This window comes from Schistocerca gregaria, chromosome 7 (genome assembly GCF_023897955.1).
Source record: "Schistocerca gregaria isolate iqSchGreg1 chromosome 7, iqSchGreg1.2, whole genome shotgun sequence".
In the NCBI taxonomy this organism is placed as follows: Eukaryota; Metazoa; Arthropoda; class Insecta; order Orthoptera; family Acrididae; genus Schistocerca; species Schistocerca gregaria.
The window spans coordinates 132,136,215-132,208,303 of record NC_064926.1 but is presented as its reverse complement, the minus strand read 5'-3'; positions in this window follow the sequence as shown (position 1 = coordinate 132,208,303).

The following is a 72,089-nucleotide window of genomic DNA, read 5'->3' as shown; positions in this document are numbered from 1 at the left end:
TTTATCTTACCTCATCATTTGTTTCCAAGAAAATCCTACCTAAACCTGTTGTCCCCTAACCCTACTTATCACTTCATTTGCTCTTTCAAAGTAACTATTCCTCAATATGCAATACACTTTTGGCCAACTTTTTTTTTCTTATAGCTTCTCAATACATTTTTTGCAACTCATCACAATTCATTTTCTTATATAGCATACCCTCTCTTAAACTAACTTAAATCTACTGAGCTCATATACATAAACTAGAGAACGAGGCAATGCAGCACCACAAAACAACTAACACAAACAGCAATGACAAAAAATGCAAATTGGCAAAGCAAGTAACAGTACATGAAAATTAGCAAAGCAAATGCAATATTACAGCTAATATAAGGCAACATGCAGCAAACAAGAAAAATAAATAGGTGGTAACTGGCTTATCAGTGTAGCACAAAGTAACATTCAGTAGGGCGATGCCTGGCAAATAGTAGCAGCAAAAGCAATAACTTACACCTAAACGTGACAAAGCACAAGCAGAAAAAATGTTACAGTAAAGATAGCAGTGCAGATAAGGGAATTACATCTTAATGCCCATGTCACATCTTAACACTAAAGTGATGCACCACAACAACCTAATCTACCAAAAAATGTTCAAGTCCTTGAAAGGAAATTATGTATACAATTCCTGTTGTCAATCACTTCTCCTTCTTCTGCTTCTTTTGTTTCCTAGTGATCCTTTTTTTTAAGAATGTAGATCATAAAATTATTATTTAATATATCTGTAGACAGAAAGTGTGTACATTAGTATATGTATTAAATTTCATTTTATAAAACCAAAGCTACAGCACAACTAGAATCTAGATATCAAATAAAATAAATATGTACAAGGTAAGGAAGCATGAAACTGTCATTCAGTAGCCATATACCATTTCAGAAGTCAGTAAAAGTTGTCTCAGCACTCGGAGAAAGACACTTGTCATAATCAGGTGTGTAGACATAAAAATATTTATCATCACTTCATTAGCATTTCAGTAAATAACACAAAGTTTGAGCTCCGCAGTGTAATCATATGTTTCCGAGTAATAGCATGTCATGTTTGTGATGCATTCTACAAAGAAATGTCAATAACGAGGTCAACAGCCTCTTTTTTCTACAACTATGTGAGCGCTTGCAAAAGTGTGGGTAGCTTCAAAGCAGCTAAAGCAAACACGAGGAAAGTTAAAAGTCCACACAACAATAATTATATTTTAAAGAAAGTAGCGCGCAGCCCAGCGCAGCGTTATGCCAAGGTCACATACACACTTTACCAAAATATTTACGCAGCAGTCTCCACTACAATGACAGCTTGATACCAATAGAAAATTTCACAGGTTGAAAATTTATGACAGAAGTGTACAGAAACGAAATCTCATGAATAACTGTGTCCAAAAATTTCCGTCGGCTTTGTGGTGCTCACATTCACATACATATTCACATCTCATAACACTTCAAGTACGATTCTATAACAGCATCTCATAACAGATCAATCACCTCTCAAAATCTTTGTAGCTTCCTTCAATAACCTCTAAACCTCTAAAAAAATTCTCTCTGTTCGCTTCAATAGAGCCATCTACCTTAAACCTATTTCAAAAATCATGATCCCATACAAAATACATCACTCAAATCTCTCGTAGAATCACAGTGGTTCCTAAAGTAAATGTGAAAAGTTCCCAAAATGCAGACAAAGTGCAATTTTATAAGTGTGAAGTAATCTAACTGTGTAATTACATAAATACATGTCACTGGCGTAGTAAAAGAAATGTTTGTCTCTCTTCGTTAAATGATCAGATAGCTGTGTAATTCTGTGTTAGAGAAATATGGTGCCAATGTGTGAAGTTGCATAAGCAAATACCATATTAGCTAGGGGTCCTTGTGCTTGCCACACACATGGTACACAAGTAAGCGTGTACCCCCGTGAGGGTTAATGTCATTATACTCTCAGATCTTACAGATAATAATGGAATGAAACGTATCGCCGAAAATCTTCTTTGTATCATAGTAGTTCTAAAATATTTGTAAAAATACTCTAAGTAGAATAATAATCACCCAAATGTGTGTCATGTAGCGCTAACTGTGCGTTTTGCTGTAAAATAATTTCTATCATTGGCTAACGGTAAAAATGTGCATAGTGCCGTAGTTATCGTCGTTCATAAGCAAAGTTCTCCAGAAGTTAATGTTATCACCTTGTCATATACATAAGTAACAACGCTATGCACATACACTCCTGGAAATTGAAATAAGAACACCGTGAATTCATTGTCCCAGGAAGGGGAAACTTTATTGACACATTCCTGGGGTCAGATACATCACATGATCACACTGACAGAACCACAGGCACATAGACACAGGCAACAGAGCATGCACAATGTCGGCACTAGTACAGTGTATATCCACCTTTCGCAGCAATGCAGGCTGCTATTCTCCCATGGAGACGATCGTAGAGATGCTGGATGTAGTCCTGTGGAACGGATTGCCATGCCATTTCCACCTGGCGCCTCAGTTGGACCAGCGTTCGTGCTGGACGTGCAGACCGCGTGAGACGACGCTTCATCCAGTCCCAAACATGCTCAATGGGGGACAGATCCGGAGATCTTGCTGGCCAAGGTAGTTGACTTACACCTTCTACAGCACGTTGGGTGGCACGGGATACATGCGGACGTGCATTGTCCTGTTGGAACAGCAAGTTCCCTTGCCGGTCTAGGAATGGTAGAACGATGGGTTCGAAGACGGTTTGGATGCACCGTGCACTATTTAGTGTCCCCTCGACGGTCACCAGAGGTGTACGGCCAGTGTAGGAGGTCGCTCCCCACACCATGATGCCGGGTGTTGGCCCTGTGTGCCTCGGTCGTATGCAGTCCTGATTGTGGCGCTCGCCTGCACGGCGCCAAACACGCAAACGACCATCATTGGCACCAAGGCAGAAGCGACTCTCATCGCTGAAGACGACACGTCTCCATTCGTCCCTCCATTCACGCCTGTCGCGACACCACTGGAGGCGGGCTGCTCGATGTTGGGGCGTGAGCGGAAGACGGCCTAACGGTGTGCGGGACCGTAGCCCAGCTTCATGGAGACGGTTGCGAATGGTCCTCGCCGATACCCCAGGAGCAACAGTGTCCCTAATTTGCTGGGAAGTGGCGGTGCGGTCCCCTACGGCACTGCGTAGGATCCTACGGTCTTGGCGTACATCCGTGCGTCGCTGCGGTCCGGTCCCAGGTCGACGGGCACGTGCACCTTCCGCCGACCACTGGCGACAACATCGATGTACTGTGGAGACCTCACGCTCCACGTGTTGAGCAATTCGGCGGTACGTCCACCCGCCCTCCCGCATGCCTACTATACGCCCTCGCTCAAAGTCCGTCAACTGCACATACGGTTCACGTCCACGCTGTCGCGGCATGCTACCAGTGTTAAAGACGCGATGGAGCTCCGTATGCCACGGCAAACTGGCTGACACTGACGGCGGCGGTGCACAAATGCTGCGCAGCTAGCGCCATTCGACGGCCAACACCGCGGTTCCTGGTGTGTCCGCTGTGCCGTGCGTGTGATCATTGCTTGTACAGCCCTCTCGCAGTGTCCGGAGCAAGTATGGTGGGTCTGACACACCGGTGTCAATGTGTTCTTTTTTCCGTTTCCAGGAGTGTATTTCATTGTACTCTCTACATTGTAACCCTAACCCGTCTGGACGGATTATGAAAGAAATCACTTAAGCTGTGCAGACTTTATTGTCACAAGAAGCATTAGTAGTGGGACAAATACTTACATTTATTTCTAAACCTGCTGAATGAAATGCCGCATGACTCCACTGCTTTACCACCTATTCTTGTACTGAAGAACGAGGAACCACTGAACAGAATTTGAGAGCTTGTATCTTTTCCGAATACACGTAAACTTTGGCATAAAGACATAACTGATTTGGCTATTAAAAATATAAATTCTGCTGCAGACAAAAGGAGAAAACTACACGGCAAGACAAATGCAAAGAAACTACATATTGGTCAGAAAGTTTTCATTAAAGCCCATTCATTGTCGCATAAGAAGAAACATTTGACAGACAAATTCTTTCTGATTTACAATGTACCTTATAGTATCCGACGTATACCACATAATTGTGTTAAAATTGAAATTCTGCGTACTAAGAAAAGTAAAGTACTACGCCACATTTCTCATGTAAAACCGTTTATTGAGACATAATTTCCTTTCTAACTTAGTATTTGCTACAATTTTTTTTTACTTCGTTGCTGTTACTCTTTGTCACACTTACAAACCGTGGCATACGGAGCTCCATCGCAGTCTTAAACACTGGTAGCATGCCGCGACAGCGTGGACGTGAACCGTATGTGCAGTTGACGGACTTAGAGCGACGGCGTATAGTGGGCATGCGGGAGGCCGTGTGGACGTACCGCCGAATTGCTCAACACGTGGAGCGTGAGGTCTCCACAGTGCATCGATGTTGTCGCCAGTGGTCGGCGGAAGGTGCACGTGCCCGTCTACCTCGGACCGGACCGCAGCGACGCACGGATGCACGCCAAGGCCGTAGGATCCTACACAGTGCCGTAGGGGACCGCACCGCCACTTCCCAGCAAATTAGGGACACTGTTGCTCCTGGGGTATCGGCGAGGACCATTCGCAACCGTCTCCATGAAGCTGGGCTACGGTCCCGCACACCGTTAGGCCGTCTTCCGCTCACGCCCCAACATCGTGCAGCCCGCCTCCAGTGGTGTCGCGACAGGCGTGAATGGAGGGACGAATGGAGACGTGTCGTCTTCAGCGATGAGAGTCGCTTCTGCCTTGGTGCCAATGATGGTCGCATGCATGTTTGGCGCCGTGCAGGTGAGCGCCACAATCAGGACTGCATACGACCGAGGCACACAGGGCCAACACCCGGCATCATGGTGTGGGGAGCGATCTCCTACACTGGCCTACACCTCTGGTGACCGTCGAGGGGTCACTGAATAGTGCACGGTACATCCAAACCGTCATCGAACCCATCGTTCTACCATTCCTAGACCGGCAAGGGAACTTGCTGTTCCAACAGGACAATGCACGTCCGCATGTATCCCGTGCCACCCAATGTGCTGTAGAAGGTGTAAGTCAACTACCTTGGCCAGCAAGATCTCCGGATCTGTCCCCCATTGAGCATGTTTGGGACTGGATGAAGCGTTGTCTCACGCGGTCTGCAGGTCCAGCACGAACGCTGGTCCAACTGAGGCGCCAGGTGGAAATGGCATGGCAAGCCGTTCCACAGGACTACATCCAGCATCTCTACGATCGTCTCCATGGGAGAATAGCAGCCTGCATTGCTGCGAAAGGTGGATATACACTGTACTAGTGCCGACATTGTGCATGCTCTGTTGCCTGTGTCTATGTGCCTGTGATTCTGTCAGTGTGATCATGTGATGTATCTGACCCCAGGAATGTGTCAATAAAGTTTCCCCTTCCTGGGACAATGAATTCACGGTGTTCTTATTTCAATTTCCATGAGTGTAAAAACAGGCTTGATTTTATGATTGCGAAGCATGTGTGACCAGACAGCAGGCCTTAATTGTGGTCCGTTATCTGAAATAACTTTAGCAATGTGTCCAACTTCCCGTAAGAAATTTTTAACAAAGACGTTGGATACAGATCATTCAGTGGCTTTGCGTAACGGTGCGAAAGAAACAAAATTTGAAGTAAGTTCAACAGCGACGAGAACGTACGGAATTCCCTTCGATGTTTTGACAAGGGGTCTCAGAATATCAACAGAGGCAAATTCTTTTAATCTAGTAGGAATGATAGGAAACAATGCAGCACAATGTGAGATTGTAGATGCTTTAGCTTTTCGACAAAGTCTGCAAATAGCCTAGACTCTCCGAATTCTCTTTTCCATAATGTTAAAATAACAAGTCGTTTGAAGAATATGATATTTTCGTGGACCAAAGTGTGCGTAGCTGAAATGAATGTACCAGATGAGCTTATTAACAAAATCGTCGCGAATACAAAGTACCCATAACTTATCAGTAGTGCATGAAGAGTATGTTGTTTCGAACCAGATAATAATCACGAATCGGTGTGTGCGATTTTTCATGCCATTTACTTTTGATATGTTTCGAAATTGTATCTTTGTCTTGTTCATAAGCAATGTCCTTTAAAGATACAATGGTGAAGTTTTCAAAGGCTTCTTTTTGAATGTAAAGAATACCGAAATGTTTCTGAATGTTAGCTTCTCTGTTGCTTTTTGAAGGCCAGCCGGTGCACGTGACAGTACGTCCGAAACAATGTTTTCCTTGCCAGGAATGTAGACTATTGTGAAGTGGAATTCTTGCAGAAACAATGCTAAACGTTTCAACCGATCATTATTTAATTTTGATGACATAAGAAATTATAATGCACGATGATCAGAATAAACTTTTACGTGTTTCCCAGAAAGAAAGAAACGAAATTTGTGAAATCACCTAACGATAGCTAAAGCTTCAAGTTAAGTGACGGAATAATTTTTTTCAGATTTTGTTATCATGCGGCTAGCAAAAGCGATGGTTTTCTGAACAGCAATGTTATTTTCTATGACTTCTTGAAATAAATGGGCACCAAGTTCAACTTTAGAGGAATCCGTGCTAAGGCAGAAATCTTTTGACAGAGCTGGATGAGCTAATATTGGCGCGTTAAGTAGCGATTCATTCAAAGAATGAAATTCCAACTGTGCCTGTTCATCTCAGTTCCAAATAGTATTTTTCCCAGTGAGACTACAAAGTTTTGGGGTTACTAGAATTTGCATAATCAGACAACGACTCTAAAAATTCACGAGACCTAGAAAACTGCGAACTTGTTTTTTTGTTGATGGAACTGGAATGGATCTGATTGCTTCTAGCTTTTCAGGATCCGGCTGAATGCCTTCGGAAGAAATAATGTGTCCCAAAAACTTGACCTTCGTCCTACCGAATTCAGACTTTTCCAAGTTAACTGTAATTCCAGATTCTGCAAAAATACGTAAACAGTGTTGAGGATGCGATTATGTTGTTCCCAAAAGACTTCTGTTATTAAGATATCGTCCACGTATGAGGTGATGTGACATTTTAAGAACTCAGGTAATATGGAATTTAGCCCACGAATGAATGCTGCCGAAGAAATGTTCAAACCAAAAGGAAGTTTCCTAAATTTATAAGAACCGCCGAAACAAAGAAAAGCTTTATATTTTCTACACTCTGGGTGAAGTTCAATCTGATAGAAGCTGGATCTGAGATCGATAGAAGACAACGTTACACCATTGAAATTTTGAAGAAGTTCTTCCAACGTTTGCTACCTGTCTGTTTCAGGAATGATGATGGTATTTATTTGTCACGAATCTAAGACAAGCCTGATCGATCCGTTTTTCTTCTCAACAACATATAATGTATTATTGTATGAACTTAACGCTGGTTCAATAATACCCTCATCAAGCATAGATTGTATTTCCGTTCTAACACGGTCCGTGTAATGTGCCGGAATTACGTTTGGTTTGACGCAAAATTTAGTGTGCTCACGAAAACGAAATTGGTAGTGAAATCCTTTATTAGTTCCTGTGAGTAAAAACTGTGGAATGTGCTTGTAAAATGTCAAAAAGGTCCTGACTATCAGTGTCATTACAGGTCTGAATTGTTCGAATTTTATTCTGAATTAAATCTTTAGTATCTAATAGGTCATCAATATCATTCCTATCAGCATTTCCAAAGTGACTAATAGTGTCAAACTCCGTCGAAAGTTCTGAACTGTGGTCTAACAATAGGTAAAGGCGATTGATTTTCTCGTCATGGTTTGAATGCCAATCTTCAAATTTCAAAGCTATTGACTTACCTTCTTTCTGTAAACTTATTTCAGCTTGGTGAGAATTTAAAACTGCTTTATATTCATTCAAAAAGTCTGCACCCAATATAATTTTCGTCAAAAAGAACCGAACAATAAGAAAATGCATAGTAAATCTATGGCTTTGACAAAAGAATTCTAAGTTAATCTATTGGCATACATCTACACTTTTTCCAAAAATTGCACCTTGTAATTTAATCTTATACAGGGTGTCAAGGGATCACAAATTTAGCATTGGAGGGCAGCGTGGAGGGTAAAAATCGTAGAGGGAGACCGAGAGATGAGTACACTAAGCAGATTCAGAAGGATGTAGGTTGCAGTAGGTACTGGGAGATGAAGCAGCTTGCACAGGATAGAGTAGCATGGAGAGCTGCATCAAACCAGTCTCAGGACTGAAGACAACAACAACAACAACAGGGTGTTACAAAAAGGTACGGCCAAACTTTAAGGAAACATTCCTCACACACAAAGAGAGAAAATATGTTACGTGGACATATGTACGGAAACGCTTACTTTCCATGATAGAGCTCATTTTATCACTCCTCTTCAAATTACATTAATCATGGAATGGAAACACACAGCAACAGAACGTACCAGCGAGATTTCAAACACTTTGTTACAGAAAATGTTCGAAATGTCCTCCGTTAGCGAGGATACGTGCATCCACCCTCCGTCGCATGGAATCCCTTATGCGCTGATGCAGCCCTGCAGAATGGCGTATTGTATCACAGCCGCCCACAATACGAGCACGAAGAGTCTCTACATTTGGTACCGGGGTTGCGTAGACGAGAGCTTTCAAATGCCCCCATAAATGAAAGGTTGAGGTCAGGAGAGCGTGGATGCCATGGAATTGGTCCGCCTCTACCAATCCATCGGTCACCGAATCTGTTGTTGAGAAGCGTACGAACACTTCGACTGAAATGTGCACGAGCTCCATCGTGCATGAACCACATGTTGTTTCGTTACTTGTAAAGGCACATGTTCTAGTGGCACAGGTACAGTATCCCATATGAAATCATGATAACGTGCTCCATTGAGCGTAGATGGAAGAAACTAAGCTCTAACATGGAAAGTAAGCGTTTCCGGACACATGTCCACATAACATCTTTTCTTTATTTGTGTGTGAGGAATGTTTCCTGAAAGTTTCGCCGTACCTTTTTGTAACACCCTGTATAAAGGAAGTGTGGCGCAATTGTTCAGTTTGTAGTATTTACTATAAGCCCTTTCACTAATTATTGAAATAGGACTACCAGACTCAAGTACTGCCTTAAATTTTATGTAATTTGCTGTGGTGCGAATTACAGGCTATGCAGTGTTATTCTGTTTTACGTCATGTTCCTGATGTAACATGTCCCTAATGTCTTCCATTGTTATGTAATTGTAAGTTACGGCAGCTATGCCGTCAGCTTCGTAAGTACATTTTGTAGCTGTCAGTGGTGCGAGTCATTGTCTATTATCTCTTTGTTGTCGCGCGTTGTTACTGGGATCTGCAGATCTAACTTCTACATTTCAACTTGTCGAGAGGGCTCTGCTCTGTTTGAATCCCGCCAGTTCTGATTCAATTCAGGTCTGTCGTAATTATTATATCGTCTGTCGTCCTGTTCGTAGTTTCTTTCGTATTGGTTAAGTAGTGGAGACTGTCTCCCGGAATCGTAGCTGCGAGGTGGACCATTGCATCTGAAGTTATTCTGTCTCCCTAGATAATAATTATTCTGGTACACATATTGTGTGTTTCTACGATTGTCTCTGTCGTAATCATTGTAACAAAGAGGTGAGCTTTCCCTGTACCTATTGCTATTCTGCCAAAGGTTATCGTACCTGGTGGTCACGATTTGCGTTATAAAAGTAGTCTTGTCGTGTCCAGTTATTATTTCTGTCATCACGGAATTGTTATGGATGTGACCTGTAATTGTTGTTTTCCTGTTTTCACATCCTGCGACACTCTGTGTCATTTCCAGTTCTTGAAAAGTCCCTGAAAAGCTTCGATGTCGTCTTTACAACGTCCTGTCAAAATAATATGTCTTAAATGTTCAGGCAATTTAATTAAGCAAATGCGTATGAGTTCTGAGGGGCTTTACAGATTTGACAGATACTGATTTTGTGCAACATATCTTCAAAATATTTTACCGAGCTAGAGAATTCAGACTATTAAAAATGTTCCATCATTATAGTGCTGTGTTTTACTCGATCTTGAGTAGCCTGAGACTAATATGTAGAAAGGAAGGCATGATAGAAATCTCCTTCACTGTGACAGTCGCAAATGACCGATCGCATTCTTACTGCTGGTTCATTTTCTAGATAGCCACACATAAATCCTAATCTGTGCTCCAATGACCAATTAAGATGAAAGCAATGAGCAAACTGATGAAGCCAAGCTTGTGGATGTATAGCATTACCGGAATTTTTGAATGTTTTCAATTTACGCGTTGTGATGAAGAGCTTATAGTCAAAATCATCGTGTCGGCGGGTTGCAAATCGGTCATTGTTACGTCCTGTCGGCGGTTCCGTCTCAAGATTCGGTGTTCGTTGCCAACTACTTTCAAAAACTCCAAAATACCCTGTGTTGTTGCTTTGTGACTTTTCCTTATTTCTGAATCCCTCTTCCCGTGTCGGAGCGCGAGTGCCCTCTGAAATATGTAATTCTTCTATTATCTATGCCAACTGATCTTGTACTTCCCGCATTTCTCTTTTGTACTGTGTATTGATTTGTTTCTGATTTTGTTTGAATTTCCTAATTTGGTCGTACTCTTCTGTGTAGTTAGCTGATCCGAAAGAGCGACTACTTTGTCCGATAATGTACTAATTTCCTCCGTGTGTTTTTCTGAACCAAGTGTTTTTATGAACCAAATTTCAGAGTGTCCGTTTGTGTCGAAATCGTGTCTACTGTATCCTTTAGGTTTTCCTGATTTTGTGTAAGTTGCGTGATCGTATCGGTAGACGCAACAGAGTCAATTTTAGCCTGCAATTTTAGTGAACAACAGTCTGCAGTTCTTTTATGGCTGCTTAATGAATCTATAATGCGTTTTCATGTCACGAAAGAATAGACTGAAAATGCTCACAAATTTGTGTTTTTACATCTCCAGAAACTTTTTGACATTTCGATTCAATTTTAAGTAACTCAGCGGTTAAACCTTCACGTGTTTGTTCAAGTGTTTCTTTAATTTGTTTGTGATTTTGTTCCATTTGTTGCTGTGATTGTTCCTGATTTTGTTCCATTTGTTGCATTAATTGTAATAACATAATATTAGTGTCTGGAACATGTTCATTTGTGCCTTTCGGCAGTGCATTTGCACCGGCAACATTTGTATTTTGAAAAGCAGAGAGTGAGGCTTGACTTAATTGCGAAGAAGGTAAGGACGCAAAACCTGAGTCTACGGTATTTGCAAGATATTGTTCTGTCATTTCGTATTCCTGAGGCGAGCCATTGCTGACCGATCGATCGACAATACTTCCCTGTTCACTAATTGTTTCACTGTCTTCTGCATTTTACTGCGTGGTCAATTTCCCAATGCACAATTAACAAATTATTTTGCATATTTGTCACTTCATTACAAGGTAGTGCTGAAACGCTACGTTCATTGTCACTATCATTTCTCAATCTACTTTGTAGCCCAGTGTTGCGCTTTTCACACGCCATGATTATCACAGAATTTTCGACGATAACACAGAAAAACACAATATGAAGAACAAAATTAGCATTGAAAATAATAAATATATAATTAATTGCAAAAGCAACTGCAAAGTACTTAGTGCAAATCCACATGCATGCCACAATTGCTTTTCTCATTGCAATATTGTACAAAAATGAAAAACTACAACTACAAATGGAATTCTCTATACAATTATGCGGTAGCAGTAAAAATAACTACTTTCTAATCATGCACTAATTATTCAAAATACCAGAAAGATGAGAAGATTCCAGTGAGGCATCCTCCGCCAAGGGTCGACAGACGAAACTTCTTTATTTAAATGTGTGTGTCTGTACTTAAATTGCTGAATGACTGAGAAGATGAAACTTCTACGTAATTTGATTCTGAAACAGCTGAGTAAAACTGAACGTACTGAGTTTGATTTATCTTTACTTTTTCTTATCATGTCTACACTGACCCACAGTATTCTAGCGTAACGCAATCTGATTGCTCAAAAACATTACAACCTGACTTCAGATAATTAATTCAAAAGAATGGCCCTGACTAAAAAGAAACCTTAACAATAACTTATACATTTTATTAAGCACTTACCTCACAAAATTCTTCATTACGCCAACTATTGCAATACAGCTAAATAAAAGATTCTAACTAATAAAGCCATTAACTGCTAATATGCATGTGGTTAGCAAAGGAAAGATTATGTTGCAAACCAAATAATGTATTTTTTTACCTTAATAATATGACATACAGTTCAAACGCGAATATAAATCGTCATTGACATCCAGTACATGATATACAATCATGAATAATTTTCAATCTCCAGGTCAGATACTTCCAGATCGTTAGCCTACGCTAACACTTCAGACCTCTACCCTCCATCAATGCTATTTTCTCACATTTAACATACATACATTGCTGCTGGCTGTTCACCTCCAACTGCCCAACAGTACTGGCGATTAACTTCCAACAACGAGTCCAATCAGCCACAGAGTCTCTTACAAAGAAAGCGCATTCAGAGATCCAATGCATAGTGCTACACAGCGCTGCCAACAAAGAAGCAGCCCACTTACAGTTATATCAAAGTACTGGATTTTTGTGAAGACTTAAGTATTAAAGATGTATCAGTTCACAGTTACTTGAAAAAACCTAAAGAAAGTAAGAAATTTCTGTTCAAAATTGTATTCCTATGTGCTTTACATTTTAAGGTTCACTACCCTATGTAAGTTTAAGATGGAATGTCTAAATTCGTTGTTGTGCCACGATCACAGCATGATTGAGATAATAAAATCGACAAAAAACAGAACCACCCCATTACTATATCCGTTGGCAACACTAGCACCGATGCTTCGAAGTGTTGAAGCTAGAGTCTGCCATTTGTAGGAGGGAAAAAAATGGTTCAGATAGCTCTGAGCACTAGGGAACTTAACTTCTGAGGTCATCAGTCCCCTAGAACTTAGAACTACTGAAACCTAACTAACCTAAGGACATCACACACATCCATGCCCGAGGTAGGATTCGAACCTGCGACCGTAGTGGTCGCGCGGTTCCAGACTGTAGCGCCTAGAACCGCTAGGCCACACAGGCCGGCGTAGGCGGGAAAGAGAAATCACTGTGTCCAGTAGCCAGCTCAGGGAGTTGGTGAACAGATTGCACGTTTTGGAAGAGCTGAATATCCGGCCTTGTGACTCTATGACATTTACAGCAATTTTTATAGATTTAATTCAGTAGTATGCCGGTTATTTCAGAAATAAGTACAGAAGTTTTGTAGGATCATAACTTGGATATAGGCAATCAGCTTAAGTATACGAACGTGGGGTTTCTGACTCATAGTTGGTGCGTTAGACAACGCCATAGCGCATTCACTTCGCTTAGAGGAAACGTCACTGTACAATGTGATTACTGCCGTAAATACTCGAAATGTGTGCCATTGACTTGATGACGTAACTAAAGCCATCAATTCCACGGAACGGTGAAAACTGGGTAACGTTTCATTGACTTGATCTGCAGCAACAGCAATAGGAGCTAGGACTTCACACTGTTTACAGGAGTTTGATACACAAGAGACTTCACGTGGCTCCAGAGATATAAATCAAGTGGTTTGAGATCTGGGGTTCTTGCAGGTCAGTGGACAGTTCCATTAGTCCAGTCTTGCGTCCAGTGTATTGTCTGCCTAAGGGTTCTCTCATTCGATTTGTGAAATGGGGATGTGCCAATCATGATGAAAAAATTTAGTCCTCTGGTTTCAAGCGGTAGGTCTTCGAGAAATACGCGGTAAACACGCCCAGTTAAACAGTGTGGTAGAATGTAACGACCCACTGCTTGGTTTTGAATAATCCCAGCCCAAACACTAAATGATAATCGTTCCAAAGCGGTGGACAACTTGGACAATTTTCAGAAGACCATACGTGGGAGTTGTGATTGTTGAACATTCCTTCGCGGATGAAAGTCGACTCATCAATCCACACAACAATGTTTACGAAGTCGGGAGTTAGTTTTCTTTGGTGCAAAAATCATACGACAAAGTCGTTCCAAATTGGAAAATCAGTGGATAGAAGATCCTATACCTTACATAACTTTCGGAAAGGACGATAATCATCACGCAGATTTCTCGAAACACTGCTAGAACCAGGTTTTAGAACATGGGCAACTTAGCCTACTCTACCTGAAGGACAGTTGTCGATCATTTCTAGTTTCCTCGAAACCAGGACTGCACACACTATATGGTAGACCTCGAGCATAGAAATCTCACTCTAATGTCCCCCTTTCACGGAGACGACGATCCGAATCAGTACATTTTTCTAACGTTCTGCGTACAATCGCCGTGCTCCTTCCATAGTTCTTGCAGCACTAACAGCCAAGTTCATGTCTGCTAGTTAATTCCATGTGAAATGTTCCATGTCCCACGCATGATAAGACATAGTAAACAATCTTTCAGCATTTACAAGAGCATACACGCTACCTTGCCTTTGGTACAACACTTGATTACGAATAACGCTCAGGCGGAAGCGAAGTACACAAGCGACATCTCACTTCATGTACACAGCACCGAATGAGAACAAAGGGAATTAGTACAGTGTTTTCTCGTTAGGGCGCTGGTACCAACGAAATCAAATGACACGAAACATCGAAACTTACGGATACGTACCGCCAGTTATCTCACCACTAGGTGTTCTTATTTCTAAAACACCCGGTGTATTTTAATATATTCTAAATTGTCTCTGGACAACCACTCAGAGTCGGTACGCTGTTGGAGTTGCACATTTTGCGAAATACAAGTGATGGCAGGCTGTGTGAACAAATTCAATACAGGACACGTGTAATGTCAAGTAATGTACTGGCAAAAACAACGGACTGTTAAGCGCCAGAAAGGATATAGAATTGTTGAAATTATGTTTAAGTATTTGAAGTAAAAATTTTATTTTTGGTGTTTCCTGTGAAGACAGTGTATCATTCATGACGAGCAAATGAAATAACTGTTGGTTAGGTATTTTTATTTTATTTTTTCAGTTTCAGAGCACAAGGTGTTAGATATGCGCCACCATTGCCTAAGTTAAGGGCAGGGGGCAACCACAGTGGAACTCTTTTTGGAAAGAATTATAAGTGGATTATAAAATTTGTTGCGGAGTTATTTAAATAACAATAACATTTATTTATCTTACTAGAATAATCTACACTACTAAGAGGCTAAAAGGATCACCTGGTCACCCGGTTCTTCTTGACATTAGTTGGAATAAGCTTCTACGATTATGAATATCTTTATTAGCATGCGACGTCCTCTTGCAGGTGCGACTGTCCTGTTCTTACAACTATATTTTCCTGTTATACTAATAATAAATTCGTTTCTCGATTTAATTCCGCAACGATCCGAAAAACAGATGATAATATACAGGGAATTTTTTTACAGGTTCGATGAAATTGATTCAGAACTGAATGCAACGGTAGCTCCGTCAACCAGTCGACAACGAGTTAGGGTGTCGCATGCAAGGAATTCGGAAATTTAGGGACTCTACCTGCTCGCCTGTGTTCTATATGTGTAATATGTCGTGTACGGAAAAGGAGAGTTCCGTTCCGTTTGAGTCGTGTTTCCTGAACAGATGCTGATTCTTCGAGAGAAGCTACCTGTCCTCGTAATTACATTCGTGAGCAGAATTTGATCTAGCGTAGTGTAGAGTCTTGAGGTGGACGTGCGAACAATAAACTGACCACCCAGCAGTAACCGTGAGATCTTCAGACAACAAAAAACAGCAAGTCAGCAATACGCCGGGCGTCCACAGCACGAGCCCACGATTGGTACTCACCGAGTGGAGTGTGCTACAGAGGGACGTGTTTATGAAAATAAACCAACACCCGACAAGTGGCATCTTTATCCTGTCGTAGAGTGCCGAAATTAGCATTCTGGCTGGACAAGCCATGTCCATCGCACCAGTAGCCAGTTACGCAAGCACGACGGACCGCAGATGGGTTGTACTGCTGAATGCAGTTGCTTATGAGTCGGTTTGTTTGCTCTTGGTAGTCTTAGCATAGTTGGCAGGAGGGGGGGGGGGGGGGGGAGGGAGGGAGATATCGGAGGGGAAGGAGGTGTAATTTCTAAGGCTATGGCTACGCGGGTACTTTTTCCGAAACGCTTTTACGCAATTTAACGAACGTTTTCTTGATGCAAACAACTGGCACTGCATCATACGTTAAATAACGCAACGTTTTAAGTGTTAAATGACGCAGGTTTGGGAGTACTACCGCTACTCGATGTATTAATGCATGCTTAGAAGCTACCACTTGCGTCATTTGACGGAAAAAATCGTCAAAATGGTCCTAGACACTCACGTCTACATTACAACCTTGAGGACACGCCTATCCTTTCACACTGTGCGTGAATTCCAGTACCGTGTAGGCACATCATATACAGGGTGTTACAAAACGGTACGGGCAAACTTTCAGGAAACATTCCTCACACACAAATAAGGAAAAGATGTTATGTGGTCATGCGTCCGGAAACTCTTAATTTCCATGTTAGAGCTCATTTTAGTTTCGTCCACCTACGCTCAATGGAGCACTTTATCATGATTTCATACGGGATACTCTACCTGTGCTGCTAGAACATGTGCCTTTACAAGTACGACACAAAAATGTACGATGGAGCTCCTGCACATTTCAGTCGAAGTGTTCGTACGCTTCTCAGCAACAGATTCGGTGACCGATGGATTGGCAGGGGCGGACCAATTCCATGGCCTCCACGCTCTCCTGACCTCAAATGATTCAAATGGCTCTGAGCACTATGGGACTCAACTGCTGTGGTCATTAGTCCCCTAGAACTTAGAACTACTTAAACCTAACTAACCTAAGGACATCACACACATCGATGCCCTAGGCAGGATTCGAACCTGCGACCGTAGCAGTCGCACTCTCCTGACCTCAACTTGACTTTCATTTATGGCGGCATTTGAAAGCTCTTGTCTACGCAGCCCCGGTACCAAATGTAGAGACTCTTCGTGCTCGTATTGTGGACGGCTGTGATACAATACGCCATTCTCCGGGACTGCATCAGCGCATCGGGGACTCCATGCGACGGAGGGTGGATGCATGTATCCTCGCTAACGGAGGACATTTTGAACATTTCCTGTAACAAAGTGTTTGAAGTCACGCTGCTACGTTCAGTTGCTGTGTGTTTCCATTCCATGATTAATGTGATTTGAAGAGAAGTAATAAAATGAGCTCTAACATGGAAAGAAAGCGTTTCCAGACACATGTCCACATAACATATTTTCTTTTTTTTGTGTGTGAGGAATGTTTCCTGAAAGTTTGGCCGTAACTTTTTGTAAACCGTGTCCATATTTCTTTTGCTATTATTGCACAAAAATTGCGTTAAAAACGCCCGAGTAGATTTATCCTAAGCCGGTCTATGCGGGCAGACCTGTACTTTGTGGACGGAAAGAAGAGGAGATGATCATGTATTCAGGGTAAGTGATTAGTTCTACACTAAGTAATGAACAAAGACGGTTTGGTCATATTGTACTTCAGTCTCAAAATGCCTGCCGAATATTCTTAGTTTAATAGAACTGCACTCCGAAGGCGCAGGAGTATAGAAAAAATAATGAAAACTAGTCTCGTATAGCATGAATTTTAGCATTCTACCACAGCTAACGGCTTTCAATAGACTGAAATATATTTTACATTCATTACTGCAAAATTTTGATCTGTAGCTATTTTTAAAGAATAAACTAAGTACATATCAGATGTAATGTATTTGAAATAGAAAATGTGAAACAAATATTGGTTGTTTAGCCGAAAGAGTAAAAACAGCACGTACATAGTGGTCGGCCGGCGTGGCCGTGCGGTTCTAGGCGCTACAGTCTGAAACAGCGCGACCGCTACGGTCGCAGGTTCGAATCCTGCCTCAGGCATGGATGTGTGTGATGTTCTTAGGTTAGTTAGGTTTAAGTAGTTCGAAGTTCTAGGGGACTTGATGACCGCAGAAGTTATGTGCCATAGTACTCAGAGCCATTTGAACTTACATAGTGTAACTCTTCAAATCGACATACCTGGGTTACAGTCATTTATCGAGTCACACAACAGTAAAAAAGTAGCATATCTGCCTAGCATATTATAAAATTAAAACACGAGTGGGTATAAGAATGGTCAACATACACTAAAGGAGAACATAATACAATGAAACATTTTACCATATGAACTGACTTTATAATTAGCGACGTAAGTGTTTCTTTGTTAGCAGTGATGTAGCATACGGATCAGGAATGTAAGACCTCACTAGAATAGGTTCAACGACAATGGAAATGTGCAGCGTGCACTAACGGTTTAGTTAGCTACACAATGGGAGCAAATGAATGTGGTAAGAAACTGTTTCATGCTATTCGCCTTTATAAGGAAATTAACATTAATTACATTTATCATGTATAAACATGCAATTAATTAAACACGGTGAAAAACATTTTGATAATGTTGACTGAAAAGCTTTTCCAAATTATCACGGACAAAATTCAGGGAGCAAAAAGTTGTTTACAACTTAATTCGTTGCATATTTCGAGGGCCATAACTGCGTCTTCTCGCTATGATATGAAACGAGTCAGTTTCACACCCACTGTAGGCTTTCTCAGTGAGAAACACGTCAATTTGCTGACCATTTACGTGATTGTCAAAGTTCTTTTCTTTTAGATTGGTTATCTCTCTCTCTCTCTCTCTCTCTCTCTCTCTCTCTTAACCACAAGCACGGACACACACACACACACACACACACACACACACACACACACACACACACTGTGTTGTCACACATTCCGAAATCTGCTATGGACTAGATGTCTTTTAGTGTGTGCCGGAATATGATTACATGATCTAAGTTCCTACCATCACTGGGGGTATGTGATCAAAGGTTTTGATGGCTGAATACCTCATTTGGTACACAGAAAGCAGACCGCAGTCATACAAATGGAAGCACCTAAATGAGAGGCGCTGGTTTAAAAGGGATTGAGACCGGATAGTGTCATATACCCATATTAGTCAATCCGTACACGCAGACAGTAAAAGAAACAATGGACAAATTTGGAAAAGCAATTAAAGTTCAAGCAGGGGAAATGAAACTTTATGGTTTGTCATTCGCAATGTGATTACGTCAAAGACTACAAAGGACTCGGAAGACAGCTGAACGGAATTCATAGTGTCTTAAAAAAAACGCTATAAGATGAACATCAGGTACAGTAAGACGAAGGTAATGGAGCGAAAGTTGAAATGAATCTGGTAATACTGAAAGCCTTATATTAGGAAACAATACTCTAGGTGGTAGCAGACAAGCGTGCTATTTGGACAGCAAAATAACTTATGGTGGCAGCAGTAAAGACGAGTAAAATGCAGACTGTATTAGCTAGAAAAGCTATTACGAAAAAGAGAAATATATTAATATGTAATATCAATTTAAGTGTTAAGAAGCCTTTCCTGAAAATGTTTGCCTGGAGTGTAGCATTATGTGACGGTAAAACGTCGACGATAAACAGTTGATCAAGATGAGAATAGAAATTTTTGAAATATGGTGCTGCAAGAGAATGTTGAAGGCATAATGAATCGAATTGGGAATAAATAAATTTAAGGCTCAATCCGAGTAAGCGAAGGAAAAGACTGATAGACCATATCGTCAGATATGAACTGGTTAATGTGGTAATTGAGAGAAGTGCAACTGGGTAACAACTGTAGGTGCCGAATTAGCCTTGACTGGAGTCAGGAGTTTCAAGTAAATGTGAGCTGTGGCAGTTATGCAGAGGCAGGACAGACTAGGCTGGAGAGCAGCATCAAACCATTCTTCAGGCTGAAGAAACAATGCACTTAGGTGCTGCATTTGCAATCAATACAAGTATAATATGTGGGTGAGCTATAGAAATGTAATTACTATAAGTATACTACAAGCCTTTTATTTTTAAGAAATGATCTACTTCTGATCTCACAAAGGCACCCAGTGACTTATTCTGAAATCTATCCATCACATACTCAGATCAAAAAGAAAACAATAGTCTGCTCTTTCTCTTAAATATAGGGCTCTGCTTGGTGTTAGTTACTACTTACAGGGAAACACAACTCTGGCAGGTGGACTTTTGTTAGTGCTAATGAAGTGCGACGTAATCACGTTGAAGTATACAGCGACCCAGGGTTTAAAAGCTGTGGAACTTCATAGGGGTTCGATCTAAAAAAAAAATTCTGTTTTGTTATGATCGGTTTCGATCTATGAAATCATCAACAGATGATTTCACAAAAATAGTGTGTATTTCTTTTGCAGAGTCCCTCGTATATAGGTGTGATGTGCGTACACACACCATCAGATTATCTGACTTGTCGCTCTAACGAAGTAGGCGAGTGTCAGCAATGTGTCTCGTGGTCTTATCGTGGCGTGTTTATCTTCTGCCGTTAAGTCAGACGATGGAAATGCCACTTGCACGCTTAGAGTAGCAGATTGACGGTGACCAACTTTAAACAGAACTTGATTAATTTTCACACGGATTTATTAAAATAATAAGAATCATAAACCTTACTTAACTTGAATCTGGATGCTATTTACAAATGACAATCTGAAGTTTCTTTGGTGTTGGTACGTTAATCTTATTCTCACACCGAGCGAGGTGGCGCAGTGGTTAGCACACTGGACTCGCATTCGGGAGGACGACGGTTCAATCCCGTTTACAGCCATCCTGATTTAGGTTTTCCGTGATTTCCCTAAATAGTTTCAGGCAAATGCCGGGATGGTTCCTTTGAAAGGGCACGGCCGATTTCCTTCCCAATCCTCCCCTAACCCGAGCTTGCGCTCCGTCTCTAATGACCTCGTTGTCGACGGGATGTTAAACACTAACCACCACCACCACCACCACCACTTATTCTCACATATCTCTGATACTTGACAAAGTGTCTATACATTTCTCTTCATGGATTTCTACAGGAATATGATAATCTTATTAGGCGCAGACTGAAACTTGACTATAGACTGATGCAGACTGATACAGATTGAGTAATCGGAGGTCTGTACACTCGTTATAATACCTCGCGCGTTCAGGTATCACTGCGCGAGTGAGATCCGAGAGGAAAAAAGTTCTACTTAGCAGCAATCTCATTGGCTGCGTTACATATTAATACGCGGATCGGCGGCAGCAGAATTTGGTCCGTCTCTAAGACAGCCCCATCTCGTAGTGCGGAGACTAACGAGCGCTGCGCCTGCGCTGTTGTGCTTAGCGGTGCGCGCTCTAGTGGGAAAGTTGTGTACGCGCTGACTACGCGGAACTATGTGCACAACAATAGGTACGCATGCTTGAACGTAAATACAGCAGCTAGCCCAGCCTCAGCTTGCTGTGTGGTATTTGATCAAGAACGGCACGTGTGCAATATCCTTAATACGTTGCAAGCGTCAGTCGTGGCCAGAACAGTGCCATGTATACTTGTGAGTGCACTACGCAGGAGCATGGGGAAATAGTTAGTGCTCCTAGGGTAGGTTGTTCTTTAACAAAGGTAACCAATGTATTTATTGTTAAAAGGCGCCGTATTTAAGATTTTTACCGTATACAGGGAAAGCGGAAAAACACCATTCGCTATGTCACAACACGGACGAAAGTTTGTGTTGGGAGGCATTAACAGACGGTCATTGAAGAGGAGCGTGACGAAAAGTAAGAGGAAGACAGTTGCAATAGTCGCACTCGCGAATCCTTACAGCATCAAAACAACATGAAAGGAGGTCATAACAAAGAACTGCAGAACAAGCTGGAATTACAAAACAAGTCGTCAGTGATGCTAATGCCCGTAACAGGAAAACGTGAGCCGAAGCCATAAAACCCGGAATATGGAGGCATGCAAGAAAGTCGTTTGGTCGGATGAGTCTTGTTTCAAAACGTTTCCAACTTCAATTGTTAAACATGGCAGGGGTTCTGTGATGGTTTGGGCAGCCACATCACGCCATTCCGTGAGCCCAATGGTTGCTGTGCAGGATCGCATTACTACTAAGGATTATGTGACCATTTTGTCTGATGAGATCCACCCCATGGTACAATGTTTGTTCCGCAAAGGTGATGCTGTGTTCCAAAACAGCAGGGTGCCTGTCCACAGAGCTCACATCGCCCAGTTTTGTACGAGGATGAACTGTCGCTTCTTCTCTGACCACTAAAGCCACCACATCTCAGTGTCACTGATTTTTGTGGCCCACATTGGAGTGTGCGTCATCGCTATCCACTTCCATTGTCGTTAGGTGAATGTGAATCCTTTTTTTCCTTTTTTTTTGCAGGAAGAATGATATAAGATTCTCTTTGAAATCATATAGGACATGTTTTTATCAATTCCGAGACGACTGACAGCTGTTTTCAAGTCGAACAGGTTTCCTACACCGTGTTAGCAGGTAACGTGTTTTTGGAGGTTTCATATTTTTCTTGACTCCATGTCGTCTTAGAATTGGTAGTAGATGGGAAAATCGACGTTAAACGAAGAAAAATGCGAAGAAGAATATCTTGGTTGGATGACGTAAGGCAGTGGACAGGATTACAAAATGCAGATCAGTTACTTCATACTATGGCTCATAGAGTGTGCATCGTTTGGTTTCCAACATTCATTAAAGGATAGGCAGAAGAAGAAGATGTTTAACTGATCTAGTGGCTATTTTAAAGCTTCTTGAGGCTGTTCTCTAGAACAAGGTTTGCCAAACTGTCTTCCGCGGAACGCTGGTGTTCCGTGGGAAATGAATAAGTGCTCCGCGGAAAACGTGTTAGTAAAATGCGGTATTTTTCGACATTTTGGCCATAGCTATTTTTTTTAAATTTTACTATCACTTCTTTATTAATAGTTACGATTTAAAGTTGAAGTACTCTCTGAATAAAACAAGTTTTTCTCATTACTTAAATATTTTATTAAGCTTCAAAATAAATAACGTGTTCCATCAAAGTACCAGGATAAATGTTCCGTTTAAGGAACACCTTGGGAACCCCTGCTGTAGCGTAAGATTACCATCTAAGCTGGTGCAGGGCGTGGCAGTTGCCTCTAGACGAGAATAAACGACTACTCTATTGGAAATAAATCGTTGGAAAAGCAAACCAGCGAACATATCCTGGAGTAGCCGTCCCAAGCGACCTGAAAACAAATCGCAGGAAAAGCGGACACCAGGCAGAGTTCATGGCAAGAATTTTATGGAAATGTAATTCATCCACGAAAGAAGTGGCTTTCAGAACCCTATTTCGACCGATTGCTGAGTACTGCTGACAAGCCTGGATCCTTCTCAGGTTGGCTTGACAGGAGAGATGGTAGACAATAACCAGACAAAGAGCGGTGCGTTTCCTCATTGGATCGTTTAATAAGTGCTACAGTATTACGGAGATGCTCAGGAAACGCCAGTGGCACACACTGCAAGAGGGGTATTGAGTATCACGAATACGGTATGTTCTATGAAGAGTCGGGCTAAGTACTACTTCCTCCCACACGTTACACGAAAAGATCACGGTGAGAAAATCAAAGAAATCAAAGTTCTCCTGCAGTTTCACCATCAGTTGTAACTCTCACACGCTATTTACGAATGGGTTAGGGAAGGCGCAAAACGGTAGTAGTATGAAAAGTACACTTCAGCACATAGGCGTAGATGTAGATGCACCTGGTCAATAACATCGAGATTGGACCTTGGATGCAATGAGAATCGCTACCTTGCCAAAAATTAAGGTAGTGAGAAAATGTTGGCTGTAGGACACAGTTATACCGTACAAACAACAAGTGACCTCACATGATTTTAAACCATCATTTAAAAGTCGCTGTAACCGCTTTTAGATTTCAAAAATCTATCTTCACAAGGTTATAATTTTTAAAGCTTTGTTTTTTATCTTTTAGAGGAGTGGTGCTCTGAGATGACCGATTATCTTTTTACGCTCTAAAATCAATGCTGCGTTGGAAACAGATCGCAAGATGCAAAATTCTAGCGTTGCTAACTTAAGAAATATTGATAACACGTTGGAAACAGATTGTAAGATGTGGTATTATAGCGCTCTTAACTTAAGAAATTGGGGTAACGTGTTGGAACTTCAGCGATTTGAATTGTATAGGAATATAGTCAATAACATCCGCAGCTCGTGGTCTCGCGGTAGCGTTCTCGCTTCCATAGCACGGGGTCCCGGGTTCGATTCCCGGCGGGGTCAGGCATGTTTCCTGCCTCGAGATAACTGGGTGGTGTTGTGTCGTCTTTATCATCATCATTCATCCCCATTACGGTCGCAGGAAGCCAATGGCAACCCACCTCCACTAACACCTTGCCTAGTACGGCGGCGCGGGTCTCCAGCGTCGGTCCCCTGCGCTCTGTAAAGGAGTATGGGACTCATCATCATCATCATCAGGAATAGAGTAACCAAAACTTTTTTATTTTTGCCACAAAAAAATAAAATGGTTGCTGTCTAGATTGTTTCTATTTATTCTTAAGTTAACTGAATAGTATGAACAGTTCCAATATAGTAAACCCTTCTTTTTTAAATTCTTACCAACAACATATATACAAAATAAAAAGATGTTCATTTAGATAGTTTCTATTTGTTCTTTTGTTAACTTAACAGTACCAACAGTCACATACTTAGTGTACATGCCGGTATTTCGCAGCTGTTCAAAACGTATTTTGATGATCTCTTGCTACAGATGTAGCTGTGAATTTAACTTAAAATGATATAACGAGCATCAACCTCATTTTAGGCACGACGTGCTACTAGTTTTACAACACATAAGAAGACAAATTCGTATATGATCAAGTACCAGTGATGTATTACAGCTGTTTATGTAAATAACATTCGCATAGTAAAAGTACTCTGCACCTAGCACCCGGCCTCGTGTAAAAGGCGATAGAGCACTGCTTCTTTGTCCAATTTTGTAACTGGGCAGGATACCTAAGGTTGCCAGATTTTCCAGATTTTTCTTCGCGCCACGGTACATAATTTGGCCTGAGTGCGTGTATTGCCGATTGGTACAAAGCACGATCTCCTCTTGGGTCACGCAGCCAGTAATTTGGATAGCAGCCGTTGTTTTCCTGCTGTGTTAACCCTTTCAGACCCTCTGGCTGCAATCATTTACATTAACTCTTACTGTGCCTCAACAGAAACAGAAGTATTTTTCCCAGTAGAAGCTTGAGATGCACATTTGTAAATGTTCAACCTGTTCATTATGCTCAAGTGCTGCCATCACTATGTTGGCATCACTACGAAAATATCAGCAAATCAATGTAGCAGTGTGCGTCAGCTCATGACCACCAGAATACACGGATGTGGTTGGTTCGCTATATAGCACTCTATAATTGAGTATTGTTACTGTTATTTTCCATGTTAATTATTGAATGATCATTTTACTTTTATTGTAATAGAGATTATTTTGTAGTTAGTTATTTTAGTCGATAAAATGAAGCCAAGTGTATAAAGTATATTCTGAAAACTGGTACATATTTTTTGCATAAACCTTGCATCTAAAATAATTTACAAAGTTACCTAAGAGCATTACCAAATAAAGAAAAATTTTCCTTCCTCCAGAAGAAATACAGGTCTGAAAGGGTTAAGGCCGGTGGCTGTGCACTATCCGCGAGGTCTCTGTGACGTTATTCTTTAACAAGAGAATGCAAGACCACATGTAGTCGGCGCTTGACTGAGTTACCTCAATACAGGCTGTTAGCCTCTTTATTACCAAGTAACAAGCATTAACAATGGGTGAGGTGATGGGAGTACGTGGTGCTTCAGACACCTTCGCACTTTTAGCGGGAATGCTTGTCTCGCTGCAAACAGTTTCATTTTCTGACCCAAGGTACATGACTTGTGCTGCAGGGTCGAGTGAACAATACGTATGTCCTCTCAGGTGCTAGTTGGGTGGGGCTGCTGAGTGGCTTCAAGGCATCAGGTATGGTTTACCTAAATCCATCGAGTCTATGTTCCCAAGGCACTGGTACGGCCCCGACCTAAGCGAGCAGCGATATTGCAGCATCTTAAACTGAAGTCTTGTGAGGCCATGGGACTGTCACTGTCGAACTCTGGCACGCGCTGGGAGGCACTAAGTCATAGACTGACAAAGGACAAAGAAGCAAATGCGATTTCTGAACGAGAAACGAAGTGCGTAATCTTTCCTTCTATGTGGACTGTACCTGGAGTTACTCTTTCTTACTTAAGCTCCTTTTGCACGATGGACTTTCTATTCTCAGTTGACTACTAGAGACAAGTGAAGCTACTGCAACGTCCCTGTAGTTTTGTTCCTCAACTGGGTCGCGTCTGTTTCGAGCGGCCATTTTCGTTTCCACGACAGCTCCAAAACTGCGTGAGTTGTGAGAGCTGTCTGCTGTACAGTTGGGGGTGTTAACAGTAAAGTAGGGATAATGAGGGACTACACTTTCTTTACTACAAAATAGAAATATAGTAGCAAAATATTGGAACAACCAATGATAATAGATTTTATAAATGTCCACAGCGGCTGTGGAAGTTCTTCTCAAATGTCGTGTAGTACACTACTGGCCATTAAAATTGCTACACCAAGATGAAATGCAGATGATAAACGGGTATTCATTACACAAATATATTATACTAGAACTGACATGTGATTTGTAAGGTGTCAGCCAAATCCAACACCTTCCATGAAAACCCTGACATGATAATCAAATCCAGTAGTATGCCACATAGCTCCGAATAGATCATGACATTAAATTAACCAAAGTAATATGAGTAACGAGTGAGCAAATGGAATACCACAGACTAACACAAGAATGCCTAAATGCATGTCACACCTTTCCACTGTGAGACAGACGCAGTTCGGAGGAGAGAAATGAGAATAGAAGCCGAGAGAAGAACCGTGTTAAGCTAGAAGGCCCTACGATAAGGGACGGACACCCACGGAACAGTATAGATCTTACGATAACACTAAAAGGGCAACACCAGCTGCAAGTTTTAGCTTGAGACTTTTTCGCGTCTCTGTTACGTTGCAAACTTTAAAAACATTGCCCAACCACGAATAGTATAACGTTTCTCATTGGATAGACAGAATTTTTGTAGGCGGAGCTTAAGGTTAACATGGAGACCCTGATTGGTCAGATGAAAACACAGCCAGATAGTTTTTTTTAAAACCAACTTCGGTAAATGGTAGTAAGGAGAAGATGGGGAGGTTAGTTAGTTCCGAGACGGCGAGCTGGTTGGCTGCTGCGCCGGCCGCCGCCCCCTGACGAACACCAAAAAGGCAATGAACGCACGCGATGCCGCATTTTTGAGCGCATAAGGCTTCACTCAGAACTGCAGAAATCTCATCTGTTACACCCCCCTTTTTGCGTAATACTAGTGTCGATCGTCAATTAAAGCTCATGGTGTTCACATGTGCTACGTAAGTTAAAATCTGAAACACGATGATTTCTCTGTTATATAATTATTGAGAAGCCACATCAGTCACTGTAATTACGACGAGTTAGATAAGTAATTAAAGATAATTGAGGGTCACTGTAGACCATTTTGATAGTTTGCTCTTTTGTGAAACTTAATTTAAACCTAGATTATAGATGTGATATGGCATAGGTCATCCTTCGATCCATTGTAGAACTTGGAAACCCATTCAGGGAATATTCGTTCACATTTTTGTTGAATGCAGTTGGTTTTTATCATCCTGTATAAAAATATTTCCTTTTATCAATACTGCAATTTATAAACAATGTTTTGTGAGTAGAATAAAATTTCCAATGATAACCTTAACTGCTTTTTCGGCGTTATTTTACCAGCTAACTAAAAATAGGAAAGCCTTGAAGCCCTTCCACTAAATTTAGTTAGTATTAAGATTCTTTTACAGGGAGTGCAGTGGAGCTGACACTGAAATCATTACGTATTTGGTTATATCATCGCTAGTCTCACTGAACTCTTCTGAACTCTCCATGTCATGTGTGGTCTGGCGTCTCCTTACCAGCAACAGGTCCCAGGTTCAAACTAGTCAATTCCCTAAAAAAACACGCTCAGAGCGTCGTAGGGAGACACGACATAGACCAACAGACAGCACACAGAATGTTAGAGATTACATTTTCAAGCAATTTGGGTGAACAGATCCTGAGAAATCAGTACCCAGAACAACCAACCACCTATGGCCGTAATAACGGCCTTGATGCCTGGGCATTGAGTCAAATAGAGCTAGGATGGCGTGTATAGGAACAGCTGCCTATGCAGCTTCAACACGATACCACAGTTCATCAAGAGTAGTGACTGGCGTATTGTGACGAGCCAGTTGCTCGGCCACCGTTGACCAGACGTTTTCAGTTGGTGAGAGATCTGGATAATGTGATGGCAAGGGCACCAGTAAAACATTTTCTGTATCCAGAAAGGCCCGTATTGGACCTGAAACATGCGGTAGTGCATTATCCTGCTAAAATGTAGGGTTTCATCGAATGAAGGGTAGAGCCACGAGTCGTAACACATCTGAAATGTAGCGTCCACTGTTCAAAGTACTGTCAATGCGAACAAGAGGTGACCGCGACGTGTAACCAATGGCACCCCCATAACATCACGCCGGGTGATAACATCAGTATGGCGATGACGAATACACGCTTCGAATGTGCGCTCACCACGATGTCACCAAACACTGATGCGACCATCATAATGCTGTAAACAGAACCTGCATTCATCCGAAAAAATGGCGTTTTGTCATTCGTGTATCCAGGTTCGTCGTTGAGTACACTATCGCAGGAGCTCCTGTCTGTGATGCACCGAGGGTAACCGCAGCCATAGTCTCCGATCTGATAGTACATGCTGCTGCAAACGTCGTCGAACTGTTCGTGCAGGTGGTTGTTGTCTTGCTAACGTCCCCATCTGTTGACTCAGGGATCGAGACGTGGCTGCACGATCCGTTACAACCGTGCTGATAAGATGCCTGTCACCTCGACTGGGATCCAGCACGGCGTTCCGTATTACCCTCCTGAACCCCCCGATTCCATATTCTGCTAACAGTCTTTGGATATCGACCAACGTGAGCAGCAATGTGGCGATACGATAAACCGCAATCGCGATAGGCTACAATCCGATCTTTATCAAAGTTGGAAACGTGATGGTACGCATTTCTCCTCCTTACACGAGGCATGACAACAACGTTTGACCAGGCAACGCCGCTCACCTGCTGTTTGTGTATGAGAAATCGGTTGGGAACTTTCCTCATGTCAGCACGTTGTAGATGTCACCACCGGCACCAACCTTGTGTGAATGCTCTGAAAAGCTAATCATTTGCATGTCACAGTATCTTCTTCCTGTCGGTTAAATTTCGCGTCTGTAGCATATCGTATTCGTGGTGTAGGAATTTTAATGGCCAGTAGTGTAAATACTTTGCACTCCTGAAAACTGAAAGAATAGGAAAACTGTCATCCTAGCATTTCAGAACAACGGTATACATTTATTTGCCCGAGAAAATATATATTTGCAAAGCTCAAACACATCAAATAATATTCAGTACGCAGTAAGTGACGTTTTTTCTTTACCCTTCATATTTTGATTTCTTGCCAAGTGCCAAATAACGCGGAAAATTATTTTTCTCGTTAAATAACTCTGAACTTTCACGGTTGAAATAATTGTCATTAAAACACTTTATCTATTTCTGTTTTTATTTCTGCATAGTGTAGGCGTTTTCTCTGTAACACATACAAACCTTTTAGATTTCAGATACTTTGTCTATCTTGTAAGAGAACACTAACAGGGGAAAGTAGTAGGACCTTGCTTGAGTTTTCAATGCATTGTAAAAACAAAGAAAGTAACACAACAGAGATAAGAACAAAACCAATTTCTAAAACAGGAGTGAGGTCGGCCACAATAGGTTAACTTTCGATTTCGGCAGACGCCGCCAAAGTCCCATGTTTCAGCGCATGCGTTGTGTTGAACATATAAATTTCTAAGTCCACACTCGGCACAGCCTATAGTTCATTGACATCATAGGCACGCTGTTGGTTGCTGATTTACACGTAGACATAAAAGGTGCACGAACTTACAGTATTCGATTTTGACCAGAAAGTTGCTCGCCATTGCGCTGAAGGCTAATCATATGCATATCCGTGCAGGCCAGTTTGTCGTTTGTTACACTCTGCCTGCTGGGTGTCACAATTTTAATGGAAATTGATAGCTTCTGAACACTCCTCACCTCCAATGCGTTTGTCGCCGTCAAATAACGGTACAGGTTTACGTAACATAACACCTGTCAACACGACGTGGAACTCCCTTTGGACAGTAAGGTGAGGATACGACAGACATTCTGCCGAATTTCTAGATGATGTCTACGAATACTGTGAAACACCTTTCACTCCCTATACTACGCGGCGTCTCTTGGGAAATAGAGCGTAGCGGAAGGACGTAAACATGAACGTCAGCGCCTGGCTAAAGGCTTGTTAGACATTTCTGAAAGAGGCTCTAATAGCCACTAAGATGGCCGGCTGCACGTTTGTGGATCGTTAGAGCAACGCATTCGGGGGAGCTCTGTTTCTGTCAGGCAGCGATCGCCCTACCTGCGGCGCTCGTCTTAATTCTTCCCCCTTACAGAAAGACCGTCCAAATTATCAACAGTTTATCTGGCAGCTTTGGCAGTTCGAGGCTGGCATGATACTGGTCTGCTTTCATAAATGGGCTCAAATGGCTCTGAGCACTATGGGACTTAACATCTATAGTCATCAGTCCCCTAGAACTTCGAACTACTTAAACCTAACCAACCCAAGGACAGCACACAACCCCCAGTCATCACGAGACAGATCCCTGACCCCACCGGGAATCGAACCCGGGAACCCAGACGTGGGAAACGAGAACGCTACCGCACGACTACGAGCTGCGGACCTTTCATGTGTTCTCCATGCTAGTGAGCCCTGTAACTGCTACAACATCCGTCCATTTAAACCTGCTGCCTATAGCCAAGCCTGGGTCTCCCTGTGCATTTTTTTACTCCACCCACACCGGCACACTTCCATCCATTACCAAACTACTTCTTTCTTGATGCCTCGCCAGCCGGGGTGGCCGAGCGGTTGTAGGCGCTACAATCTGGAACCGTGCGACCGCTACGACCGCAGGTTCGAATCCTGCCTCGGGCATGGACGTGTGTGATGTCCTTAGGTTAGTTAGGTTTACGTGGTTCTTAAGTTCTAGGGGACTGATGACCTCAGATGTTAAGTCCCATAGTGCTCAGAGCCATTTTTTGAACCTTGATGCCTCAGTGTGTTTCTTACGTTCTATTAATCTCTTATTTTAATCAAGTTATGCCACAAGACACATTTCTCTCCAATTGTGTTTAGTGCGTATCGATTAGTTTGTCAAGCTTCCCACTTAATATTCAGCATAATACTTTAATACCGCACTACAAAACTTACTATTCTTCTCTTGTCTACATTCCTTACCGTTCATGTTTGAGTTCCATATAAGGTTACATTCCAGACAAATGCTTTCAGGAAAGACTTCGTAGCCCTTAAATTTCAAGATCTCGGCTGTATACAGTGGCAAAATGTTAGTTCATTGTTTTTAGAAATTTTGGTTTATTTTATTTTTTGTATACTTATTTGCAGTATGCTTCTTTACACTATTTGTAATACTACATGTATGTGTAGTGTATGTACATATCGTGTGTAAAGCAATATTTGTGTTGTATGATGATGATGAGAAGGGAGACGGTGAAATCGGTTGCCGGCACACAACCTACTCCTCGTGAATTGGCTTAACGTCTCTAACCGACTGTCGTATCACCATCGACAGACCGTGTCACACTCCCTCACTTCACTAGACACTGTGGAGAACTTAAGTATTTAAACCAGGACCCTGGTGCAAAGTCTGGTGGTGAGGCAATTTTAGCCATCACCTCTCCTCCTCTTGCCACCCAAATAGTATTAGTGAAAATTTTTCCCACCAGCAGGATTCGAACACGTTTACCCCCACGGCGAGAGCCGACACATAAGAGTGCGTTAGGCGCCCTCCCCCCACCCTGTCCGTGACCACGAAGGTTGTGTGTATCGGGATGAAATCTCGTAAATAAGACATTTAAAATGCACCCATTGTGATTTTTGTATTCAGATGAATCACTGCTTTCAGATTTTTCTAGGAAAGTTACGTACAGGGTGACTCACGAAGATATGCAAATATTTTAATATGTTATTGTACAAGTAAAACTAAAGAAAAATGTTCATAGGTCTGCAAATGTTTGGTTGCGGAGTTACGGCTAATAAAAGATTTTGCCTGAAATTTAGCAACTTCGTTAATTTGAAGCCATCGAAAAACTGTACGAGGTTAAAGTAAAGCACGATTTCCATTTAGTTTATTGTTATTGATCTGGTGAATCCATAAAACATGTCGCAGACGTGTATCTGCAGTAGTTTTTCAGAACATCCAGAGAAGCAAAGATGTAATTTAGTAAAATGTTTAATTTAGGTGGCCACAGACTTGTAGCACCACGACCAATCAATTTCTTGGGAAAACTACAACAGTTACAATGTGGTTTCACTTAAATACACTGTTGTTATTATGTTCTTTCATGAAACAATACAGAAAACTAACTCATTTCAAGATTAGGAAATTACAGAAACATCTCACTAACGGTTGCCAACAATGTTATGGTTCAAATGGCTCTGAGCACTATGGGACTTAACATCTGAGGTCATCAGTCCCCTAGACTTAGAACTACTTAAACCTAATGAACCTAAGGACATCACACACATCCATGCCCGAGGCAGGGTTCGGACCTGCGGCCATAGCAGCAGCGTGGTTCCGGACTGAAGCGCCTAGGACCGCTCGGTCACAGCGGCCGGCAACAATTCTGCGTTCTAAATGGAAAGTAAACAAATTAACTTGTATTATGATCTTTACTTCTCTGGATGTTCTGGAAACTACTGTGGATCCACGTCTGGGACATGTTTTATTAGATTCGCCAGACCAATAACTATAAAATAAATGGAAATCGGGCTTTACTTTAATCTTGTACAGTTTTCCGATGGCTTCATATTAGCAACGTTCCTAAATTTCAAGCAAAATCTTTTATTAGCCGTAACGCCGTAACTAAACTCTTGCAGACCTATGTTTATATGAACTTTTTTCTTTAGTTTTACTTGTAGAATAACATATCTTCGTGAATCAACGTGTATTTTAAAAATTGAAAATTTTATCCAAATTATTCTTAAAAGTACGTAAGGGGTATTTAAGATTGTTTACTTTCAAACTAAAAGCACCTAACATGGGGTAGCATTGACTTACCACAGTTTATTTGTTGGGCGAGTAAACGAATCATTATTGTGAAATTTCTGAAAATTAAAAATTTAAAAGGTCCGATTTGTGTTACCCACTTCCGCAGTAATGAAGTGTTAAACCTTAAAACTTCATTTGCTATGCAGCACTTTATAAAATTAATGCTGCTGTTGCGTTACTACAGCACATCAACAATGCCAAAACTCGCCGTTAACATTTCTGCCATCACATTGTCACGAAAATTCACATAATCTGTGGTAAGGGACACTAGTTAATATTGTTTACTTGCTTAAATAATTATCCATAATTACTAGATTAGCTACACCTTCGAAGTAGATTTACGTTTAGCAACATATTTCGCATCTTTATCTGTGTCGTAGTTACCCACATTATCGTCTATTTGCACAAACAGTCGCTGAAAAGCATTTCTTGGCACTAATACCACACGCATAACTTCTACTGACAACCATGTTTTGCACTTTTTCCCCACTGTTTATTGAACGCGAAAACAAAGTTGACTCTGCGCGCTGGCTGAGTGGAGCGGCCGTAAATGGCAAATACCTTTGCAGTCGCTCCCATCAGTCGTACAGTACATGCACACATGCTGGCAAAGTTGTCATTGATGAGATTCTAGAGAGATAGAGCTGCCATTTCTTCGTTTACTGTGGAACTATCAACTAACATGAATAAAGCACATCGCTTGCAATGTTTATGATGCAATAACTCTGTTTACATCGACTGCCTCTTACCACTGTTACAGACGAGGTCTTCATTTCTGTTCGTTGTTAACGTACTTCTCTTTATAGTTCTGGCGCTGACAGGTATTTTACTGTTCTAGTATCAGAACTCATCTACTACTTTAGTGTCTCATTTTTTATCCTAACTCCCTCAGCATCGCCTGATTTAGTTGGCTACACTTCAATATCTTTATTTTCCTTTTACTGGTGTCCATCTAACAGCCTCTTTCCAAGAAATTATCCGTTGGATTCAGCTGGTGTCTCAAGGTCTTCGCTGTGTCTCACAAAATACTATGTCACCGGCAAAATTTTCAACTTTCTGTTTCTTCTGCCTGAACAAAAATTCATTTCCCAAATATTTCCCCGGTTTCTGCTTGCTCGGTACACTAATAGAATAATATTGGGATAGGCTGTTACCTTGTCCCGCTCCGTTTTCAGCTAATGACTCCTTTCTATGTCCTTCGACAAATAGCAGCAGTCTGGTTCCTGTGTAAGTTGTAGAGAACCTTCACTCCTTTTATGTGATGCCGAGTAACTTCACAACTTACCGTTTTACAGTAAGCGATGTAAAAAGCTTTCTCTAAAACTGCAAGACCTATGTTTGCCTTCCTGCATCTATGTTCTAACGCGAGGTGTAGGTTCAGCATTGCCGCACTCAATTTATGTGGAACTCAGGCTGATCTTGCCCCAGGTTGGTTTCTATCAGTCGTTTCGTCTTTCTATGAATAATTCCTGTTGGTATTTTGCTAATATCACTTATTACAGCGATGTTTCGGTAGTTCATCTGACAACAGTTATCTTCTTTGATACCGAGTTATTACCTTACTAGGTTAGCGTTCTCTCTCTGCACAGGATGATCACAGCAGTCATGTAAAGAAGTTTTAATATCTGTATAAACATGTGTTAAATGTTTTTTGCGATGCCAATAAAGCCTGATGATGAGGCATCACCTCGAAACACGTCGCTAAATAAATAATTTAATTGTCAACAAATTTTGTGATTCGTAGCAATATTTTAAAATATTTTCAGATTACAACAATCTATCTGATGTGTAATGCTTGGCTGCACCTAGGCCACGGCGAAATAAGTCTCTGCCAAAGGTGCAGGGACTATAAGGACGCAAAAAAAGTCCGGTAAAGAAAATAAGTAAGAAAGCCTTTTTAAGGATTAACCGGGAAAGGTATAGAGTTCTCCTACCGTCATTTTCCTATTTTCTGCCTATAGAAGAAGCTTCTCCCTCGGCTCACGACTGTAAACGCCCCCTGTTGTGAAAGTGTCGTTAAGAGCTCCACACACGACTGATGGTTCGCAGCGATCGACGCATGGGCATGCGATCGCTTCGTAGATCACACGTGTGGTGAGAAATGGTAGATCGGTCGCTGATTACGGTCGCATGAAAAATCCAGGCACGCAATGTGTAGCAATATGGCCGCCTCGTCGCGAGTTATTTGCCTAGTTATTATACATGATTTCGTAGTTATCTTTCCCATGTTGAGTGTGACTTTCACGTTATAATTTATAGTTATTCAGAAATCACGGACCTCTATGAGAAGTGAAATCTACTCCTTAGTTGCCATTTATATTAAGAAGTAATATAAAATGCACCCTCCGATTTTGCAATGATTATTGTTGTGAAGCTTGTGCTGTGGAAGTACAGCTGGTGGGAATTTCAAAGTAACAGTCATGATGCATTGGGCTCTATCTGATATTTCGAGTTTCTTATGAAACAACTACACGCATTATTAAAGTTTTAATGTATAAACAAAATGACTTATCGTAGTATTAAGTGGATATTTCAATTTCAATGTTGAGAACAAATCTATTATACAGCTATATTCAAGTCCCTTGTCACTGCGTATATCTCTCCCTCATACAATTTATGGCAAGAGTTATGGTAATCAAAAGCGGTGCTATTAACAACATTCCTCTAGAGATGTTGGGATTGGAAAAAAAATTATAGGCAGGTGGTCCATTGATCGTACCGGGCCAAATAAATCACGAAATAAGCGTCAAACGAAAAAACTACAAAGAACGAAACTAGTCTAGCTTCAGGGGGAAATCAGATGGCGCTATGGTTGGCCCGTTAGATGGCGCTGTCACAGATCAAACGGATATCAAGTGCGTTATTTCAAATCTGCACGTCAGTAGTAGACGAATTGCGCGAGAATCGGAAATCTCAAAAACGTCGCTGTTGAGAATGCTACAATAACATCGATTGCACCCGTACCATATTTCGATGCACCAGAAATTGCATGGCGACAACTTTGAACGTCGTGTACAGTTCTCCCACTGGGCACAAGAGCGATGACAGATTTTTTGCACGCGTTCTATTTAGCGACGAAGCGTCATTCACCAACAGCGGTAACGTAAACCGGCATAGTAGGCGCTACTGGGCAACGGAAAATCCACGATGGCTCCGACAAGTGGAACATCAGCGAGCTTGGCGGCATTATGGGAGGAAGGATAATTGGCCCCGTTTTATCCATGGCAATCTAAATGGTGCAATGTATGATTATTTCCTACGTAATGTTCTACCAATGTTAATATAAGATGTTTCACTGCATGACGGAATGGACATGATGGACGTCCGGCACATAGCTCGCGTGCTGTTGAAGCGGTATTGAATAGCATATTTCATGACAGGTGGATTGGTCGTCGAAGCACTATACCGTGTCCCGCACGTTCACCGGATCTGACGCCCCCGGATTTCTTTCTGTGGGGAAAGTGGAAGGATATTTTTCTATCGTCATCCACTGACAACGCCTGACAACATGCGTCAGCGCTTTGTCAATGCATATGTGGACATTACGAACTACTCGCTGTTGAGAGGAATGTCCTTACACGTATTGCCAAATGCATTGATGTTGACGGACATCATTTTGAGCATTTATTGCATTAATGTGGTATTTACAGGTAATCACGCTGTAACAGCATGCGTTCTCAGAAATGATAAGTTCACAAAGGTACATGTTCACAAAGCTACATGTATCACATTGGAACAACCGAAATAAAATGTTCAAACGTACCTACGTTCTGTATTTTAATTTAAAAAATCTACATGTTACCAACTGTTCGTCTAAAATTGCGAGCCATATGTTTGTGACTATTACGGCGCCATCTATCACAAAGCGAAAAAAAGTGGTCCAACTAAAACATTCATATTTCTTTACGTACTATAGGAATACTTGTTTCTCTGCTATCTTCGCTATTTCAGTTTTCGAAGCCATCCATTTAATTTCTGTTCAGTTTCTTTCATCTATATCAGTCGGTCGTTCTGTAATACTGTCTTTGAAGCTCTATATATCCTCTCGTTGTTTCAACTTACACAGATCACATCTCCTTAATGTATTTCCTTTCGCCGGTTTCTTTAGTTTTAATCAGAATTTCATAAATAATAAATTACGGTCTGAGTACGCACCTGCTTCTGAATATGTTTTTCAGATTAAAATCTTGTTTCTGAACCTCTATTTTCATATCACATAAATTATCTGATTTCTTCCGGAGCTCCAAACCTCTTTCACATATGAAACCTTCTTTCATGAGTATTGAACCAAGTGTTCTCAACGATTACATTGTTCCACGTGAAAAATTCTACCTGGGGTCTTCCCCTTTCATTCCTTTATCACTGTCCATGTTTTCCTACTTTGTTTACCATCTGTTTCTTTTCCTTCTATAAAATTGCAGTTCCGTGCATAACTAAATATTCATAATTTAACATTATAAGCAATATTTATATCAACAAATGTTCCCAGAATGAGATTTTCACTCTGCAGCGGAGTGTGCGCTGATATGAAACTTCCTGGCAGACCAAAACTGTGTGCCCGACCGCGACTCGAAATCGGGACCTTTGCCTTTCGCGGGCAAGTGCTCTACCACCTGAGCTACCGAAGCACGACTCACGCCCCCTACTCACAGCTTCACTTCTGCCAGTACCTAGTCTGATTAAATTTATTCGAAATCTGAAATGTTATACGTGTCGTCCTCGCATTTGAATGCAATACTGAACAGTAAGGTAGGAATTCTTTCAAGTACCCTCACACATTCTCGCAAATCTTGATAAGATTGTAGAATTCAGTGTCCCAGTTCTTCAACCGTGTCTTGGGACTGCTGTGCTCTTCACTTTTGAAATGTCCGCAGACGATCGACGTCAGGCGGTTTTGCAGGCCAAGATACGTGTCACGCACGACCTATCCACCTTGAGCCATACTGACGGGTTAGACGTCGCATGAACATCAGCTAGAACATTTGTCGCTGTCCCATCGTGTATGTACCGAGCTCTCAAACCATTAGCCGAATTAGACGTAATCCAAAAGCTTATATTTGTAAAATATTTGTACGAAATACTAAAATAAGTCATACTAAAGTTAGTGCTAGCTCGTAACCACTGTTAATATCCACGACACTATGTTCTAGCCACAAGATATAAAAATGAACTAAGTGTACAAACTTCAACAAATATTATCGCTGTTGTTGTTGTTATCTTCAGTCCTGAGACTGGTTTGATGCAGCTCTGCATGCTACTCTATCCTGTGCAAGCTTCTTTATCTCCCAGTACCTACTGCATCCTACATCCTTCTGAAATTGCTTAGTGTATTCATCTCTTGGTCTCCCTCTACGATTTTTACGCTCCACGCTGCCCTCCAATACTAAATTGGGGATCCCTTGATGCCTCGGAACATGTCCTACCAACCGACCCCTTCTTCTGGTCAAGTTGTGCCACAAACCTCTCTTATCTCCAATCCTATTCAATACTTCCTCATTAGTTATGTGATTTACCCATCTAACCTTCAGCATTCTTCTGTAGCACCACATTTCAAAAGCTACTATTCTCTTCTTGTCCAAACTATTTATCATCCATGTTTCACTTCCATACATGGCTACACTCCATACAAATACTTTCAGAAATGACTTCCTGACACTGAAATCTGTACTCGATGTTAACAAATTTCTCTTATTCAGAAACGCTTTCCTTGCCATTGCCAGTCTACATTTTATATCCTCTCTACTTCGACCATCATCAGTTATTTTGCTCCCCAAATAGCAAAACTCCTTTACTACTTTAAGTGTCTCATTTCCTAATCTAATTCCCTCAGCATCACCCGACTTAATTCGACTACATTCCATTATCCTCGTTTTGCTTTTGTTGATGTTCATCTTACATCCTCCTTTCAAGACACTGTCCATTCCATTCAACTGCTCTTCCAAGTCCTTTGCTGTCTCTGACAGAATTACAATGTCATCGGCGAACCTCAAAGTTTTAATTTCTTCTCCATGGATTTTAATACCTACTCCGAATTGTCAAAAGCTTTCTCTAAGTCTACAAATGCTAGAAACGTACGCTTGCCTTTCCTTAATCTTTCTTCTAAGACAAGTCGTACGGTCAGTATTGCCTCACGTGTTCCAGTGTTTCTACGAAATCCAAACTGATCTTTCCCGAGGTCGGCCTCAACTAGTTTTTCCATTCGTCTGTGAAGAAGTCGTGTTAGTATTTTGCAGCTGTGGCTTATTAAACTGATTGTTCGGTAATTTTCACATCTGTCAACACCTGCTTTCTTTGGGATTGGAATTATTATATTCTTTTTGAAGTCTGAGGGTATTTCGCCTGTTTCATATATCTTGCTCACCAGATGGTAGAGTTTTGTCAGGACTGGCTCTCCCAAGGCCTTCAGTAGTTCCAATGGATTGTTGTCTACTCCGGGGGCCTTGTTTCAACCCAGATCTTTCAGTGCTCTGTCAAACTCTTCACGCAACATCATATCTCCCAGTTCATCTTCATCTACATCCTCTTCCATTTCCATAATATTGTTCTCAAGTACATCTCCCTAGTACAGACCCTCTATATACTCCTTCCACCTTTCCGCTTCCCCTTCTTTGCTTAGAACTGGGTTTCCATCTGAGCTCTTGATATTCATACAAGTGGTTCTCTTATCTTCAAAGGTATCTTTATTTTTCCTGTAGGCAGTATCTATCTTACCCCTAGTGAGATAAGCCTCTACATCCTTACATTTGTCCTCTAGCCATCCCTGTTTAGCCATTTTGCACCTCCTGTCGATCTCACGATCTCATTTTTTGAGACGTTTGTATTCCTTTTTGCCTGCTTCATTTACTGCATTTTTATATTTTCTCCTGTAATCAATTAGATTCAATATTTCTTCTGTTACCCCAGAATTTCTACTAGCCCTCGTCATTTTACCTATTTGATCCTCTGCTGCCTTCACTACTTCATCCCTCAAAGCTACCCATTCTTCTTCTACTGTATTTCTTTCCCCCATTCCTGTCAATTGTTCCCTTATGTCTTCCCTGTAACTCTGTACAGCCTCTGGTTCTTTCAGTTTATCCAGGTCCCATCTCCTTAAATTCCCACCTTTTTGCAATATCTTCAGTTTTAATCTACAGGTCATAACCAATAGATTGTGGTCAGAGTCCACATCTGCCCCTGGAAATGTCTTACAATTTAAAACCTGGTTCCTAAATCTCTGTCTTACTATTATACACTCCTGGAAATGGAAAAAAGATCACATTGACACCGGTGTGTCAGACCCACCATACTTGCTCCGGACACTGCGAGAGGGCTGTACAAGCAATGATCACACGCACGGCACAGCGGACACACCAGGAACCGCGGTGTTGGCCGTCGAATGGCGCTAGCTGCGCAGCATTTGTGCACCGCCGCCGTTAGTGTCAGCCAGTTTGCCGTGGCATACGGAGCTCCATCGCAGTCTTTAACACTGGTAGCATGCCGCGACAGCGTGGACGTGAACCGTATGTGCAGTTGACGGACTTTGAGCGAGGGCGTATAGTGGGCATGCGGGAGGCCGGGTGGACGTACCGCCGATTTGCTCAACACGTGGGGCGTGAGGTCTCCACAGTACATCGATGTTGTCGCCAGTGGTCGGCGGAAGGTGCATGTGCCCGTCGACCTGGGACCGGACCGCAGCGACGCACGGATGCACGCCAAGACCGCAGGATCCTACGCAGTGCCGTAGGGGACCGCGCCGCCACTTCCCAGTAAATTAGGGACACTGTTGCTCCTGGGGTATCGGCGAGGACCATTCGCAACCGTCTCCATGAAGCTGGGCTACGGTCCCGCACACCGTTAGGCCGTCTTCCGCTCACGCCCCAACATCGTGCAGCCCGCCTCCAGTGGTGTCGCGACAGGCGTGAATGGAGGGACGAATGGAGACGTGTCGTCTTCAGCGATGAGAGTCGCTTCTGCCTTGGTGCCAATGATGGTCGTATGCGTGTTTGGCGCCGTGCAGGTGAGCGCCACAATCAGGACTGCATACGACCGAGGCACACAGGGCCAACACGCGGCATCATGGTGTGGGGAGCGATCGCCTACACTGGCCGTACACCTCTGGTGATCGTCGAGGGGACACTGAATAGTGCACGGTACATCCAAAGCGTCATCGAACCCATCGTTCTACCATTCCTAGACCGGTAAGGGAACTTGCTGTTCCAACAGGAAAATGCACGTCCGCATGTATCCCGTGCCACCCAACGTGCTCTAGAAGGTGTAAGTCAACTACCCTGGCCAGCAAAATCTCCGGATCTGTCCCCCATTGAGCATGTTTGGGACTGGATGAAGCGTCGTCTCACGCGGTCTGCACGTCCAGCACGAACGCTGGTCCAACTGAGGCGCCAGGTGGAAATGGCATGGCAAGCCGTTCCACAGGACTACATCCAGCATCTCTACGATCGTCTCCATGGGAGAATAGCAGCCTGCATTGCTGCGAAAGGTGGATATACACTGTACTAGTGCCGACATTGTGCATGCTCTGTTGCCTGTTTCTATGGGCCTGTGGTTCTGTGATCATGTGATGTATCTGACCCCAGGAATGTGTCAATAAAGTTTCCCCTTCCTGGGACAATGAATTCACGGTGTTCTTATTTCAATTTCCAGGAGTGTATAATCTATCTGATACCTTTAAGTGTCTCCAGGGTTCTTCCATGTATACAACGTTCTTTCATGATTCTTAAACCAAGTGTTAGCTATGATTAAGTTGTGCTCTGTGCAAAATTCTACCAGGCGGCTTCCTCTTTCATTTCTTAGCCTCAATCCATATTCACCTACTACGTTTCCTTCTCTCCCTTTTCCTACACTCGAATTCCAGTCACCCATGACTATTAAATTTTCGTCTCCCTTCACTATTTGAATAATTTCTGTTATTTCGTCATACATTTCTTCAATTTCTTCGTCATCTGCAGAGCTAGTTGGCATATAAACTTGTACGACTGTAGTAGGTGTGGACTTCGTATCTATCTTGGCCACAATAATGCGTTCACTATGCTGTTTGTAGTAGCTTACCCGCATTCCTATTTTCCTAGTCATTATTAAACCTACTCCTGCATTACCCCTATTTGATTTTGTGTTTATAACCCTGTAGCCACCTGACCAAAAGTCTTGTTCCTCCTGCCACCAAACTTCACTAATTCCCACTATATCTAACTTTAACCTATCCATTTGCCTTTTTAAATTTTCTAACCTACCTGCCTGATTAAGGGATCTGACATTCCACGCTCCGATCCGTAGAACGCCAGTTTTCTTTCTCCTGATAACGACATCCTCTTGAGTAGTTCCCGCCCGGAGATCCGAATGCGGGACTATTCTACCTCCGGAATATTTTACCGAAGAGGACGCCATCATCATTTAATCATATAGTAAAGCTAGATGCCCTCGGGAAAAATTACGGCCGTAGTTTCCCCTTGCTTTCAGCCGTTCGCAGTACCAGCACAGCAAGGCCGTTTTGGTTAATGTTGCAAGGCCAGATCAGTCAATCATCCAGACTGTTGCCCCTGCAACTACTGAAAAGGCTGCTGCGACACGTTTGTCTGGCCTCTCAACAGATACCCCTCCGTTGTGGTTGTACCTACGGTACGGCTATCTGTATCGCTGAGGCACGCAAGCCTCCCCACCAACGGCAAGGTCCATGGTTCATGGGGTAGAGGATATTATCGATACTACGTATAAATATTATCGATACTAAATATTATCGATACTACGTATAAAGAAGACTATATCGTGTAAAATGACGACAATTATTTCATTATTTTTCTAAAATTTAATTTCTGTGTGAATTAAATTTATTGTCAGAGAACTACATTCATGGACAACGACAATTATAATTTTTTTGTTATCTGTGATAATTGTGGTTCAGTTGTTCTTCCTGTGCTAACGGATGAACTGATCGGAAGTGAGACGTTTGAGGTCGGTAAAGAGAGAACCTGTAACTATGTTGTTAATTATTATTTGAAAAATAGAGTCACTATTGTCTAGACGTGGATTTGTATTATTTCGATTTTAATCCAATCTAATTAATGTTTATAAGTGTTAATTTTCATCTCCGTCATTAGGAGTGCAGCCATTAGCGCTAACAACTTACAACGGAGTCAACTAGTAGCTGGTACAAAAAATATGACGTAATTTCCATTGAAAATAATTTTAAATGCTAAAGAATAGAGATAAAAGGCTTAAAGAGTTTTATCTAAATATCTAAATATATTACCTCTTACATACTCAACACTATTTGTTTCATGTATTAAACAATATTGTATCTGAACATTTGCATCATGAGAACAATGAACCTGGGTGGATATGGTGGTCTGATATATATATATATATATATATATATATATATATATATATATATATATATATATATATATATATATATATATATATATATATTTTCAGTCCAAGGGGCAATGTAATATCCACGACACTATGTTCTAGCCACAAGTTGTTGAAATGAACTACGTGTACGAACTTCAATAAATATTATCGATACTATGTATAAAAAGACTGTATCGTTTAAAAATGACTATAATTATTCCATTATTTCTGAAATAATATAATTTCTGTGTGAATTAAAATTATTATCAGAGTAGTACATTCCTGAAGAACGACAATGATAATTTCTTTTTTGTTATCTGTGGTAATCGTGGTTTAGTTGTTCTTCCTGTGCTAACCGATGAACTGTTCGGACGTGAGACGTGTGAGGTCTGTAAAGAGATAACCTGTAACTATATTGTTAATTATTATTTGGAAATAGAGTCGCTATTGTTTAGACGTGGATTTGTATTTATTTCAATTGTAATCCAATCTAATTAAAGTTTTTAAGTGTTAATTTTCAGCTCCGCAATTAGGAGCGCAGCCATTAACACTAGTAATTCACAGCGGAGTTTACTAGTAGCTGGTATAAAAATATGACGGTATTTATCATGATTTTAAATGCTAAACAATACAGATAAAAGGCATAAAGAGTTTTATCTAAATATATTACCTTGATACAAAAGCAATGGAGAATAACAATAGACAAATTGACTGTCGTCTGTCTGCCGCCATATTAGCACAAATATATCTGCGGCAGTTTTGAATCGAGAATTTTAACATGCATAAATGTTGTTAGATATAAACGAATGGAAATAAATGTGCACTGGTCGTCCCGAATCTACTTTAAAAGACAGAATTCAACTTAGATTGAATATTTAAAAATAGTGCTCATAGGACAGTACATAATATCAACTTGTTATTTGCTGATGTATGAATAATAATTGTTTCGGGCGATTTACATGAAATATTTTAATAGGAGACATACGTAAGTGTTGTGCGCGGATAGTATTTTGTGACTAAATGTTCCTTTTGCTAGAGAAAAGTGCTTCCATCTTAAGTAACAGTTGTGTAAAATCTGATACATGATACGCAATTTAGTGCCACTCACACGACTTTACAGACGTTTCTACACAACGTCAAGTGGAGATACCTTTAGCAGAGTGAAAAATATTAGCCGGGATAATCATTTTTGAGATCAAACGAATTGTTGCGCTGACAATAGATAACTGGTTATATATATTCTTCCTAAAATATCATTTATAAGTAATTAAAGTCACGAAATACTATAAACCGGTTCTGTCACACCACACATTCGTAATCGTCTCGCAAACGGTTCGTTTGCGAATCCATGTTTACTGGGACATTTTTGTCTCTGTTATTCTTTCACCCGTGTTACTTTTCGCTATTAATTATGATATACCCGGTATGATGATAATGTTGACTGTGCCTTGCACTACAGTGAGGCGACTAAAGTCATGGGATATCGATATGCACATATACAGATGACGGTAGTATCGTGTGCGCAACGTATAAAAGGGCAGTACATTGGAGGAACTATCATTTGTACACAGGTGAATCGTGTAAAAAGGTTTCCGACATGATTACGGCCCCATGACTGGAATTAACGGACTCTGAATGCGGAATGGTAGTTGGAGCAAGACGCACGGGACATTCCTTTTCCGAAATCATTAGGTAATTCAATATTCCGAGTTGCACAGTGTCAAGAATGGGCCGAGAATACCAAAGTTCAGACATTACCTCTCACTACGAACAACATAGCAGCCGACGAGCTTCCCTTTACGACCGAAAGCAGCAGCGTATCTGTAGAATTGTCAGTGGTAACACACAAGCAATATTGCGTGAAATAACGGCACAAATCAATTGGAAAGTGCGACGAACGCATCAGTTAGTACAGAGAGGAGGAACTTGACGTTAGTGGACTATGGCAGCAGACGACCGACGCGAGTGCCTTTGCTAACAGCACGACATCGCCTGTAGCGCCCCTCCTCGGCTCGTGATCATATCGGTTGAAGCCGAGAAACAGTGGCGTGATCAGCTGAGTGATGATTTCAATTGCCAAGAGATGATAGGTTTCGAGAGTGGCGCAAGCCCCACGACGCTACGGATCCAAGTAGTCAACAAGGCACTGTGCAAGCTTGTGGTGGCTCCATAATGTGTTTACATGGAATGGACTGGGTTCTGGTTATGTTTGGCTACCCGGAGACCATTTGGAGCCATTCAAGGACGTCATGTTCCGAAACAACGATGGAATCTTTATGGACGAAAATGCGTGATGTCACAGGATCATAATCATGTACGATTGGTTTGAAGAACATTCTGGACAATTCGAACGAATGATTTGGCCATCCATATCGCCCGACATAAATGCCAACGTTCATTTATTGGACATAATTCAGACGGCAGCTCGTGCACAAAATCCTGCACCGGCAATACTTTCCCAGTTATGGACGGCTGCAGGGGCAGCGTGGCTTAATATTTCTGCGGGGGCTTCCAAAGACTTGTTGAGTCCGTGCCACGTCGAGTTGCTGAGCTACGCCGAGTAGGGGGGACTTCGACACGATATTGGAAGGTGTCCCACGACTTCTGCCACCTCAGTGTAATGTTTGCCTTTGTCTGTCAGTTTCTACTTCAACGAGCAGAAAATTCCGAAACTTCAGCTTTCAATTATCCTTTCATTTTACCCCTTTGTTTGGCAAAAACCGGTTCCAGTGAGATCATCGAAATTACGCGCTGTCGGGCGTGGCCAGCACTTGGATGGGTGACCATCCAGCCGCCATGCGCTGTTGCCATTTTACGGGGTGCTCTCAGCCCCTTGGCGCCAATTGAGGAGCTACTCGACCGAATAGTAGCGGCTCCGGTCAAAGAAAACCATCATAACGACCGGGAGTGCGGTGTGCTGATCACACGCCTCTCCTATCTGCATCCTCGAGTGAGGATGATATGGCGGTCGGATGGTCCCGATGGGCCACTTCTGGCCTGAAGACGGAGTGCATTTTTTAACCCTTTGTTTACACTGCACAATTCTAACTCTTGTATTGTCGTCTCCAGGCTTCTTCAATTCTACATCAATTCGCAACCCAAACGCGCCAATCTCGAAGGATGCTTGTCTTCTACAAAGCTTATCCTCTTTACTGTGGTGGTCATACGCAATCCTCTACGACCGCATAGCGCTCGTAGGTTGTATTCCAAAAATGAACAGCATAGAGACAGAAGTGATGACACTTTCTGCAGGACCTGACCATCATTTTGCAGGACAATGCTCAAGCACGTACAGTGCAAGCTGTTACTGGTTTGTTTGACTAATGGGGCTGCTAAGTGCTATACCGCCTAATGCACTCACCTCACTTAAGCCCTCGTGAGTTCAACTCGATTTATAAACTGAAGGAAACACTTGACGGCATTCGCTTCAGAACCGCTACAAATTTGTCGTGCAATAGACCGCGCCGCTCGAACTGTCAACACAACTGGCACTGCTAAGAGTATCCTACGACTTCCACATTGCTGGCAACGGGTTATACACAATGCTGGTGACTACTCTGAATGTCAGTAAAACTTTGAAACACGTATCTATTTTGTACTAGCTCTAAATAAATAGTTGCCAGTATTAAAGTTCCAACCCTCGTACTTAAAATTACCCACTTTCACGACCGCTCTCCACTGTACTCAAAAGACACTAAAGGGCTTAAACTTTACGACATTCCCATTCATGTAACTGAATGCCACCAGTGGCGTTGCGGCCATGTGGTAAGAAAAGCATTTGGGCGGAGCAGAGGTGAATCATTGTAATGACGATACGGGCCTCGCACGGAAAATGACTTCCAGCTCGCTAATTTTAGATTCCCGCTAGAGGTCGAACGTAAATGTGCATCTGCACTGAAGATTGTGGGTTCATTGCCCATCGGGGCGAATCAGTTATATGAATATGTGGTGTTATTCTTTTGGACAGGTCCGAAAGAACAGACCCCATGCATTCCTGTAAGCGACTTCAACAAAAGGGCACGGTGTTGTGGCGCAGCGCCCGGTAACGGGCAGGTTGGTAAGCTGCTCGCGTGGGCTTGTATGGAAAGTAGTTGATGTACAGTGGAATCAGAAGTAGGCAGCAAGATGTTGGACGCCCACGCCTCATTGCAGAATGTGGAGGTCGTAGGCTTGTCCATTCTATAACGCAGAAAAGGTGGCGATCTGTACCAGGTCCACCAATAGTGTGCAATACTAGTGCAGCTATAACTGTTTCGAAGGTTCAGCTCACACTGTTGAAAACAGCCTCCGCAGCAGGCGACCCCTACGTGCTCCCGTGTCCACACAACAACATCGCCAGTTACAACTGCAGTGGTTACAGCGTCATCGAAATTGGACCGTAGATCAATGAGAACATGTTTCTTGGTCGGTTGATCACGTTTCTTGTTACTTTGATTTATCGTGTTTTTTCCTGTCTGGTTTGTGAATATCGAAGAACAAACAAATAATAATACGTAATGACAATAGTCTGTGACCAGTATACGCAAACTATGCGCGCTTGACAACGGCATTTTGCTTAAGGTCTGTTCATTGCAAGTTTGACCGTGAGTGGTTTCTCTGAAATTATTTCTGTATCTGACTTCCTACATTGAATAATTCCAAAGCTTTGGTTCGTACTGGCCCTTTGATATACAGGGTGGTCCATTGACCGTGACCGGACCAAATATCTCACGAAATAAGTGTCAAACGAAAAAACAACAAAGAACAAAACTTGAGTAGCTTGAAGGGGGAAACCAGATGACGCTATGGTTGGCCCGCTAGATGGCGCTGCCATAGGTCAAACGGATATCAACTGCGTTTTTTTAAAATAGGTACCCCCCATTTTTAAATAAAACTTCGTGTACTACGTAAAGAAATATGAATGTTTTAGTTGGACCACTTTTTTCGCTCTGTGGCAGGTGGCGTTGTAATAATCACAAACATATGGCTCACAATTTTAGACGAGCAGTTGGTAACAAGTAGGTTTCTTAAATTAAAATGCATAACGTAGGTACGTTTGAACATTTTATTTCGGTTGTTCCAATGTGATACATGTACCTTCCCCCACAGAAAGAAATCAGGGGTCGTCAGATCCGGTGAACGTGCAGGCCATGGTACGAAGCTTCGACGACCAATCCACCTCTCATAAAATATGCTATTCAATACCACTTCAAACGCACGCGAGCTGTGTGTCGGACATCCATCATGTTGTACATCGCCATTGTGTCATGCAGTGAAACATCTTGCAGTAACATCGGTAGACCATTACGTAGGAAATCAGCATATATTGCACCACTTAGAAAAAATGAGGGACAATTATCCTTCCTCCCATAATGCCGCACCATACATTAACCCGCCAATCTCGCTGATGTTCCACTTGTCGCAGCCATCGTGGATTTTCCGTTGCCCAATAGTGCATATTATGCCAGTTTATGTTACCGCTGTTGGTGAATGACGCTTCGTCGCTAAATAGAACGCGTTCAGAAAATCTGTCATCGTCCCGTAATTTTTGTTGTGCCGAGTGGCAGAACTGTACACGACGTTCAAAGTCATCGCCATGCAATTCCTGGTGCATAGAAATATGGTACGGGTGCAATCGATGTTGATGTAGCATTCTCAACAGCGGCGTTTTTGAGATTCCCGATTCTCGCGCAGTTTGTCTGCTACTGATGTGCGGATTAGCCGCGACAGCAGTTAAAACACCTACTTGGGCATCATCATTTGTTGGAGGTCGTGGTTGACGTTTCACATGTGGCTGAACACTTCCTGTTTCCTTAACTTAAGTATCCGGCGAACGGTTCGGATACTTGGATGATGTCGTCCAGGATAGCGAGCAGCATAAATATCACACGCCAGTAGGGCATTTTGATCACAATAGCCATACATCAATACGATATCCACCTTTCCCGCAATTGGTAAACGGTCCATTTTAACACGGGCAAAGGATCACGAAGTAAATACCGTTAGCACTGGTGGAATGTTACGTGATACAACGTACTTATACGTTTTTGATTACTACAGCGCCATCTATCATAAAGCGAAAAAAGTGGTCCAACTAAAATATTCATATTTCTTTACGTACTACACGAATATGTAATAAAAATTTGGGTTCCTATTTTTTAAAAAAAACGCCGTTGATATCCGTTTGACCTATGGCAGTGCCATCTAGCGGGCCAACCATAGCGCCATCTTGTTTCCCCCTTCAAGCTAGACAAGTTTCGTTCTTTGTAGTTTATTCGTTTGACGCTTATTTTTGTGAGATATTTGGTCTGGTCACGATCAATGGACCACCCTGTATAAGTATGTTGCAACACGAAACTTTTAGCCTTGCCAAGACGCCGTTTAATTGAAACAAAAGCTTGCAACATAAATCAAACACAAGATTAAATAATAGCACTGTATTCAGCAAATGTGCCTTTAAACTATTCCAGATCGATATTCGTGTCCAGGTACGCCGTCATCCTGATGAAAGACTTCTCAAAACATGCAACGCGTCACAGGCAAAGGCCAGTAATAGTATTATGCTGTGGGGGAGATTCACCTTGGCTTCCAAGGGGCTATAAGCGCAGTTGTGGGTGGCGTGGCCCTTATTACGGTCACCTGACCTCTGCAGGCTTGCTGTCTCCTCGGGCAGCGATGGCATCTTGTAGCAGGACGTAGTTCTGTACCATTAGGCCAGAATCGTGCTACAATTGTTTGAAGATCATTACGGTGAAGTCCCGTTGATGTCTCAGCCAACAAATCTGCCTAATCTGGACCATGTGTAACACATATGGGAAGCTATCTGGTGCCAGTTACGCGACTATCAGCCACCAGGCCCCATTCCTCAGGAAATATGTGACCAGTGTGTAGACGTCAGGGCGCACAGCTCCGGAAACCTTCAAGAAGTTTTTGAATCCACGCCACGCAAAATCGCTGCTGAAATGCAAGTGATCATAATGTTTCGGCTTCTGAGTGTATCTTCTACAGCAGGCATTGGCAAAGTTTGGTAACCCTGGGACCAGACCACATACACTACTGGCCATTAAAATTGCTTCACCAAGAAGAAATGCAGATGATAAACGGGTATTCATTGGACAAATTTATTATACTAGAACTGACATGTGATTACATTTTCACGCAATTTGGGTGCATAGATCCTGAGAAATCAGTACCCAGAACAACCACCTCTGGCCGCAATAACGGCCTTGATACGCCCGGGCATTGAGTCAAACACAGCTTGGAGGGCGTGTACAGGAACAGCTGCCCATGCAGCTTCAACACGATGCACACAGTTCATCAAGAGTAGTGACTGACGTATTGTGATGAGCCAGTTGCTCGGCCACCGTTGACCAGACGTTTTCAATTGGTGAGAGATATGGAGAATGAGCTGGCCAGGGCAGCAGTCGAACATTTTCTGTTTCCAGAAAAGCCCGTACAGGACTTGCAATAAGCGGTCGTGCATTATCATGCTTATATGTAGGGTTTCGCAGGGATCAATTGAAGAGTAGAGCCACGGGTAGTAACACATCTGAAATGTAACTTCCACTGTTCAAAGTGCCGTCAATGCGAAGAACAGGTGACCGAGACGTGTAACCAATGATACCTCATATCATCACGCCGGGTGATAACGCCAATGTGGCGATGTCGAGGTCACGCTTCCAATGTGCGTTCACTGCGATGTCGCCAAACACGGATGCAACCATCATGATGCTGTAAACAGAACCTGGATCATCCGAAAAAATGACGTTTTGACATTCGTGCACCAAAGTTCGTTGTTGAGTACACCATCGCACGCACTCCTGTCTGTGATGCAGCATCAAGGGTAACCGCAGCCATGGTCTCCGAGCTCATAGTCCAAGCTGCTGCAAACGTCGTCGAACTATTCGTTGTTTTCTTGTAAACGTCCCCACCTGCTGACTCAGGGATCGAGACGTGGCTGCACGATCCGTTACAGCCATGCGGATAAGATACCTGTCATTTTGACTGCTAGTGATACGAGGCCGTTGGGATCCAGCGCGGCGTTCCGTATTACCCTCCTGAACTCACCAATTCCATATTGTGCCAGCTGTCTCCTAACAGACATTGGATCTCGACCAACGCCAGCAGCAATGTCGCGATACGATAAACCGCAATTGCTATAGGCTACAATCCAACCTTTATCAAAGTCGGAAACGTGATGGTACGCATTTCTTCTTCTTACACGAGGCATCACGAGATCTTTTCACCAGGCAACGCCGGTCAGCTGCTGTTTGTGTATGAGAAATCGGTTGGAAACTTTCTTCATGTCAGCACGTTGTAGGTGTCGCCACCGGTGCCAACCTTGTGTGAATGATCTGAAAAGCTAATCATTTGCATATCGCAGCATCTTCTTTCTGTCGATCAAATTTCGCGTCTGCAGCACGTCATCTTCGTGGTGTAGCAATTTTAGTGGCTAGAAGTGTATTTCATTACGCTCGCGGGACGCCTCGTCACCTGAAACGACAGCAGCGCTCCTAGCGCAAAAAGCCAAAACTATAGCGTCCATAACGTTAATGTTTTTGCGGAAACGCGCTGATATGAATTCACTCTTCCTGAGAAGCCACGCCAGCAAATTACGACGGTGACGCACGTTTTTGAAAGTGCTTTCATTTTATGTTCACCCTGTCTTCAGATGTTAGCATTCAATAGCACATCGTAAACATTACTTGCGATGTTTCACAATAGCTGTCTTAAAGATCTCCGTCGCAAAATTCTGCAGCGCCTTAATGAAATATCAAAGTTCACGGCAAATAGATACAACTAGACGTCTTGAAATGAGAACATGAAAAAATAAATTGCCTATAAAAGCTAATTCATTATAAATTACCTTCAATATCTGCTGTTGCAGTGTTCTCATGCTTACGCTTTGTCCTCCACGAATTTCTTCCGTGGGCTAGATTTAAACTACCGATACCGAGGCGTCCGATTGCCTTCAAGTGCTCTAATGAATGAAGATAGAAATTTGATATAAATTTTAACATGTACATAGGACATACAAGTTTTCATTTTCGAAATAACTGTTCAATTTCAAAAGTGCGGGGGAACGGCGGGTATTATTGGCTGCTTAAGGAAAAATGTAAATTACAAGATGTATTTGTAGCTTAACTCAGTTATGAGAGAAAAATCATATTTTCAACTTATTTCCTCTAAGCAACAAAAATATATTTAGCAATATATGAAGGGAATATAATACAAAATGTAATTGGAATTAACCTTACATTTTGGGCATTTTAAAAATCGGCGGGTAGTATGGGCCACACCAATATGATTATGTTTATAAATTAAAAACATTGTTTTGATAAAAGTTTTATTGTTTGATACTATACACAATGTATAACGTATTATAGCTCATGTACCCTATGATTTATTTAGCTTACAGAGATCAGAAAAGCAAAAAAGTAAGTCGTCACTGCTTGCACAGAGCTCATGTGCCCAAATTCACACTCGCCCCGCTGGACCAGTTTTCTTCATAGCTTTCTCCACACACAATACATTTTACATCTACAACTTCTTGAGAAGTGCTTGGTGCAGGACTGCTATTACGAAAAATTTTGATTTGTTCGTTTTTCTTATTATTGATCATCGTTTGTTCTTGTTTTGAAAATTTCATTTCTATCTTTTTCTGTTGTGCTTTTTCGTTTTACTCTTCTCAATCTTTCTTGTATGTCAGAATATTTTTTATTGGAGTTAATGTCAATATTTTGCTTCTCTCTGCCTTTCTTTTCCGACATGTCAACCTCTTTTCGCTGCAGGAGGGCAAAGGCGACAACACTTGCAAAACCAGAACGTTTAGTTGAGTGTAGTGCACTGGACGAAGTGGTGGTCTCTCCAGAAGTGCTTAGAGATTCTGCCTGGGAAGCAAGCTGAGGATTTTTTTCCTTAAATGTTGTCATAATATCCTAAAAAAAGTGAAATGAGATCCGAGGCCCATACCACCCGAATGTTGCATGGCCCATATTATCCGACTGACACTGACATGAAAACATGGTAGTAAGCGAAACATTATTAGAGCAAACGAAGTGCAATCGTCACTGTCTTATATTAATAGAGTAAACTAAATAATAGCTCTAGTTTCATTAGCATATTCTTACCTGCAATGATGCAGAGTGATGTTAAAAAGTATTAGAAGCAACAACTTGTAGGAGCACAGACAATAATCGTTCACAGACGATACTGAACTGGGGATCAAACAAACTCTCTGCACATGGCGAAATGGCGTTGGCGGCAAAATTACACTGTGTACTGTGCTGCTACCTAGAAGTGAATAGCTCAAATACCAAATGGCCCATACTACCCGCTAGCCCATACTACCAGCCGATTCCCTATATCGTTTACATTCATAAACATAAAACCCTATGTTACTTTTAACAATTCCGATTAGGAGCAAAGTTTTCATTTATTTTTCATAAATGTTCATTCTTTCTTGAACCGAACGCACGGTAAATATTGAAATGACAACAATTTCATTAATTTTGGATGTGGATCACTGCAACTGTGATGAATAAAGGAATTCAGGAATAACAGCAACCTGTCGCCTTTTGTATTACTTCAATTTTCTTTGTATCGTGTACGTTTTCAAGCCGTCTAGAGACCCTACAGCACATTGAATGTATGTACTGTTTGATGATTAGTCTCTAGCCGATTCGAAACCAGACATTGTGGAATAAAAATTTAAACATCACTAAAGGCGGCCTAGGGGTGCCCGTAGTCTAGGGATACTGTCTTTCATTCATAATCAAAACGTCTTCGGTCCTGGGTTCGATCCCCGCCACTGCCTAAATTTTGATAAATAATCAGCATTGGCGGCCGAAGACTTCCGGCATAAGAAGTCAGCCTCATTCTGCCAACGGCCTTGTCAAAGAGGGCGGAGGAGCGGATAGAGGTTCAGGGCACTCTCTTGTCCTAGGGGTGGGAAATTGCCCCTAAAGGCGGAAGAATCAGCAACGATCAACGACATGAGGATGCAGAAGGCAATGGAAACCACTGCATTAAAGACACGTAACGTGTATCCACAGGACATGTGGCCAGTAGCTGAAGAAGTATCATGATGATCTCTCCATTGGCAAAAGATTGCGGAATAGTCCCCCATTCGGACCTCCGGGAGGGGACTGCCAAGGGGGAGGTTACCATGTGAAAAAGATTGAAGAATCAACGAAAGGATAATATTCTACGAGTCGGGGCGTGGAATGTCAGAAGCTTGAACGTGACAGGGAAACTAGAAAATCTGAAAAGGGAAATACAAAAGCTCAATCTAGATATAGTAGGGGTCAGTGAAGTGAAGTGGAAGGAAGACAAGGATTTCTGGTCAGATGAGTATCGGGTAATATCAACAGCAGCAGAAAATGGTATAACAGGTGTAGGATTCGTTATGAATAGGAAGGTAGGGCAGAGGGTGTGTTACTGTGAACAGTTCACTGACCGCGTTGTTCTAATCAGAATCGACAGCAGACTAACACCGACAATGATAGTTCAGGTATACATGCCGATGTCGCAAGCTGAAGATGCACAAATAGGGAAAGTGTATGAGGATATTGAAAGGGTAATGCAGTATGTAAAGGGGGACGAAAATCTAATAGTCATGGGCGACTGGAATGCAGTTGTAGGGGAAGGAGTAGAAGAAAAGGTTACAGGAGAATATGGGCTTGGGACAAGGAATGAAAGAGGAGAGAGACTAATTGAGTTCTGTAACAAGTTTCAGCTAGTAATAGCGAATACCCTGTTCAAGAATCACAAGAGGAGGAGGTATACTTGGAAAAGGCCGGGAGATACCGGACGATTTCAATTAGATTACATCATGGTCAGACAGAGATTCCGAAATCAGATACTGGATTGAAAGGCGTACCCAGGAGCAGATATAGACTCAGATCACAATATAGTAGTGATGAAGAGTAGGCTGAAGTTCAAGACATTAGTCAGGAAGAATCAATACGCAAAGAAGTGGGATACGGAAGTTCGAAGGAATGACGAGATACGTTTGAAGTTCTCTAACGCTATAGATACAGCAATAAGGAATAGCGCAGTAGGCAGCACAGTTGAAGAGGAATGTACATCTCTAAAAAGGGCCATGACAGAAGTTGGGAAGGAAAACATAAGTACAAAGAAGGTAGCTGCGAAGAAACCATGGGTAACAGAAGAAATACTTCAGTTGATTGATGAAAGGAGAAAGTACAAACATGTTCCGGGAAAATCAGGAATACAGAAATACAAGTCGTTGAGGAATGAAATAAATAGAAAGTGCAGGGAAGCTAAGACGAAATGGCTGCAGGAAAAATGTGAAGACATCGAAAAAGATATGATTGTCGGAAGGACAGACTCAGCATACAGGAAAGTCAAAACAACCTTTGGTGACATTAAAAGCAACGGTGGTAACATTAAGAGTGCAACGGGAATTCCACTGTTAAATGCAGAGCAGAGAGCAGATAGGTGGAAAGAATACATTGAAAGCCTCTATGAGGGTGAAGATTTGTCTGATGTGATAGAAGAAGAAACAGGAGTCGATTTAGAAGAGATAGGGTATCCAGTATTAGAATCGGAATTTAAAAGAGCTTTGGAGGACTTACGGTCAAATAAGGCAGAAGGGATAGATAACATTCCATCAGAATTACTAAAATCATTAGGAGAAGTGGCAACAAAACGACTATTCACGTTGGTGTGTAGAATATATGAGTCTGGCGACATACCATCTGACTTTCGGAAAAGCATCATCCACACAATTCCGAAGACGGCAAGAGCTGACAAGTGCGAGAATTATCGCACAATCAGCTTAACAGCTCATGCATCGAAGCTGCTTACAAGAATAATATACAGAAGAATGGAAAAGAAAATTGAGAATGCGCTAGGTGACGATCAGTTTGGCTTTAGGAAAAGTAAAGGCACGAGAGAGGCTATTCTGACGTTACGGCTAATAATGGAAACAAGGCTAAAGAAAAATCAAGACACGTTCATAGGATTTGTCGACCTGGAAAAAGCGTTCGACAATATAAAATGGTGCAAGCTGTTCGAGATACTGAAAAAAGTAGGGGTAAGTTATAGGGAGAGACGGGTCATATACAATATGTACAACAACCAAGAGGGAATAATAAGAGTGGACGATCAAGAACGAAGTGCTCGTATTAAGAAGGGTGTAAGACAAGACTGTAGCCTTTCGCCCCTACTCTTCAATCTGTAAATCGAGGAAGCAATGATGGAAATAAAAGAAAGGTTCAGGAGTGGAATTAAAATACAAGGTGAAAGGATATCTATGATACGATTCGCTGATGACATTGCTATCCTGAGTGAAAGTGAAGAATTAAATAATGTGCTGAACGGAATGAACAGTCTAATGAGTACACAGTATGGTTTGGGACTAAATAGGAGAAAGACGAAGGTAATGATAAATAGTAGAAATGAGAATAGCGAGAAACTTAACATCAGGATTGATGGTCACGAAGTCAATGAAGTTAAGGAATTCTGCTACCTAGACAGTAAAATAACCAATGACGGACGGAGCAAGGAGGACATCAAAAGCAGACTCGCTATGGCAAAAAAGGCATTTCTGGCCAAGAGAAGTCTACTAATATCAAATACCGGCCTTAATTGGAAGAAGAAATTTCTGAGGATGTACGTCTGGAGTACAGCATTGTATGGTAGTGAAAAATGGACTGTGGGAAAACCGGAACAGAAGAGAATCGAAGCATTTGAGATGTGGTGCTATAGACGAATGTTGAAAATTAGGTGGACTGATAAGGTAAGGAAAGAGGAGGTTTTACGCAGAATCGGAGAGGAAAGGAGTATGTGGAAAACACTGATAAGGAGAAGGGACAGGATGATAGGACATCTGCTAAGACATGAGGGAATGACTTCCATGGTACTAGAGGGAGCTGTAGAGGGCAAAAACTGTAGAGGAAGACAGAGATTGGAATACGTCACGCAAATAATTGAGGACGTAGGTTGCAGGTGCTACTCTGAGATGAAGAGGTTTCTGATAAACTAAAATTTGACGACAGTCAAAGTCGTCGCACACTTTTGTGAGTGTGTCTGCAGTTAATGTTTTCGCAGCTTTGCGTTGACAGAGTTCTCCCCAAGTTGTTGGAAGGTCGTGCACATAGACGGCATACTTCACACACTTTCGACAAAATCGGTCAGTCGGCACTTAGACATGATCCATGCAAGATTTCCGTATAGGCTATGATATTTATATTTTCCATTTCTGAGTTAATTACGTTCGCTAATATTAGAAGATAATTAACTCGAAAATGGAAAATATGTTCGTTAATATCTGGAGATCCTCGGAATTATTGATATCCTTGGGAGAGTCTGCCACGACGCAACTAGCAAGATAAGGAAGCCAGGTGAAATAGCCTCAGACTTCAAGCAGAATTCCAATTCTAAAGAAATTGGATGCTGCCTAATAATGACACAATTATTTACAGAAGAATGAAAAACTGGCAGAAACCGACCTTGAAAAAAAAAATAATTTGTGTTACGGAGAAATGTAGGAACAAGCGGGGCAGTACTAACTGCACGACTTGTCTTAGAAGATAGGTTAAAGAACGGCAAACCTAGGTTGACAACATTTGTAGATTTAGAAAGAGCTTCTGACAGCGTTAACTGAAACGCACTGCCGGCCGCAGTGGCCGAGCGGTTTTAGGCGCTTCAGTCTGGAACCGCGCGACCGCTACGGTCGCAGGTTCGAATCCTGCCTCAGGCATGGATTGTGTGATGTCCTTAGGTTAGTTAGGTTTAAGTAGTTCTAAGTTCTAGGGGACTGATGACCTCAGATGTTAAGTCACATAGTGCTCAGAGCCATTTGAACCATTTTTTGGAACGCACACTTGGAAATTCTGAGTGTAGAAGGGGTAAAATTCAGCGAGCGAAGGATTGTTTACAACTTGTACAGAAACCAGACTGAAGTTGCAAGAGTCGAAGGACTTGAAGCAGCGGTTGAGAAGGGAATAATGAAGGACTGCAAGATATTCCTGATTTTACCCAATCTGTACACTAAGCAAGGAGTGAAAGCAACAAATGGGAAAGGTGGAGACAGAATCAAAGTTCAGAGAGAAAAAAATAAAAGTATTGTCAATCTGTCAGAGACAGCAGAGCAGTTGAATGGAACGGGTAGCGTCATGAGAAGGGATTATAATTGACAACAAAAGTGAAGCAAAGGTAGTGGAATGTAATCGAATTAAATCAAATAATGCTGAAGGAATCATATTAGAAAATGCGAACTGAAAGTACTAGATGACTTTTGCTGTTGGAAAGGCAAAATAACGACGAGGGCCGAAGTGGAAAAGAAACAAATCGAGACTGGCTCTAGCAGTAAAAGCATTTCTGAGGAGGAGACTAGCGTTTAACGTTCCGTCGACAACGAGGCCGTTAGAGACGGAGCACAAGCTCGGATTAGGAAAGGATGGTGAAGGAAATCGGCCGTGCCCTTTCAAAGGAAGCATCCCAGCATTTGCCTGAAGGGATCTAGGGAAATCACAGAAAACGTAAATCAGGATGGCCGGAGGCGAGATTTAACCGTCGTCCTCACGAATGCGAGTCCAGTGTGCTAACCACTGCGCCACCTCGCTCGGTAGGCATTTCTGGGAAGAAGAATTTGTTAAGATCTAATATCAATTTACGTGGCTGAAAGTCCTTTCTGAAGGCATTAGTCTGTTGTGTAGCCTTGTGAGGAAATCAAACATGGACAGTAAGCAGTTCAGACAAGAAGAGAATAGAAGTGTATGAAATGTGATGCTGGAGAAGAATGCTGAAAATGACATAGGAAGATCGAATAACTAACGGGGAGGTGTTGAATCGAATTTTGAAAAAAAAAAAATTACGGCACAACTTAACTAAAAGAAGGGATCGGTAGATACGACATAACTGAGGCATCAAGGAATTCGCAATGGAAGTAAGTGTCCTACGACCTGGAGAGGAGAGGAAACTCATGTTAGTTTCACGGTGAGGAAATAGTTTTGAGATTTCACGATAAGTGGCTCTAGCTACACTATTTTCTGACTGGTTCGACGAGGCCCGTCACGGATTCCTCTCTTATGTCAACTTCTTCATCTCACAGAAGCATGATTTGTCCTCTATTATTTGTTAGATGTCTTTCAACCACTGTATTCCTATATTCCTCTATAGCTCACTCTAACACCATGGAAGTTATTTCATGATGTACTAACAGGTGCCACATCGTCCCTTCCCTTCTTGTCAGTGTTTCGATTTCTTTTCCTTTCTTCGCGATTCTGCATAGAATTACTTCATTCCTTATTTCATCAGTCCACCAAACTTTCAACATCCTTCTACAACAGCACATCTCAAATGCTTCAATATTCTTCTTTTGCGGTTTCACCACAGTCCATGATTCACTAGGAAACAATGGCGTGTTCGAAATGTCCATTCTAAGAAATTTCTACCTTAGGTTAAGTGCGATATCTGACACTACCAGACTTCTCTGGGCCAGGGAATCCCTCTTTGCTTGTGCTAATCTACTTGCTTCGTCCGTCTTGCATCAGTGTATTTTACCATTGATTTACTTTCACCCTTAATTTTAATCTCACTCTTGAACATTTCTTTAATTTCCGTCACTGCTTCAGATTGAACATCAGAGGCTAAAGCTTACATAACTGACCTATACCCTTTTTAATACAAATACTTCGTTCTTTGCCTTCCATTATTTTCGTTCCCTCTTGGTTTTTTCACATATTGCGTACTGTCCTTCTTTTCTTACAGCTTACTCCTATTTCCCTCAGAATTTTGAACGTCTTACACCATTCTACATTGTCAAACTCTTCTGCCATGTCGACACATCCCATAAAAGTGTCATAATTTTTTTCAAGGCTCACTTCTGCTATCGTTGGAATAGTCAGAACAGCCTCTCCGGTGCCCTTCCTTTCCTAAAGCCAAACTAATCGTCATCTAACAGAGCCTTAGTTTTAAACAATGGAAAGTCCAGGTTGGAACATGAACAGTTATGAAAAGCGCACATTGCTACTTACCGTAAAGACGACACATTGAGCTGCATAGAGGCAAAACGAAAAGATTGTTACACAGTAAGTTTTCGACCAAATCTCTCTTGAAAAGAGAAAGCAAAGGCCGGCCTCGGTGGCCGAGCGGTTCTAGGCGCTTCAGTCCGGAACCAGGCGGCTGCTACGGTAGCAGGTTCGAATCCTGCCTCGGGCATGGATGTGTGTGATGTCCTTAGGTTAGTTAGGTTTAAGTAGTTCTAAGTTCCAGGGGACTGATGATCTCAGCTGTTAAGTCCCACAGTGCTTAGAGTCATCTGAACCATCAGTAAGCAAAACAAACACAGATTCACACAAGAAGGCACACTTCACGCGCAATTGACCGCTATCTACGGCCACTTCAGGTTTTCTTTCCCGTTATTCTGCATATTATTCTTGTCAGCGACTTGGATGCATCAGCCGTTAAGCTGATTATGCTACAGTTCGCGCTCTTATCTGCCCTTGCTATCTTCGGAATTGTGTGGAAGATATTTTTCCGAAAATCTGATAATGAGGAGTGTAGCATTCCTGAATGAAAAAAAATTATGTGAGCCATGTGTTTGACATACAGCACTCTGTTGCCAGCCCTGGCAAAACCAGCTGATTGCGTTGCTTTCCAGTTAGGAGAAGAGATTGGACGTTTAAATACAAGACCGAGTCCGGAATCATAACGTTGCGGCTTTTATGTCTGCTTTCGCCTAGATATCCAGTTTACTATATGGTTGTTCATTTACGGATCTGCTACGGCACAGACTGAATGGCTGTGAAAATTTTATTTTGTAGACGAGTCCGATGCCATTGCAAATGGAATCAAGCAGGAAGAAGACTCTGAAACTTCACTGGACTTTCAGAATTGCAGCTACCGGGGACCAGCTTTCCCCATCAGCAAAAATTTGCAGGTTGCTACTGGCGACAAGTCGACAGTGAGGAAGTGCCGCCCGTAGCGAACCGTCGGCGATTTTTCGCTCGGCCAGCTCCCACTGACGAGCGGCACAATGCTTTCCAGATGTTACGTAACAGTTGTCACGCTCTGGCGGCAGCGTCAACGGCTGCTCCTTCCGTGGTTAGTAGTCCACGGTAGCAATTGATCAGGAACATTGAAAATAAAAAATTAACCCTCTACTCTACATTTGTAATGCTGTTCTCTGCAATGTGTAGCAATGAGATTGAGGTCTCTCTTATCAGCAGTTGATACTGCAATGTTTTCAGTTTTTTTTATTTCGTTATGTCCAACTGATGACCGTGAAGGAACATAATCAGCTGACGTACTTCCTTTCTTCCCCTTCCTTCTGTTGAATTACCAGCTGGTATTCTTTCCCTCGTCCTCCATATAGTTTTTTTTTAGATGATGAGGATGGTGTTCCCACAAAGCTTTGAGCATGAATCTCTACTTCCGTGTACAATGACCAGTGTGATAATTGTGTACTAATGTTTCCTTCAAATTCAAGCAACCGCATGCCCATAACTTTCACTTAGAGAAAGTTGTGACTGAGAGCCTTTTGTGGCGGTTATTGTGTATCATCAACATGGACAAATGCAATGAATATGGATGATACGATACTCTATGGTATTCTGCGGTTTGAATTCACTCTGGTTTTTTTAGCAGTTGCATTGATTTGACTTTGTAATGATGCTGACAATATTATACATATGTATAATGCAGTACTCATACAATAACTTCTCCCGGATAATTATTTGGTTCAAATTGCGCAAGAATTACACCTGACGTAGTGTAATAATGCTGACTGTAAGCTGTGTTCATATCACTAAAATTAAAGATCGTACATCAGAGCTTTTATAATTTTTGTCTTCGATGTATTTAATTATCCTTAGCAAATTGATCATGAAAAGGAACCACAGAATACCACCCGCACACAACACTGACGTATGCTACCAAAAATATTTTTCTCCGTGATGCGTGCGTAGTTTTTAATTTTGGCCTCTTACATCAGCAATGAAATCTTGTTCAACAATAAATACCATCAGCACTGTTCTTAGAAAATACAGTCTGATTCGATTATTTTTTTTTCTTTTATAAATAGAGTTCAGTACCACCGGTGCACATTTATTTCTTACACATCGGAATATTGTTTGCAGTTTCAAGTAATTTAAATTTGCCGCTGTGATAAAAGTTAAGATGGCGGCCAGCAAAAGATAGAGAATTTCTTTTTTAATTAAGATTTTCCTTTGCTCAATAAATAATTAATCATTTAAATTGATGCCACCAATAAAAAATTATTAAATTGATTTGCAAATTAGTTTAACACAAACCCATGCTATTTTCAATTAGAAGTACAGACGAAGTTGCTATATAATGGCAACTAACAATGGCTGCTCTTCTTGGAGCTATGATAAAACAATTAATACAAAATTATAATTAAAAGAGGAAGTGAATTTTCAATAATTAATCATAAATAGTTTTAACGCATCTGGCTCTTTTTGTTTTTACCAGCAAATGAACATAAAAGTACAATAATTTTACATTAAATGTTTTTCATTCAACAGACCTCAAATCGATTCGCGTCTTGAGTCGGCGACGTACATCAGAAGAAGACGACAAAAGAGTACAAAACAAAACAAAGAATGACATAGATTAACAAAGAATGTGAAACAAATATTGTCTCTGTTTTACATAATTATCATCTTTTTAAAAAATAATTACATAATTGAATGAATATTATTGAGTTACGTAATTTTCCATACGTTCATATTCCACTCGTAATATATATATATATATATATATATATATATATATATATATATATATATATATATATATATATTGTGGATGTTATGCTTTGATCAGTAAAGAAGTGTTCATTCTGATAACGTGCCGGTAAAGTTTCGGTTACATCTTCCTGAAAGTGTAAGAAATTTTTTCAGTGCGTGAATGTAGTTCCTGGTATTTTCATTTCATCCAGATTCTGTGTCTGAAGGATGCGCCAAAAAGTTTTCTGAAAAATTCTCTTCCTTCATTTCCCGGTCTGGACTACCAGACTATCGTTAACGGGAAGTCAAAGCGTGTTCTGTCTTTCTTCGTTCCTTAATTATTGGTTTGTAGCGTAGTATCGTGCTCCAGGTTGCAGCAGTTCTGTGTCAACATGACAGCAATGGGTGTGTGTTGACGTGTGCGACGACTTTGACTGTCGTCAAATTTTAGTTTCAAAAATGTGTGTGAAACCTTAACTGCTAAGGTCATCAGTCCCTAAGCCTACACACTACTTAACCTAAATTATCTTAAGGACACACACACCATGCCCGAGGGAGGACTCGAACCTCTGCCGGGACCAGCCTCACAGTCCATATCTGCAGCGCCTTAGACCGCTCGGCTTATCCCGCGCTGCTGGATGTGTATGACTGGATACGAAATACTGGTGCAGGCACTACACAGGGTGAACGTTAATAAAAGCGACAAACTGCAGGGACGCATTCCTGAGTGGAAATGGAGGAAAAAAGGCCCTATGAACATGTGTCCGGAAATGCATCCTTGCCATGATACACACAGTCGGCCGCCTCCCTGCATGTTGGTCTGTCTGAAAGGGCCCGTGATCTTAAAACGCCCGAAAAGGGAATGAAATGTTGTGTGGTGTGGTTGGTGTCTGTGAAGGTACTTGTTTTGGTATAGCCGCGCTGCCTCTCGATCGTTTCTATATGCTCAGCCGTACACGGGCAGCATCTCGCCTTGTTCCCGACATGGCTACCGGACGGTTCTGCTGCTTACAGTTGTTGTTGTTGTTGTTGTTGTTGTTGTTGTTGTTGTGGTCTGCAGTCCAGAGACTGGTTTGATGCAGTTCTCCATGCTACCCTATCCTGTGCAAGCTTCTTCATCTCCCAGAACCTACTGCAACCAAATCCTTCTGGATCTGCTTAGTGTATGCATCGTTTGCTCTCCCTCTACGATTTTTACCCTCCACGCTGCCCTCCAGTACTAAATTGGCGATCCTTTGATACCTCAGAACATATCCTACCAACCAATCCCTTCTTCTAGTCAAGTTGTGTCACAAATTTCTCTTCTCCCCAATTCTATTCAATGCCTCCTCATTAGTTGTGTGATCTATCCATCTAATCTTCAGCATTCTTCTGTACTGCTTACAGCATGCTGCGTCAATAAAACAGCCTGCAGCATGCAAGGAACGCACGAAACGCAGAAACTTTCGTTCGTCAGCGCCATCTACCGTGGCAACGATGAATTTTCAGACACATGTTCGTAGGATCTGTTTTCCTCCATGTCCAATCGGGAATCCGCCCGTGAAATTTGTCGGTTTTATTAAAGTTCACCTTGTGTACTGTTCAGTTCATAACGGCAGCTTGTGAGAAGCGGAAGCTTACTGTTAGTGCAAGACGAGGTCTTCCTGGAGCCTTTCCACTATGTCTAGGCAGACGAATTAGCATACCTTTCTTAACCATAGGCTCTCAACTTGGACACATGGAACATCTGTCCTTGGAGAGGTAGGGCAGAACAAATACATCAGACGCTGCCAGAAAATGTCGAATCGATGGAATCTTGGCTCTCATAGAAGAAAATTTCCCGTGGCCGGAAGGAAATAACAGCACAAATGTAGTTTATATCGCAATGTGTGTATCGAAAAATTTGTTTGGCTGATGAACAAACCGACACTGATGTTCCAATAAACGCAAATTCTCTCAGCATTTTCCAGCTCTGGTAGATACGATAATCGACTAAATTCGCTCAGTACTGGACTCGAAGCCTTGTTTAAATTGAAACCACTGTCCCTACTTGTTAGGTTTTCCAATATTTTTGTCTCGAGAGGCTTGTAAATTGCGCAGTCCCAGGAACTTGGTATCTGCGCCACAGTATTGGTCTCATTTCATTCCGTGATTATATTCCTGGCAGCGCTCGGCGACAGTTGATTTGCTTGGCAGTATTAGTCAAGTGTGTCTCTGTTGTTCATCGCATCTCTCCTCGACATTCCTGATTGCATTACGTAAGACTTGTCACATTCGCGTGGAATGAGATATACAGTAGTCTTTCAGAGACCTAGATCTACATCTACATATACATCTACATCCATACTCTGCAAGCCACCTGACGGAGTGTGGCGGAGGGTACTATGAGTACCTCTATCGGTTCTCCCTTCTATTCCAGTCTCGTATTGTTCTTGGAAAGAAAGATTGTCGGTATGCCTCTGAGTGGGCTCTAATCTCTCTGATTTTATCCTAATGGTCTCTTCGCGAGTTATACGTAGGAGGGAGCAATATACTGCTTTACTCCTCGGTGAAGTTATGTTCTCGAAACTTCAACAAAAGCCCGTACCGAGCTACTGAGCGTCTCTCTTGCAGAGTCTCCCACTGGAGTTCATCTATTATCTCCGTAACACTTTCGCTATTGCTAAATGATCCTATAACGAAGCGCGCTGCTTTCCGTTGGATCTTCTCTATCTCTTCTATCAGCCCTATCTGGTACTGATCCTGCATTGGTGAGCAATATTCAAGCAGTGGCTGGACAGGTGTACTGCAACATACTTCCTTTGTTTTCGGATTGCATTTCCTTAGGATTCTTCCAATGAATCTGTCTCGCATCTGCTTTAACGATGATCAACTTTTTATGATCATTCCATTTTAAATCACTCCTAATGCTGTAAGTAGGCTGTTTAGGTTTTTTTATTGGTAACGCCGCCGCCACGTAGCGCTCTGTATGAAAATCACTGGCTGTGCCGTGTGCAGTCTGTGGCTGGTTTGCATTGTTGTCTGCCATTGTAGTGTTGGGCAGCGGCAGCTGGATGCTAACAGCGCGTAGCGTTGCGCAGTTGGAGGTGAGCCGCCAGCAATGGTGGACGTGGGGAGAGAGATGGCGGAGTTTTGAAATTTGTAGGACTGGATGTCATGAACTGATACATATATTATGATTCTTAAGGTAAATACATTGTTTGTTCTGTATTAAAATCTTTCATTCGCTAACTATGCCTATCAGTAGTTAGTGCCTTCTGTAGTTTGAATCTTTTATTTAGCTGGCAGTAGTGGCGCTCGCTGTATTGCAGTAGTTTGAGTAACGAAGATTTTCGTGAGGTAAGTGATTTGTGAAACGTATAGGTTAATTTAGTCAGGGCCATTCTATTGTACCGATTATTGAAAGTCAGAGTACGTTGCACCAAAAATATTGTGTATCAGTTTAAGTACAGTCGTGTATAATTTCTCTAAGGGGACGTTTCATATGTCGACCCTTAGCCGATGATACCTCACTGGAATCTTCTGATTTTTTTCTTGTAGTTTGTGTGATTAGTGTAGATTTTGTTTATTGCTAGCGCGTAATTGTAGAGAGAATTTACTCTGTAGTTATAGCTTTTCATTGTCGTACAGTAAAACAGTTGTGGCATGCACGTAGATTTGCACCAAGTATTTCGCAGCTACACTTGCAATTAATTAGATATTATTTTTAGTGCTATGTTAATGTGTTCTCTTATTTTTGCTGTTCAAATTGTGGTTTTCTGTGTTGTCGTGTGAAATATTGTGACAATAATGGGGTGTGAGAAACGTAACAGTAGGCTCCAAAGTAAACTGAGAAATAATAGTGACGACGAGTGTAGGTTACCAGCACCACTGTGTAATGAATTAACAGACATTCAAAGCAGTAATTTGGTAACTATGCACAGGGAAATGGAGCGGGCGTCAAATAATGGTGTAGACAGTGAAATAGGTAGTGAACAGGGAAGCATTATCGATCGATCGGTCGGCAACAGCTCGCTTCAGGAATCGGGAATGACAGAGCACAATCTTGCAAATACTGTAGATTCAGGTTTTGCGTACTCACCGTTTTCTCAAATAAGTCAAGACACATTTTCTGTTTTTCAAACTGCGAATATTGCCGGTTCAAATACATTGCCGAATAGCACTGAGGAACATGTTTCAGACACCACTGCATTGTTATTACAATTAATGCAACAAATGGGACAAAAGCTTCAAAAGTTAGACACAATGGAACAAAATCTTCAAAAGTTAGACACAGTGGAACAAAATCTTCAATAGTTAGACACAATGAAACAAAAGCTTCAAAAGTTAGACACAACGCTTGAACAAGCACGTGAAGATTTAACTAATGAGTTACATAACATTGAATCGAAATGTCAAAAAGTCTGTAATGACGTAAAAACACAAATTTGTGAGCATTTTCAACCTATTTTTTCGCGGCATGAAAATGCATTACAGGATCACGAAGCAGCCATAAAAGAAGTGCAAACTATTGTTCATGAAAATCATGAGACCTTGCAAGCCAAAATTGACTCAGTTGCAGCTACCGATTTGGTTACGCAACTTGCAAAAACTCAGGAAAACTTAAACGACACAGTAGATACGATTTCAACACAAATGGACACTCTGAAAATTGGTTCAGAAAAACACACTGAGCAAATAAATACACTATTGGAGAAAGTAGTCGAACTTTCGGATCAGTTCATTAACTTATCTGCAAAGGTAGATGATGATCTGAATGACACAGAAGAGTGCGAACAAATTAGGAAATTCAAACAAAATCAGAATCAAATTAATACGCAACACCAAAGAGAAATCCGGGAAGTACAAGATCAGCTGATACAGGTAATACAAGAATTACGTATTTCAGAGGACACTCGTGCTCCAATACGGGAAGAGGGACATAGAAATACGGAACAGCCACAAAATAATAACACAAGGCACTTCGAAAATTAGGAAAGAAATTGGCAAGGTACACTGAATTTTGAGATGGAACCGCCGAAACGACGTAACAATGACCGACATGCGACTCGCCGACATGATGATTTTGACTATAAGTTGTTCATTACTACACGTAAATTCAAAACATTTAAGAATTCTGGCAACGACATTCATCCACAAGCGTGGCTCCATCAATGTTCTCATTGTTTTCCTCCCAACTGGTCATTAGAGCACAGATTAGAATTTATGTGTGGCTACTTGGAGAATTAACCAGTTGTAAGAATGCGATCGGTCATTCATGATTGTCACAGTGAAGGAGAATTTTACCATGCCTTCCTCTCAGCATATTGGTCTCAAGCCACACAAGACCGAGTAAAACATAGCATCATGATGATGAAACACTTTGAACAATCTGAATATTCCAGTCTTGTCAAATATTTTGAAGACATGTTGCATAAGAATCAATATCTTTCAAACCCATACAGCCCTTCAGAACTCATCCGCATTTGCTTAATGACCATTTAAGGAATATTATTTTGGCAGGGCGTTGCAAAGACGACATTGAAGCTTTTCAGGGACTCTTACAAGAATTAGAAATTGACACAGACAGTCGCGGGATGCGAAAACAGGAAATTAATCACTACAGGTCACATTCGTCGCAATTCCGCGATGAAAGAAACAATAACTGGACACGACAAGGCTATTCTCACAACACAAATCGTGGCCAAAACAGGCACCACCCATATAACAACCACTGGCAGAGTAATAGTTACAGAGAAAGATCGCATTTCCGTAGTAATGAATATTACACAGACAAACATAGAAACAGACAATATGGCAACCAGAACTATTATTATCACGGGAGACAGAATAATTTCAGACGCAAGGGTCCACCGCGCAGTGATAATTTAGGGAGAAATTCTCCACCACTTAACCGACAAGAAAGAAACTACAGGAACTTCCGACATGACGACAGACGATATAATCATAACGACAGACCGGAATTTCATCAGAACTGGCGGGATTCAAACAGGGCAGGGCCCTCTCGACAAGGTGAAGTTGCAGAAGTTAGGTCTCCTAATCCAAATAACGACGCACGCCAACAAAGAGATAGCAGACAATGACTCGCACCGCAGGCAGCCGCGTGCGCTGGCTGGCACAGAGAAAAATAACATAAGCTAACCTTGAGGCTAATTCCAGTGTTCCTTACCGACGTATACAACATGATAATTGCTCTGAAGTTGAAACTCTGCGTACTAGGAAGAGTAAAGGATTGCACTACATTTCAAATGTAAAACCGTTTATTGAAAAATAATCTGTTTTTAACTTTGTCTTTGCCATAAAGCTGTTCACTTCACATTACCAGTATGCTTTGTCAGACTTATAATCTGTTAACATGCAACAATATTTGAAGTAAAATATCCAATCAAGAACCAAGAGAAATTATCTGAACAGAAATTACGAATGCATCATTGCAGCGAACAGACGACACAGTGTTATTGTGGTGTGTACATTCTTGCTTGTTAGTTGCACTATTACATAACGACCATAAGGCTCACATACTTAGAACATACACTGCTAATGAGATTTTAATGCAATATTCTTTCTACAGAGTTGAGAGAATTCTACTAACTTATGAAATGTCACATGACTGTTGAATGATATTTTTATGCTTTGTACATAGTTGCTTATTTCATTTGATCTCTGTTTTCCAGCTGCGTTGCAGCATTGGTTTTATGAAATAAAATTAAATACATTTGCTAATGTGAACGCTTTCTGTCAACAGATCTATTAAATAATTATTTCATGATCCACATTCTTCGAAAAAGGAGCTCTTGGAATGGAAAGAACAATAAGAAGCGACTAATAACAGTAACTGCATATATAATTTTCTTTTCAAGTACTTGGTAATTTGTTGTAGCATTAGTTTTTGTGGTGCACCACTTTAATTACATACACATTAAGATGTGATTATAACTTTCCCTTATCTGCATTGTTGTCTTTAGTATACTATTTTTTCTGCTTGTGGGTTTGTCATATATAAGTTATTACATATACTGCTGCTTGCATTACAAATCTGCATTTTTTTGGGTCTTTGCTGTTTGTGTTAATTTGTTTTGTGCTGCTGCATTGCGTCTTCCCTTAGTTTAGCATCTGAGCTCAGTAGGTTAAAGTTAGCTTAAGAGGGGGTAGACGATATAAGAAATTAACTATGATGAATTGGAAGAAAAACATTGAGAAGCTATAAGAAAATGGTTTGGCCAAAAAAAGTAGTGTACAGTAAAGAAAAACTATTTTCAAAAGAGGATGTGAACAGAATACAGAAAGCATGTTTGGATAGAATTTTTTTGGCGGAAGCAAATGTTGAAATAAAATGAAAGATCTAGGAATGAAGGGTTGGACTGCAGTACTAAATGTTACAGTGAAAACAAAACCTGTCCTTTCCTTTTGTGTTATCCCACTATGTGTTTGTGTACCCTTGTGTATTTGTTTTCTTACTGTCTCTGTGTATTGTTTCATAGAATTTTTTCTCTTCTAATACTAAGCTACATTCACTATGATGAGGAACACTGTTATCCTCAAATATAATTTGCATTAATAACATGTTATTTACTTCGTAAAGATGTTTACACATTATTTATTCTGTTTTGTTCTAATGCTCATGTGTGAAGTTGATGTTTCAAAAGTTATTCTGATCTTTTGTGTGTGTACTTATGTCATAATTTTTGTAACACTGATGTATTTGTTATTTCGATTCTTTTCTAAAGCCTGTATTACTGCAAATGTTATCTGTACTATTATGTTCTTTAATGATATATTTTGTACCTTTGTTATTGTATTCTCATGTTACAAAATTGTAATTGACACCAGTTCATCAAATTAAGTAACTTGTAAATTACATTTCACTGCATACGTTTCTGTTGGTCATAGTATATGGACAATATGTGAGAATTAGGGACTGATAGTGTTTGAACATGTGTTAATAATTCAGCAAGGGACTGGATAACAGCATTGCTGCTTCTAAGAACATTTCAAACAAATTCTTTGTGATTGGACAAGTCGTGATTCATGGACTTGCTTTATTCTCCGCAAGACTCTTCGAGGGTGATTGTGCACCTGCACAGTCGCAACAGATGGCTGTTGGCCATCTCTACAAGGACTGAAGTGGGTCTGCACCTTTGATGGCCCACCAATACCATTATTTCTACATGGACTGCAATGGGTCTGTACCTCTGGTGGCCCACCAATACCCTAATCTCTACCAGGACTACAGTGGGTCTTCTCTGTGATGACTTACCTACCAATAGTCTTAAACTTCGACTGACTCTGCTGTGGGTTTGCTCTGTTGTGGCCCATTACCTGTCTGCATGTCAAGAGTCAGCACTGTCTTTCCGTTGGAAAGACAACACTACTTCTTCAAGACTGCTTAGAAATCCACTACTTCCAAGTGCAATTTCTTTTATTGCTCAGACTTTGAGAAAAACACTGCAATTTTACTGTGATGAACGATCAGGACTGTCTTTATGGACTGTGAGAAAATTGTAGCTTTTGACCAACATTGTATCAATAAGTGTGTGCATTTGATATCTTTGTTATTGTAATGATGAAAAATTTTATCAAATCATTATTGGCCAGTGCCCAAAATAATTTGTAAAATTTTTTGTGGGGAGCATGGGGGCTATGTAAGTAGGCTGTTTAGGTTTTTTTTATTGGTAACGCCGCCGCCACGTTGCGCTCTGTATGAAAATCACTGGCTGCGCCGTGTGCAGTCTGTGGCTGGTTTGCATTGTTGTCTGCCATTGTAGTGTTAGGCAGCGGCAGCTGGATGCTAACAGCGCGTAGCGTTGCGCAGTTGGAGGTGAGCCGCCAGCAATGGTGGACGTGGGGAGAGAGATGGCGGAGATTTGAAATTTGTAAGACTGGATGTCATGAACTGATACATA